The 52,004-nt window shown below is 64.6% G+C and overlaps 1 protein-coding gene across 5 annotated transcripts; it reads right to left on the reverse strand.

Annotated features, from left to right (window-relative positions):
* Positions 1 to 3,009: 3,009 nt before the first annotated feature.
* Positions 3,010 to 51,710, reverse strand: WNT7B (Wnt family member 7B). 5 transcript variants are annotated; one of them, XM_045463941.1, is made up of 4 exons: positions 51,153 to 51,710; positions 27,172 to 27,394; positions 11,563 to 11,834; positions 3,010 to 5,706 (listed from the first exon to the last, which is right to left on the reverse strand). In XM_045463941.1, exons 1-4 carry the CDS (start codon positions 51,246 to 51,248, stop codon positions 5,227 to 5,229), a joined length of 1,071 nt encoding a protein of 356 aa, XP_045319897.1. In that variant the 5' UTR covers positions 51,249 to 51,710; the 3' UTR covers positions 3,010 to 5,226. The 5 variants fall into 5 exon arrangements, with proteins under 5 accessions (XP_045319897.1, XP_045319899.1, XP_045319901.1 ...); XM_045463943.1 differs by having other exon boundaries at positions 27,168 to 27,394; positions 51,153 to 51,708; XM_045463945.1 differs by lacking the exon at positions 51,153 to 51,710 and adding an exon at positions 46,837 to 47,274 and having other exon boundaries at positions 27,168 to 27,394.
* Positions 51,711 to 52,004: the final 294 nt, after the last annotated feature.

Consider the following 52,004-nt stretch of genomic DNA (forward strand, 5'->3'; position numbering starts at 1 on the left):
TCCTGACTGCTCCGCTCAGGGGAACTCGCACTTTTCCTGTTTGCCTGAGTGCAAAGAGCGACAGCCCCACTCGCCTCTCTTCCCCAGCCCGCCCGCCTCCCAGCTCTGGGCGTTGGGAAGTTCACCCAGATGTCTAATCCAGATCCTGCCTGCTGTCTTCTAGCCTCGCCTTTCCTGTTCTGTCCTCAAGACAGAGCATTGCCCTCACCTCCTCCCCAGGACTAGCCTCAGCCATTCCCTTCCCGCACATCTCTGTACGGCCTTGGGCAACACCCCAGGGCCTCAGTTTCCCCTCATGAGAGGAGGGAGATGAGTTGGGTAGAAGGAAGACCCCAGAGGACACGAATTCCAATCCTGATTCTGCCTCTGCTGGCTGTGTGACCTTGGACAGAACACTCGATTCTCTGTGCCTAGGTTTTCCCATCTGCAAAATGGAGCCAGTGCTGACCCATGTGGGGAAGGGGTGAAGGTTGTGGTTACCTGTGAACCACACTCAGCGTCTGGCACGGTGGGGGGTGTTCAACATTCCACAGAGCTTCTCGGGACCCTAGGCCTGCTGGGGTGCAGGGACAGTCACAACAGTGACATCCCCGTCCATCAGGGTGAAAGCTGGAATGGAGAGTGAAGGAGAGGGCAGGAGCCCCAGCAAGCTTGCTGGGAAGGTGGGCATTATGGGAAGGAGGGGATGTGGGCCGGGGACGTGGGAAGAAAGGCCATCCCGGCCGGAGGGCACAGCTGAAGCGGAGGCTGGGCAGGGACAGGCGGCGATGTGGAGCGTGATAGGGAGCTCTGGGGACCGGTGGCTTGCCCGCAGGGCAGGGGGCTTTGTGTGGAGGTGGGTGGAGATGGGCTGTAGTTGAGGAGCCAGAGGATCAGGAAGGACTCCGAAGGCCACACCAAGGAGCAAACCTCTGTCTGCCAGGGCCACAGCCCCCTGCGAGCTCTGGCCACCAGATAGCAGCTGGGTGGACAGCCTGGGCAGCCCTGGGGGTGGGCAGTGGGGGAGATCCTGGGTTTGCTAAAGCCCTCGAGCAGAGTGTGGGCAAGGGCAGCCTTCACGCAGAGAAGGAGGGAGCCGGGCTTGGCCGGCACAGCTGCTCCCCCGTACCCATTCTAGAGAGGAAAACCGAGGCTCAGAGCTGTGGAAGCACCCGCCCAAAGCCCTTTCCTGTCTCCCAGGCTCTCGGCCAGCAGCTGCCCTCGAGAACAGGCTGCCGCTGAGGAGCCAGAGTCCCTAAAGGTCAAGGCCAGGCACGAGCCACCTCTGTTCCCAGGGCCCAGCCCAGCACCCAGCCTCCGGCACCACCGAACCAAGGGAATGAGCGAGAAAGAAATGAATGAATGGGTGGTAATGTCCCCACATCCTGCGGCGGAGCCCATGTGACTCGCTCCTGTTGGGTGACTCTGCCTTCCTGGAGTACAACGGGCAGGCAGGTCTGGAGAGGGAGCATCCCTGGTGAAGGTGGGGAGACAGGAAGCTTCGTGGCCAGCTAAGAGCAGTGTGGCCAGAGCCCAGGGGTCTGGGGTGTCACCCCGATGGTGATGAGCCACCGTGGTGGAGGGTGGGGGCTGCCTGTGGATGCTCCTGAAATCGCAGCCTCAGAGGCGGAGCCTCGGGCTGGGGGTCAGGTGGGCCCCCAGGCGGGCTGGGCGGTGTGGGCTCGACGCCTCGGGCAGGGCCCCTCGGAGGATGTGCCGGGCGGCCCTGGGAGGCCGGGGCTGGGGTTGAACCGTGGCCAAGAAGTAAGTACAGTCTGGGCACCGGGGCCGGGGCATTCTCGAAGCTCCTTCCTCATTCCTGGCCCTGTGGGAGTAGCCGGACCCCGGCGTTCCGAGGCAGCCGCCACCGCGGATTTGCTTACCGTCTCGCAGGGAACCGGGGCCTCCTGCCAAACTAGCCAGCCCGGGGCCCGGGGCCCCATGGGCCCCCCCAACCACTGAGTGCTGGCCTGGGCCCCCTCCAGTGTCTCAGATGAGGACACTGAGGCCATATATCGAGTAGGGCCACCCTAGAAGCTGTCCACGCCCGAGTAGGAAGGAATGGGCTTGGGCTGTAAGTCCAGGGTTTTTTGCGTCGGCCTCCCAGTCTCCACGTCCTTCTCGGAGAGCCCACCTGGTGGCCTCTCCACTGGGATCCGGGTCCAGGGCCAGGCTCCGTGGGTGCCCTGGCGGGCACAGCGTGGAAGGGGCTTGTTTGATCAGCGGTTCCGCCCGATGCCAGGCTGCTGGGACAGCGGGCGGCGGCCAAACCGGCCCCGCCGCATGCCTTCCGGCCCTCGGCAGGAATGCCATTCACCCCTCCGGTGCTCGCACGGTTACCGCAGTGTTGAGGCCCGGTGGCACCCGGGCCTCTAGGGAGAAGCAGCAGAGCCTGGTGGCCAGCCAGGGGCTGCCGGGGGCCTCGGGCCATCTGCCCACGACTGGAGAGGGCGAGGAGCACCCCACGGGGGGCACCTGAACCAAACCCCACCAGACACAACTGACGCATCCATAGGGGTCCTGAGGCCGGCCGGGGTCAGAAGAAGAAAGGACACACAGGGGGAGACACATGGGGCCAGGGCCTCCTGGCTGTGGGTCCTCCACTCCTAAGCGCCCACCCCCCCGCCCCCGGTGTTCTCCTAAGAACAGCCCCCACCCAGATCCATGCGTTGGCTCTGGCACCAGACCCATGGCCTCCTGACCTCACATCCTGAGCCCAGACTGTCCAGAGAGGCCTTGGGTCTATGTCCGGCCACCACCAGTGGCCCTTGCTGGGTGTGGTGGCCCCAAAGGTGCCCGGAGGCCGGCGCGACTCATGGCCTCGCTTGGGACCTGGGCAAAGGTGTGAGAATGGAGACACGCGGGCATCGTGCCAGCCCAGCCTGCAGAAAGGGGTAAGGAATCAGAAGGGTGGGGGCACCTGAGGGCCAAGGGGCTTAAGGCTCAGGGCCGGTCCTCAATGGACAGCACACGCATCCCCACCCCCCGGGGACAAGAGCTGCAGGGGCGTCGCACGGGCTCCACGCACACTCACTTCTGATTCCAGCTTTATTGGAGCTGGGCGCTCCCCTCCAGGGAAGGCAAGACACAGCCCGTCAGAAACCCAGCAGCTCTCCCGAAGTGGGAGGCGCTACGGGGACAACGCAGTGCCCAGACCGCCACCGCCCCACGCGGGCCGCGCCGACCCCCATTCACCCAAGGGAAGGGTCGCTGCTGACAGTTAAGGAGGGCGGGGTCTCAGCGGAGGTGCCTGGACAGTGCGCGTGACTCAATGGCATCAGGAGGCCCCAAGAGTCTGTTTCAAGCAGGAGGAGGAGCCTGGCTCCGGGGAATGCTTGAGGCTGTCCCCTCCCTCCAGTACCCAGTGTAGGTCACAATAATTTAAAAGACATGATAGACACTTTAACGCTATATAACAATATAAGTTAACCAGGTTCCTTGGCAGAAGGTGCTGGGCCTGTGGACTCAGTGGTGTCCTGGGACCCGGGGAGGCGGGGCGGGGGAGGGGGTGCTGCGCAGGTCGGGGGCATTCACGGCAGCCAGGAAGTGCCCAGAACAGCAGCTGATGGCGTGTCCTGGCACCATCAGGGGCACAACAGGGTGGACGCCAGGGCCCAGACAGTGTCACTCACCCCTGGCTAATGTCTCGCCCACTTGGCCGGGCAGCTGCCTGAGGACACATTTCCACAGGTTTCTACAAGTAAATACCCTCTATTTGGGTGGGGGAGGGCACAGGAGCAGTGGTGGGCACACCGGGAGCCAGCTGCACACCCTCTTGCTGGCAGGTTCACCTCCTCTGGGCTTCAGACTCCCCAGGGGAGGGTGGGAATGTTCGCAGAGGATGCATCGCCCCAAGTCCCAGGGTTTGGGCCCCTCCCCACCCTGCCCGTGGTTTAGAACTGAGCGGGACCCTTCTCGTCCTCCTCTCCCAGGTTTCAGGGAGAGTTGAACTTTAAGAGGAGGGTGTGCATGGGGGGGACCCTGGGGGAGGTGTCTGGAGGGCAGCAGGTGGGGAGCTCTGGCCAAGTGTCCTCGTGGGTCCAAGTTTTCTCAGCATTGGGATCAGGGCCAAAGGAGTAGGACTGGGCACGGGGCCACTAGAGAAATCCCAGCAGGCACCTCTGAGGGTGCAGGTCCCAGCGTGGCTGGCAGCAGGGGATGAGGGGAGCAGCCAGATTTCACAAAACATGGGGTCAGTCTCATGCCAACCTGGATATCCCCAGAGTAGGTCTTCCAGGGCCAGGAGCCCTGGCCTGGGGGGTCAGGATGCCCGAGCCAAGGCAGGAGCCTCCACTCACGGCCTCGGGGCCTCTGGCTAATTCTTGAGCCATTCTGGGCCTCAGTGTCCGCATCTGCCAAAGGCAGCACCCCCCCCCCCCGCCCCGAACCACCCCCACCCCACCAGCCCGCCACCCGCACACTGCTGTCCTAGGGTTTCAGCCGGCTCCAGGGGGGCAGGGGGCTCTGTAAACTGGGTGCCAGGCTGGAGGGGGGACCGGGAGGGTGACAGCATCGGGGAGGAAACACAGCACTCCTGGAACCTGACATAGGTGACACTTTGATTTGTTGGATGTGATTTTTTAAAAAGAAGGATCCCTGCCGGTGGCTCCCCTCAGAGGCCCCCTGGGGGCAGGGCCAGGAGGGAGCTGGGCACGGAGATGCTCCCTGGGGTCTAGAGAGGCGGGGACAGGGAGCAGAGGGCCACAAGGGAATGCGCTAACACGGAGTACAGAGTTAGGACTGGCTATGCCTTAGTGCTAAGAATCCTTTTCTGATACTAAGAAAACATAAATAAAATGTGTCAGCATCTGCCCAGACCACCCGGGGGTGGGAAGCTCTGTGGCTGATGCGGCCAGAGAAAAAGTCCCGCGGGGAGGGGGCGGGGGTGGTCAGCCGGCATGGCACATCCATGTCCGTGCCACAAGGTGGGGGAGGGGGACACTCCGAGTCTTGTCGTCACTTCGCTTTCCAGGACGTGTGTCCTTGGGGTTCAATTCCCCAGAGAAAAGAACAAGAATTCGCTGGGCGCCCCACCGGGGACACCGGTGCCATCGGCCTTGCCCTCTGGGCATCGCTCGACCCCCGGAAGTGACGAGAAAGGCGGGAAGGAGCCCCTGAGGGCAGCGAGGGGGCGCCGGGGGGAGCAGCCCTCCCGCGCCCTGAGCTCCCCGCCGCCCCCCACCCCGCAGCCAGCAGGGCAGGGGGGGCGGGGGCGCGCGCGTGCCGGCGGCGGGGGCGCGCGCGCGCTCACTTGCAGGTGAAGACCTCGGTGCGCTCGCTGCAGGTGTTGCACTTGACAAAGCAGCACCAGTGGAACTTGCAGTTGCACTGCCACACCTTGGTGTACTGGTGGGTGTTGTAGCCACGGCCGCAGCACATGGTGTCGCAGCCGTCCGCGCCCGGCGACGTGCGGTTGCACAGGCGGCCCTGAGTGCCCACGCTGCCCGTGGCCGCGTCCTCCTCGCAGTAGTTGGGCGACTTCTCGATGTACACCAGGTCCGTCTCCATGGGCTTCTGGTAGCTGCGCAGCTGCTTGATCCGCAGGAAGGTGGGCTGCCGCAGGCGGCTGGCCCGCACCACCTCCACCTGCACCGCGGCGTTGTACTTCTCCTTGAGCAGGTGGCCCACCTCGCGGAACTTGGGCAGCGTGGTCCAGCACGTCTTGGTGGTGCACGAGCCCGACACGCCGTGGCACTTGCACTCCAGCTTCATGCGCTCCTCCAGGACCTGCGGGCGACAGGGCGGGGCTCAGCGTGGGCGTGGCCGGGCCCGGGCGCCCCGCCCCCAGCCCTGCGGCACCTGCGGGCGACCGGGCGGGGCTTGATGCGGGCGTGGCCGGGAGCCCCGCCCCCAGCCCTCCGGGACCTGCGGGCGACCGGGCGGGGCTCGGTGCGGGCGTGGCCGGGAGCCCCGCCCCCAGCCCTCCCGGACCTGCGAGCGACTGGGCGGGGCCTGGTGCGGGCGTGGCCGGGAGCCCCGCCCCCAGCCCTCCCGGACCTGCGGGCGACCAGGCCGGGGCCAGTGTGCTCACCCGCAGGGCCTGGGCGTCCCCGCTCCCACTTGCCCCCGAACTCCAGGGCTCCCCCACTTCCTGCTGTACGACCACACCTAAGTGCCTCCCCTTCCTGAGCCTCCGTCTCCTCGTCCGTTTAATGGGGCTGCTGACCGTAGGTCCCTACTGCAGAGGACCTTATGAGGGTCCAGTGAGAGTGTCCAGAACGTGGCAGAACACGGCGGATGTTTATCAAACGTGGTTCACTAAATCCTCACAACCCTTCAGGTCAACGCGGCGCGGAGGAGGAAGCCGAGGCTCAGCCGCGCGGCTTGCAGCGTGCAGGTCACAGGGCAGCAATGTGGCGAAGCTGGTATCGCACCCAGCCCGGCGGTGATCCAGGCCAAGCAACAGTAGGTGCTTATTAATTGCAGATCCCCACCCTTCCATCTCTCCACTCCCTGCCCTCATGCCTGGGGTAGGGCCTGGCACGTAGTTGGTGCTTAATAAATGGCTGGCTGTTCAATGAAAGCCTGGTGCTCGCACCCAGCTCTGCGCGTGTTTGCTGAAGGGCGGCGGGGGTGGATGAGCAGGAGGTGAGTGCACGGGTCAGCGAGGCCCAGGCGTGCCATCTGCTGGGAAGCCGGCCCCCGGCCGGTGTTGTTCTTTCTCCCCAGCTCCCCGAGGGCCCACAATGGGTGCAGGGTGTGTTTTCCTTGGGCCTCCCTCCGTGGTCCCGGAAGGCCGGTTCCCAGAGCCAGCCCTGACCCCAGGTACTCATTTACCTGGATCGAAAGGACCCTGCCAGCCGGCCTGATTAAAGATGGGGAATCATTAGCTGCCGCCCCACCGTTGCAGAAGGGCCATTTGTCAGCTGTCCGGGCTCTGGTGGCCTCACTTCAGCAGCCCAGCCCTGAAGGAAGTTGGCCACTCTCTGCTTCCTGGGCCGGAACCCCAGCCCTGGCCCAGACAGACCAAGGGACCCATAGCGAATGAATGAATGAATGAATGAATGAATGAATGAAAGAAACATCCCACAGGGCCAGCTACCATCCCAATCACTTTCCCCACCCTGGCTACCTGGGGCTCTGGTCCTCGGCAAGGACCTGGGGGCTCCCAGCCCGGTGTGGGAGGGAAGAGGAAGCCGACACAAACGGGCGCTCTGAGAACCTACCCCTGCCATGGTAAGAGGGCTTCCTGGAGGAGGGGTGCCTGCATGGGGTGTGGATGCAGGAGAGGGGAAGGTCTTCCTGGAACGGGCAGCGCAAGGTCTGCAGAGGAAAAGCTCAGCCCACGTGACGTGAGCATCACGTGGGTGCCGGGTGGGCCCTGAGGCTGGTGTCTAGGACCTGGGGGTGGGTGGGATTCCCTCCTGTGGATGATGTCCGGGGGCTGGAGGCCCCGGAGGCTGGGAGGAGGAGGGGGCTAGGGGGAGGGGGAGGCTGATGTCCTACCAGGGGAGGGCTGAGTGGGGGAGGGCCCCAGCACCCGGGGGGGAAGGAATATTCAGAACTGGAATTGCGGGACAAGGGGTGTCTGGGTTGAGGGCACGAACCGGAAGTCAGCTCTGGGGGTCTAGGTGAAGGGCGGGTTGCCCCCCACCAAGGGAACGCATATCTGGACCTCCTGCCTGCCTCCTACCCTTCTCTCCACACTTCTGTTCATCCTGGCCAGACCTCTCTTTCCCCCTCACCCTTACCCCATGCTCACTTTTGCATCAATCCTCCCCCACTAACCTGCCCCTCTCTTGCCCTGGCCACACCGCCCTGCCACGTATGCCCCTCGGCCTAAGAGTGGCCAGATGGATGCCTCTCTCAGGGTCCCCAGCCTGGGGGGCAGTGCCCCCTACCCCGGGCTGCTGGCCCAGGAGATGCCTCCTGAGGCCGTGATGGCCTGAGACCTGGCAGGGGTATCCAGGCCAGCTGGTCCAGCCTCATTGCTGCGGCCTGCGGGACGGCTGCCCCCTCCCTCCCCCTGCCCCCCGCCCATCTCTCCGTCCTCTTCAAGGCCAGGCAGCCCAGCCTCCACCGCCTGCCCTCCTGCCCACCCGCCCAGGCGCGTTCGGACCCTGCACGGCCAGGCCGGTGACGGTGGGCAGAAGGAGACGCATCCTCGCTTGGCTGGGTCCCCGGGGCCTGAGCCTCTCCTGGGAAGTGATCACAGGATTCAAGAATGTGCCGTTTCCGTCTCCAGTGGCCTCAAGATAAGAGTGACAGCGATGGTGGCGCCAGTCCTGCTGCCCCAGGAGACCACCTGGGAGGGTGCGGGGTGACCTGGCCTCGCCCAGACGAGCGGGGCCTCGGTTTCCCCGGACCCAGGCCGTGTGGCGGGGGGGGGGGGGGGGCCTCCAGGAAAAGGCCAAGCTGGTGTTCTTTCTGCAATAAGGGTGCGGCCTGTGCTCCGGGAACAGCTGTGGCCAGGTTGTGGGTGGGGGGGGTCCCGGCATCCTAGCTTCACACTCCACTCCGGCAACAGCCGCGGGCAGGCAGCTCTGAGCCTGGGGCCACAGAGGGACGTGACACATTTGTTTCTGGGCCCTCACTGGTGGCCTGACCCTCCGTGGGCCTGCGAGGCCCCAGGGGACGAGGCCCACATCTGCTTCGCCCTCTGACCTGGGCGTAGGCATCAGGTGAAGCTGTCTGCTCAGTGCCCGGGCCGTGAAGGACAGGGGTGGCCACATGGTCCGGCCAGCCTGGGGGCCTGGCGTGGCCGGCAGCTTCCCAGCCGGGGACTTCGCAGAAGTCACCCCTCCCTGGAGCTGGGTTTTCACCCAGACGATGGGAAGGACGTGCCCCCTGGGGCAGGACCGGCATCGATCCTAGATGAGGTCGGGTAGGGGCTGCGCCCAGCCCCTGGGGCTGGTCCTGCCCCACCTCCCGGTGCCATCACTGACTTCAGACCTCCGTCACCCACGAGAGGAGTCCAAAGCCACCCTGATAACAGTGCCCAGGACTGGCCCACTGAGGATGTGGTGAACTGAATAGTGTCTCCCCGAAATTTACGTCCACTCAGAACCTCAATATGTGACCTATTTCCTTATTTGGAAAATAGGTCTTTCCAGGTGTAATTAAGGCTCGAGATGAGGCCATCCTGGACCAGGGTGGGCCCTAACTCCGAGGACACATGTCCTTGTAAGGGACAGAAGGGAAAAAACAGACCCAGAGGTTGGGGACCACGTGCAGAGGGGGGCAGCCAGGATAATGAGGCCACAAGCCGAGGAGCGCCTGGGGCCGCAGGGAGAGGCAGGCGGGTTCCTACTCCAGAGCCATCACGGGGAACGGGGGCCCTGTCTAGAACTAGGAGAATAAATCTCTGTCGCTCTGAGCCACTCAGGCCGTGGGACTTCGTGTGGTTCCGGGGCCCTGAGCAAGTGGGAGGGGGCGGGGTGGCCTGGACAAACTAGGGTGGGGACCAGGGCACCCCAGCACTGGGGCGGGGGGGGAGGACCTGTGAAGATCCAGACCCAGTTGTTGTGGAAACCTCAAAAGCTACAGCTCCCCCTCACTGCCACCCCCAAGCTCCGTGCTAGCGGGAGCAGGACGATCCCCGCCCCCCAGGGTCACGGCCTTTGCCAAAGGCTCAGACCACACGTGTGCTCCCCAGCTCAGGGTCGGGGGCTGTTGGAAGGGCAGTGGGGGAGGGGCACAAGGTTCGCTGTGTCCGCTGCGCAGACGAGCAGACCGAGGCTCCGAGGAAGACTCACACGCAGTCAGGGGCACCAGAATCCTGGCAGCTGAGCCCTGTGGAGCCCTTTCCTGTGACCGCCCTGCCCTGATGGGCCCTCCCCTCCTGCTCCTCATCTCAGTTTACGGCTTCACGGTTCAAGACCCCACGCGCTGACCTGCCTCCACCCAGGCCCCCTGGCCCTCAGGCTGCTGGGATCACTGTCTCGGGGACCTGTCCCACGGCACCTGTCGCCCAGAGGCCAGAATCCGGCCTGGCCCTCGTGGCCCTGCACAAGGGGCCCGTCCCACACGCCGCCACCCTAAGCTGGCCCAGAGGCCTCACTGCCCCGCAGCTGTGACCGGAATCCCACCCCCACGTCCCGGCCTTGGTTGTGCTGGTCCCTGGGCCTGGAGTGCCCATCCCTGCATCTCTGCTGCTTATTCGGACGCTTCTCCACCAAGCACTAACCAGGGCCCAGGCCTCCGGGGACGCCAGTATCTCTGTTGCCCACCTGGGGCCTCACTGTCCTCGTGCGGAAAAGGGGGATGGTGAGACCTTCCTCCCAGGGCTGTTGGAAAGCCCTTCCTCGGGACCTAAGAGGAACCTCCTCCTCCAGGGAGCCCTCCCCGTGCCTCCAGGTAAACGAACCTTGCCTGCCTCTGCCTGCCATGGCACAGGTGGGGATGTGTCCGTGCCTGAAGAATGGAGCCTCTGCGCCGTGTGTGAGCTCCTTGGAGGCAAAGACTGTGTCCCTCTGTCCTTCATTCGTCCACCCGTGCCCTCATTGGACGCCAAGCTAATAACCACGTCTACAAGATCAAGTCAGTCCCTGGGCCTGGCATTCAAGGCCTGCTCCGGGCAGCCGGCCCCTGCTCCCAGGGCCACCTCCCTCTGCCTGTGCTCTTTTCTGGCCTGCTGGGACAGCGCCTCCTCCGGAGAGCTTCTGCTGCCGCCCCCCTCCCGCCCCCGCCCCATCTCCAAGCTCTCACTGCTCCTGGATCTGTCCTCTGCACCCCTGAGTGGACCCACTTGGCACCACGGGGGCTCCCATGACCACGGCCACTCTTACTCCTTGTCTCCCGTGCCCAGCCTAGCTACCGCCAGGCACAAAGAAGGGGCAGGGAATGTTCGTCGAGTGAGTGAGCGAGCAGCTGGTGGCCTTAGCTGTGGTCCCCGTGGCAGAGGGCGGGCAAGTCTGTCCCCGTGCCTGCAGAGACCCGCAGGCCCTGGCGCCCCGGGTGCAGCCCCTGGGGCCGGGGAACCAGACCTGGAGAGGCGTTCCGCTCGGCTGGCGCTCTATCTCGGGCCATCTTGCCGCCATGGTGGCCGCTCCTCCCGGCCCAGTATCTGGGGCCCTCATCTCCCTGAGGCGGGGCCGGGCTCACCCTGACTTCTGCCCCAGTGTGGCCCTGCCTGAACGTCCTCCATGATTGCCCCACACCGCTGTACCCGCCCCCTGTGTGAAGCTGGCTGCTCCTCAAGACCTCCCAACTTGCAGTCTCCACCCTTCCTCAGGCTGCTCTCTCAGGGCAATCTGAGCCAAAGGCCACCTCCTCCGGGAAGCGTTCCTGGTGTGCTGGTACGACCCCTCTGGGACCCGGGCGGGGACATGGGACTGTGGCCCCCACGCTGGGCCCTGGTCCCGGCCCTGCCATCCCCCAGCTGCCGGCCATGCGCACATCACTTCCTGACTCCCAGCCTCAGTCTTCCTACCTCCGAAATGGGAACAGTAAGGCCTCTGGGAGGGTCAGAGGGGCCGACCAGGCCCAGCGCCACCCACCACACACCTTTGGGGTTCAGATCCCCAAGGACCCCCTCCACCCCACCCCAGGAGAGGCTCAGGGCCGGCGGTGGGGGCGGGGAGCCCTGGTGAGGCGGCAGCCACCCCGCCCGCCCCGCCCCCTCCCCGGACGCGCCCGCCCTACCTTCCTGCCGGCCTCGTTGTTGTGCAGGTTCATGAGGCGCCGCGCGTTTTTCTTGATCTCACGGGCGTCCACGAAGCGCCGGGAGAAGTCGATGCCGTAGCGCACGTCGGCGGAGCAGCCGCCCCACTTCCAGCCCTCCGCCTGGTTGTAGTAGCCCTGCTTCTCTCGGTCGCACCCGCAGTTGCTCAGGTTCCCCTGGCTGCAGGCGGCCGTGACCGCGTGGGCCACCCCGGCCGCGGTGATGGCGTAGGTGAAGGCGGCCTCCCGGCTCCCTGCGGGGGTGGGGGGATGGGGTGCGTGCGGTGAGGACCCGCGCGCGTGTCTCCGGCCGCCCTGCGCCGGGCCACCCTGGCCTCTGCGCTCGCCCTCTCTGAGTTCCGGGCTCAGCAAAGTGGGGCAGGCGGAACCCCTCTAGCAGGGCTGTGGCGAGGACAGTGGCAGGCACGTGGCCGCGGCCCTGCCACCGGCACTCGAGACCACTGTCACCTCCTTTCCCTGTCCCAAGGGCCCCAACCCCGGGCGAGAGCAGGGCTGGGCTCTGCGAGGGGGCACTGGGGACTGGGCCCCGCCCCCTCCACTCGGCCAGCCTCCCAGCACCCACCCACCACCCTATTCCAGGCTCTTGGCTGCCGCCTCCGTGTCTCTGACCGCCCCCTGTCCCCCCATCACCAGGCCCCGGCTTCCTGGGGCTCTCCTCTCTCTCAACACCCCTGCCTGGCTCAGATGCTCCCCTGAACTGCGCAGACTTTGGGTGCCCGTCCTCCTTGCCTCCCCCACCCCCAGCCACCAGCCAGGGGGCCCACCGTGCACCCTCACTGGGTCTCCTCTGCTGGAGCAGGAAAGGCCCTCAGTCCGAGCCCAGCTGGCTTCCCCATCCCCCTTTTTTTGTCCCCTGCCCAAAACAACGTCTCTTTCCTTCCGGAAAGAGCTGCTCCTGTGCTCCTGGGGTTTCCTGGTCTTTCCAGGGGAATGTCCTTGCCCTCCTTGTCCAAAGCCTCATGATTTTCCACGACCGGTTCCAATGCCTCTTCTTCCAGGTAGCCTTTCCAGACTGCCAGCCAGAAGGGGGCCTGGGCTACCTGCCGCCCCCAGTCACGGATCTGACTCTCACTGCACCTGATGCTGTCTGCCCAGTTAGCCCTGTAGCTGAGCCGTCCTGGCTCCACGGGGGCCCACAGCCCCCTGGATGGAAGGGTCCAGAGCCTATTCATCTTTCTTTTCCACAGGCTCCGGCTGGGCCCTGGGCATCCCGCCATCCTGGCCCGGCCTCTCCTGCCCCTGAGCCCCGAGGCTCTCTGCAGGCCACGGCCCGGTCTGTGAGGTCCTCAGCAGCTGGCACTGTGGGCCTGGAGCTCGGTGACGCCCCTGTAGTTGCACAGAGCCTGTGCCTGTGATCGGAAAGGCCCCTCAGAGTGCCTGACCGCTGTCCCTGCGAGTGGGGGCTAGAGTGATGGCCCCAGAGGGTCGAAGGTCAAGTCCTTTCCGTGAACATCCACTAAGCACCACCCTGCATGCCAGCTGTGTGATCGGCCTTGAATGTGTGCTCTGGGGTCCCCTCCTCACCTACAGCCTGCTGGGGGGAAGCTCGCCTCGGTGGGCTTCCTGTTCCCTGGGGGTCCTCCCATCTGGGCTGAGGACCTGTTGGTCTTAGAGACCCAGTGCCGAGGAAGCTTTGGTCGACCTCTGCCACCAAGGAGGAGGCACAGCTTCCTGAAAACGTCCATCCTCTGAGAAGAGCTAAGGGAGGGTGGCGTTGGGCAAGACCGAGGTCTGCAAAGGACACAGGGCCGCCTCTGCCTTCCCGTCCAGCCCCTGCTCCTCTCCGGGACCTTCCTGCCCACACCGCTCCCCCCACCACGCCTGCCACCACCTGGGACCTGCCAACCGGCGGCATAGGGCACTGTCCCCAGCACCACTCCCGTGGGAAGCATCTGTCAGCACAGTTGCCCTTTGAGGGGCACCGAGGAGCCCCCAGCCCTGCAGCGTCGAGGCGGGCCGGCTGGGGGCTCCCAGGCAGACGCAGGGTCAAGGGAGAATATGGGGCTCTCCCTCCCCAGCTCTAAATCAGGCCGAGGCTACCCGAAGGGAAGGGTGTCGGGTGCGAAGTGGTTACCAGACTCCCTGCTATTGGTGCTGGTGTTGCCCAAGCCCAGCGGGCCTGCCGACGAGGTCACGCGCACGGGCACACAGGTGCATTCCGAGGGGGAGGGTGCACAAAAGCATTTCGGGGGCTCCGGGAGGGGAGGTGACCGTAGAGCTTTGTAAGAAAGGGCACAGCGGGGGGGGGGGGTCACGGAACCTCAGAGGACGTCCCCACCTGCCTCTGTGAGGGGTGGAGTCAAGGAAGGCTTCCTGGAGGAGGGGACACCTTAAGTAAGGTGTGTGTTGTGTGTGGATATGAGTGGATGTGTGCACGTGGGTGTGTGCGCTCCTGGCGGTGGACACAGCAGAGGCAAAGGTCCAAGGTGCAAAACAGTTTGCTGAGGGCGCCTGGGTGACTCAGTCAGTTGAGGTCTGACTCTTGATTTCGGCTCAGGCCATGATCTCTCAATCGTGAGACCAAGCCTCCTGTCAGGCTCCAATCTGAGCATGCAGTCTGCCTAGAATTCTCTCTCTCTCCTTCTGCCCCTCCCCTACCAAAAATAGATGAATAAACATTAAAAAAAAAAAAAAAAAAGGCGGGGGGGTGGAAACCTGGGCGGCTCAGTCGGTTAAGCATCAGCTTCGGCTCAGGTCGTGATCTCATGGTTTGTGAGTTGGAGCCCCGAGTGCTGCTGGGATGGAACCTGTTTGGGATTCTCTCTCTCCCTCTCTCTCTGCCCCTCTCCTGCTCTCTCTCTCTCTCCAAATAAACAAATAAAAACTTAAAAAAAGAAGAAGAAATCGTTTGCTGATCTGATGCTAGAAGTGTGAGCTCAAGAGTAAGGAGAAAAGAGGCCGTCGAGACCCCGGGGAGCCAGGTGAGGGCGGCCAGAGACACCCCACGAAGTGGATGGTGCTCTCTGCCCTGGTTCCGGGGCCGCTGCTGTGGATTTGGGCCTCAGAGCCTGCTCTGGCTACAGGAACCGTTCAGCAACGCGGGTCAGCGGAGCCAGGCCTCCTTCATCCCCGCCGTCACCCGCCAGCTCCCGCCGCATGCCAAACACCCTCACCCCCACGTATGTCCTCCCTGAGCTCCCAGACAGTCGTGCGAGGCAGGCTCGTCACGGGCCCATCCCACGGGTGAGCAGACCGAGGCACAGAGAGGCTGTTGAACTAGGGCTTGGTGGCCGGAGCAGGGTCTGAACGCAGGCAGTAGCATCAAAGCCCCGAGGGGCAGAGGGAGGGACGCGGGGCCTGGGGCTCAGCCTGGTCTCTTTGCCGCTGAGGGACTTCGGGCGGAAGAGGCACACGCAGCCCAGCCCCCGGGGCGAGGCGTTTGGACCCTCCGTGGCCCTTGGGACTCAGCGAGTGGCCGGCAGGTGAACGCGGGGCGGGAGCTGGCCTCGCACAGGGCCCATCGAGAGCGAGGCGCCCGGGAGGTGGGGGTGAAAGGACTTTTCAGTCGCACCAAGAGGCCTGTGGATGGAGTCCCCAGTCCCACAGCCAGGCCCTGCCCGAGCCAGGATGGCGTGGCGCTCCCCGCCGAGGCCCCGGAACCTGCCACCCGGCCCTCCCCTACCCAGAATGCGACACGTCCTGCTGTCCTGCTGTCCCCAAGCGGGCAAGCAGGCATGGAGGCCAGGCCCGTGCACCTGGAGGACATTTCTCGAAAGCCTCCCCTCTGTCCTTTGTGCCAGCTCCTGGCGTCACCTGCTTTAGGCCCCGCGCAGACTCTCGGTTACTCATCGGTTACTCACAGGGCGGCCACTCCCGCTAATTCCTTTTTTATTTGGTTCTAATGGGCCAAACCCTGTCTCGCCATGAAGGCAAGGGGAGGCGATCGGGGGCGGGGAGGGGGGGCAGGCGAGGGGTAGTTTGGGGAGAATCGCAGAGGGTGACATTGGGTCTTGGATCGGGGGGGCTTTGTGGCACCCGTGTTCTGCACGCACACACCTCGTGTCATTCCCACGCGGCCCCACGGGGGTGGGGGCATCACCGCGCTATTCTGCAGGCCCGGATGGGGGGCAGCCCCCTCCCGAGGTCGCTCCCGGGGCCATCCCGCGAGCCCCAGGGGCACGGCCTGCAATCCTCCTTCAGGGTGAGAACAGATGGGTGACAAGCCCCTCAAACCTGTGGGCCCAGCTCAGCTACCACTGGTGGCTCCCCAGACCTGTGAGATGACCTCGAGACCCCGGGGCCGGACCCCACCCATTCCCGCCTAGCGCACAGCCCCTGATGCAGGGCCCGCTGTTTCCTGGCCAGTCCGTTCCTGGGGCCTGGAAGGTCAAGGCAAGAACCGTTAGCCCCGTAGGGCCCACGGTTTCAGCAAAGCAGGACACGGAGAGTGGAACAGGCAGGAGGGCACTGGACCTGAAGCCATATCTGCTGTGTGGCTCCAGGCCAGTCACAAACCCTCTCTGAGCCTGTGTCCCCATTTACCAAGTGGGGCTTACAGTTCTCACCCGCTCCACGCCCCGGCTCTGAGAGCAAATAGGACAAACGGCCATTGCCCTCATGTCACCAAATGGTGAGCAGGACTCAGGCGGCGGGGGTTGAGCAGGGAAAGCTTCCTCCCTGGGGCCGACCCAGCCGGGCCTGCCCAGCTGCTCCCTCCACGCATATTCTGGATGAATCCACAATCTCCGGAGCAGCATAGCCTCCAGAAACCGCTGCTACATGGGCAAACTGAGGCACCGGGCCCCTCGGGGACTACGCACCTCTATGCCTTTCCTATAGGTTGTTCAAGGTCAAGCCCTCCCTGACGCTGCTGGGTGCCAGGCTCAGAGAGAGCAGAAGCAGCCTCCTGCCTGCCCCGTGCCCTCACGGTGCCAGCCAGACCACCAGGCCCAGGGCCTAGCAGACTTAGTCCATCCCGTCAATCCTCGCCCTGACCCAGAGGAGGACACTGGACACCAGGCAGATCTTTGCGAGCTGCTCCTGGAGGGGACGGATGTCCCCTCCTGAGCAAACCGGGAAGGCGGGCAGAACAGAGCTACCCCCACCCTCCAGGGGAGAGCAGGGCTAAACCCATCCTCCATATGCCCCGTGCGTTCCCCTCGCTGTCCCCTCAAAGCTACTTGCCACCTCCTGGCGTCCCCAGGGCCCTGGCATACTATTTTTTGAAGACCACGATTGAGCTCATAATGACCTGATTGACTGCAGGCCGGGGGAAGCAGGTAGGAAATGCACTTGGCTCCTTCTGAGAAGGGAAGCCGAGACTCTGGGACCTCAGAGCTGAGGCCCCTCCAGCGCTATCCTTCTGTCCCCAGCAAGGAACCTGAGGCCCAGACAGGGTGCTGCCCCGTGTCACCCAGCAGCTCAGGGAGTGGAGCCCGTACTGGAGGTTCTGAAGTGACTGAGGTGAGGCCAAAAGTCTGGGGCCACACACAGCCCCAGAGGGGAGGCTCAGAGTCTGGCACTTGGAGTCCAAGTCTGGACCCTAAGATTGGCCAGTTGGGGGGCCTTGGACCAGCCAAGGAGACCAGTCCCTGTCTCCATTTCCTCGCCTGCAAAATGAAGATAATTGCTCCAAAACGGCCAAGTGGCTGAGCCAGAGGCGTGCCCCACGTGGAATCTCCGTGTGCGTGTGCGCACACGCGTGTGGCCGTGGGCCTACACCCAGGCTTACACGTGAATGCGGTTCCCGTGGGTGTGAGCGAGCGTGTGCACCTGTGCACGTCCCGTGCTCGTGGCCAACACGGTTCAGACCACCTTGCCTGTCGGCCCACCTGTCCTTGGCCTTCATAAAACAATATGGCGTTTTCTACGACACAAGAGTAAAACAGGCAAATAGCCCAAGTCACAACGGGCGAAGGATCCCAAGAGACACTTCTCCAAAGACGATATAAAACCAGCCAACAACACGCAAAAAGATGCTCCACATCGTCAGCCGTCACGGAAATGCAGGTCAAAACTGCAAAAATGCAGCGAGGTACCAGGCCCCCCCCCCCCGCCCCCCGCCAGGATGGCGAAAATAAAGACAGACTAACAGATGTCAGCGAGGATGCGGACACATCGACCCTCACGCGCTGCCGCGGGGAGCGAAGAACACGGCAGCCCCTGTGGACAGCCGTCTGCCGGCTCCTCAAAAGCGGAGGGGGGGGCTGGGCGGCTGTCGGTGGAGCGCCCCACTCTCCGTCTCACGGTTCGTGGGATCCAACCTCGCATCGGGCTCTGCTCTGGCAGCACGGAGCTTGCGTGGGATTCTCTCCCCCTCTCTCTGCCGCTCCCCTGCGTGCCTTCCCCCCCCCGCCCCCCTCCCTCTCTCAAAATAAATAAATAAACTTTAAAAAAGATGAAGGTTAATCATAGAATTACTACAGAACCAGAAATTCCCCTGCAGGGTACCAAGAGAAATGAACACGTGCGTCCACGCAGCAGCTTTTTCGTAAACACGGCAGGGTTATTTATGACAGCCCCGGAGCGGGAGTGACCCCAACGTCCAGCGGCGACGAATGGATGGACGAGAGGTGGTCCAGCCACGTGACGGAATAGTCCTCAGCCACGAAAAGACTCAAACCCCGACAACACGGAGGAGCCTTGACAACACGTACTGAGTGAAAGACGCCAGCCACAAAAGGCCACATATTTATTGCATGATCCCGGGGATATGAAATGGCCAGCATAGGTCAGTCCATGGGGACAGGAAGCAGATGAGTGTTGGTCAAAGGCCGGGGGTTTGGAGGGTGATCGCTGAGGGGTGCAGGGCTTCCTTTTGGGGTGCTAAAAATGTTCTACGATTGGTGGTGGTGATTTGTGCACAACTCCACGTTCAGACTAGAAACCACGGAATGGGACCCTTACGTGGATGAACTGTGGGCTCTGTGAATTCTACCTCAACAGGCTGTCGTAAAAACATACAGCACTAGATGGGTTTTAGCGGACTGCATACAACCTGTCCTCTGCTTTAACACTCTCAGGATGCTGGGCTCAGAGGAGGCAGGTGACTGGCCCGAGGTCACACAGCAGGCCAGCTACAGAGCTGGGATCTCACTCGGGACCCCACAGTCACGCTCAGACTACTCCCCATCTGCCAGGCAGCGGCGTGCTCTGTCCTGCCTCGCGTCCTGCCGACAGTGCCTGGGACCCGGGCTGGCCAACGTCAGCCCTTGCTTTCTCTGTCACCATCCGGCACCCTCAACACCGACCACAGCCTGCCCTCCTGGCCACACCCCCAGAGCCCTGGAGGCGAGGCCTTCAGCCCCCACCCATCCCCCGGCCCAAGGCCAAGTGCACAGCCGGGGGGCCGACAATCTGGGAGGGGGTTCCCTGAGAGTATGGGCAGGAGCCCAGGGTCAGAACCATGGAGGGTCAGCAGGACAGGTGACTGGGGGGTGACCGGGGAGGGCGTGGCAAGAGACGTGAGCCACACACACACAACAGGGAACAGTGTGCAGGTGAAGGACACTGCAATGCTAAGTCCCCGAGAAGGGAACGAGGAGAGCATGAGTGGTCCAACCCCACAGAGAGTGTGAAACATGAGGTTTCACTGCGTCGACCTGGGGAGCCCTTGGGGAGGGGGCTGGACTTTACGAAGAGGAGGAGCCCCCAGAGGGTGACCCTACGAACGACCTTTTAAAAGGCCCCTCTGGCTGACTGTGGACAGCACGGTGGGAGCAGGGCACAAGGGGCTGGGTAAGAAACACTGGTGGCCTGCCAGGTGGAGGAGGTGACGATGGCCGGGCTTGGGACACAGTCTAAGGGTAGAACCAACAGGTCTAGCAGGTGGACTGTTTAGGGAAAGATGAGTCCCGAAGTCTCCCGATGTGGGGCCCGGGCATCTGGGGGGCTGTTACCAAGAGAGTGGTGGAAAGGATCAGGTTTGGGGGAAATCAAGGCACTGCCTTTGGCCACAGGCAGTTTGGGGTTCCCCGGGGCACAGCAGAAGGGAGGCAGGGGACGCTGGGCACTCAGGCCCTGCCTGGGAGTCCCCCGGCCCTGCTGATCGCCATCACGGGGGCCAACCCAGACGGGACCGGGGTCCTGGGTGACCGTCCCCGGTCCTCCGTTCTCCTAGCCTCAGTTTCCCCATGTAACACGAAAGTGAGGCCAGTGCCGTGGGTTCTAAACCTCAGAACAGGGCTGCTGGGGCTGAGGTGGGGAAAGGACGTGGGATGGACTGGTCCCCAAGTCCTCCAGACCTGAGGCCTGGCCAGTGGGACGCTGCCAACTGGTGAGGGCATCTGAGTTCCCACTCCCACCCCAACCTGCCCGCAGCCCCTCATAAGCCTAGAAGTAGGGTGAAAGTATTGGCCCCCCCACACCCAATTTATGGGTGGAGAGATTGAGGCCCGGGAGGCGAGAAGACACCCTAAGGCAAACTGGGAGCTCCCGGCGTCACTCAGGCAAGCAGGTGCAGTGCCCATGTCCAGGTTTTAGGGAGCATAGGAACTGGGGGGCAGGGGGGGAAGCCCAGGGACCAGGGTGGGGCTGGTGAGCCTCCCTGGTCCTTTGGCCCCAGACCGTGCTCAGCCACCGGCCCTGAGCTTCTAACTCCCTGCCTGAGGTGTATCCCGACCCGGCTGGGGGGCGGGGAGGTGGTTCCTACAAGAAGCAGGGACAGCGGGTGTCAGGCGAGCCCAGAGATGCCTCCAAGCCCAGCGAGGTCCCGAGCCCTATTTGTGCACTTGAAGAACGGGAAGCCCAGGACCCTGGCGCACCAGCCTCCCCTCCCCCGGCCCGGCCTGGGGTTTCCGTAGGGGCCCGGCCTGGACCCCCCGGGCGGGATCCGGGCTCTGCCCCGTGACGGCCAGGCAGGTGCCTGTTTCTGTGTTCAGGGGAGGTGAGGAGGCCTCCACCTTGCAGGGTCCAGGCAGCGGGAGTGAGTGAGTGCCACGGAGGGAGCGCTCAGAGCAGCTGGGACGCAGGAAGGGCCCAACGCACGTGGGCCGCTTTTATGATTCATGTCAGGATGGGCCTAGACCCCGGGCCTGGCACGGCTGCGTGGGTGGGTGCAGCCTGTGTTGAAGCCGTGGGCGGGCACGCGTCCTCTGTGTGTGTGTTTCTGTTGCCCTCTCTCTGTCCCTCTTTCTGTATGTCTGTCTCTCTTTCTCCGTTCCTCTCTCTCTCTCTCCTCCTCTGTCCCCATCTGTCCCTCTGTCTCCTTCTGGCCCCGCCCCGGCCCCCACCCCAGCTCACCTGTGGCTAAGTCAGTGTCTCCGCACTAAGCTCTTCTCTGCCGTTGTCATAAACAGAGCACTGGAAAACGTCCTGCCAGGTCCGAACACGCCGGGCCTTTGTTCTGACCCAGTGAGGCCCTCGCACGCCACGCAGCAGCCCTGCGGTGGGTCATGCTCCAGCTGGGCAGGGGGTCGCCAGGCCCAGAGTGGGCAGAGCCTGGCTTAGGGCCAGCGTGAGCCCGAGCCCCGGGATCCGTGTCCCAAGCTGGGATGGCCTTCCAGGAGCTTCTACCCCCCCCACTCAGAGCTCTGGGGACGCTGGGACGGCCTCTCCTGCAGCCCTGGCTTCTGGTAGCCCCTCTTGTTAGGGAGGTCAGCCTCAGACAGACTGCCCTCGAAAGTTCCTTCGTCCTGGCTTACGGCAAATCGACAATGGCTTATGCGTGGGGACACGGTGGAATGAGAGCCCCTGCCCCTCTGGGCTATGCTACGGCCCCCTGGCAACTGGACTCCTGCTGGGGCACAGTGCCGGACTGCTGAATCCCATCTCTAGGCCTGGGGCGCCCGGGTGGCTCAGTCAGTTAAGCATCCTGCCTGACTTCAGCTCAGGTCACGATCTCTGGGTCTGTGAGTTCGAGCCCCGCGTCGGGCTCTGTGCTGCCAGCTCAGAGCCTGGAGCCTGCTTCGGATTCTGTGTCTCCCTCTCTCTCTCTCGCTCTGCCCCTCCCCTGCTCGCACTCTGTCTCTTTCAAAATTAAATAAACATCAAAAAAATTTTTTCTAATTAATAAATCTCTAGGCCTTAGCGGTGTGTGACCTTGGGTGAGACATTAGCCTCCTGGGAGCCCCAGTGTCCCCGTCTATGGTGCACGGACAGGAGAACAGAAGTGATCCTCCTCGGCAGCAGGAAGCTTGGAGACCTGCTGAGGTCCGGCCAGGCCATGCCCCTCGGAGGCCAAGGGTGAAGGCCCCCCCACCCTGTTATCTGTGTCCTGCCTCGGTGGGCCAGAGCCCTGGATTCCCTGTCCACAAGACCCTTGGGCAGAACCCCAGTGTGAGCACTGAGGAAGTAGAGGGCTTTCCTGCCCCCCGTTCTGAAGAGAGACCCCCAAGTCTTGGCAGAGGCCTGACCCCAGCCTCAGCCCCTGGAACGGGCGGGTAAACAGACCCAGAGAGCGCGAGTCCGTGCCCCAGGTTGCACCACGGGACCCGAGAAGCAGCCGGGGCACGAGTTTCCAGGAGCGGGGCTGGTGGCCTTCACTGTGCCTCCCGGCGCCCCGCCCCAGAAGTGGCATACAGCAGGCACTCAATGCATGCAGGCTCAACACCAGGAGCTGCCAACCTCACACTCCTGCACCACCCTAGGAAGCAGGTGACGAGTGACCTTCTGCCGTCGGACCGCCACCACCTCCAGGCTCCCCAACTCCCGAGATGAAGGACACTCTCCTGGGAGGAGACGGTCAGATCTGGGTTCACCTGTCCGGGCCTGCCCCGCTGACCCCGGGGACTGTCGTGCCGCTGACAGGCGTGCAGTTGAGAGCAGGGCCGCCCAGCAGAAATCCCCCGGAAGCCCCACAGGTCACTTAAGAAGAGTGAGAATAACGGGGTGGGCTTCGTTTTAGTGACTGAGTTTATTTAGCCAGTATATCCAAGGATCACCACTGTATCATGTGATCATTGCAGAGAGTATTAAAGAGGCAGTTTACTTGCTTTTTCTTTTGAAGTCTCCAAAATCTGTCGTGTATCTCACACGTATGGCACATCGCGGTTGGCACGCACCCTATTTCCAGGGCTCCCGGCCAGCGGCGGCCCGGGAGCCCTCGTCCCTCCTGGGAACCAATGTCACGTCTCCCCCTGGGCCTGGTCAGCAGCACCCCAGGCAAGGGGGGGGGGGGCCTGGAGGTCAGCCTCTTCTCCAAGGATCCTGCCGGTGGCTGATTTGGAAGCCTAGAGACCCTCGTCTGTCAGAGGTAAGTCACTTCGCCCCCTCGGACTGTCCAGGAGCCGACGGCCTTTGCTGAGTCCCTACCGCAAAGCAAGCTGCCAGCCCCAGGCAGCACGTGAGCCAGGATTAGGGGCGGCCCCTATGCCTGGTCATGTCTGAGGCACGATTCAGTGTTCCATGGCAGCTGGGGGGGGGGGCGGGGGGCGGGGGCTGGAGTGCACACAGCCGCGGCCACCATGCCCTGTGCCCGCGGGTCCCAAGCGGCTCCGGGCTCAGGCTGGGGGTGGGGCAGTGGCTGGAGGGAGCCAGGGTTCGAGGGAAGTCCCTCTCCTGCTCAGAGACTTCCGTGCCTTCTGTGGGTTCACTGCGCCCCACCCAGCCTGTCCCCTCCTTTAGCCTCAGGTCTCCCCACCCTCTGGTTCACCCTCCCGGCGTCCCTGGGAAATACCATCCCCTTTGTGGCCTCTGTGCCTTGGCACTGGCTGTTCCCTTCCCCGTGCTCACCCCAGGCCAGTCTGGGTCACTCTGATTCTCTCCTGGGTCTCCGCTTACCGTCACCCTGTCAGGCGAGCCCTCGTCAACAGTCCCGACTCGACTACGGTGCTTGCCTGTGAGAGAGGCCCTGCCTTGCTCGGGGTCACCAGGAGCCCAAGTTTCTAACAAGCATCCCCGGAATACAAGGCTCCCCCCACAACTCTCGCGTGGTGTCTCCTACCCCATCCGCACCACCCCCCAAGCTCATTGCCAGTTAACAGAAGAGGCCAGGCCACAAGCATCGCTTGATCACTGAGGAAATAGGCCTGGGGTGGGCTTGGGCTGCCAGAGGGTGGAGGCCCCCAGACATGAGGTGACACCACGTGTGGGTCCTGACTCCCTGAAGGGAGCAGAGCAACAGAGGCACCTGGAGGGTCCCAGGGTGAAACCAGGGCAGCGGCATCGTAAGAAAGACCTATCTAGTAGCGAGTAGTGAGCTCCTCGTCCCTGGAGGTATACAAGCAACGGCACCAGGTGCTGGAGAAGGGATGGGACCTTGGCACAGGGGTTCATTTGCCTATTAAGGGGTTTCCCTTCAGCTCTCAAGATTTAGGCATGGCCCAAGGTCACAGGCAAGGCCTGAAGGGGGCCGTCCCACCCACCCAGGCCATTCCCCCTCTTGGAGCCAATCATTAATTGGCACCGCTTGAGTGGCTGCTCCCACGAGTGCCCCCGGCTGCCTGCCAACTCATGGCCCGTCTCCCATCTCGTGCCCGGGGCAGCCGCATGCCTCTGACATGGGCTGGCCTTGCCACCCGGCCCCGCTTGCTGCTCGTGACTCCCGGCAGCCGAGCCCTCCTGGCTGAAAAGGGAGCTGGGCCTTCGCAAGGCGCAGCCTGGAGCCGGGGAGGGCCGAGGGCGAGAGGCCTCAGCCCCGCTGGTAGGAAGCCCACCCCTCCCACCCCTGGGGCAGAGCGAAGGGAGAGCCTGAGGCAGGCGCTGAGCGGGGGCCCAGGGCTGACAGGCTCTGAGGACAAAGCCCCAGGACGTGAGCGTGGCCGGGCTGTGGACAGGAAAAGCCAGGGAGGGGTGAGAGGGCATTCTCCAGGGGAACCAGATGCCAGCAGAGCAGAGGGGAAGGGCCTTCCAGGGCTACGGGCAGTGGGGGCAAAGTCCCAGAGGAGGAAAGGGTTGGCACGCTCTGGGAAGAGGAGGAAGGGAGCCAGGCTGAAGCTCTGGTTTCTAGAAGGGATGCGGGGAGGTGAGGGTGATGTAAGACAGGGGCCACTCAGACTCCAAGCTAAGGAGTTAATTTTATCCTGGGCCAATAGGGAGCTACTGCAGGTTTTGGAGGAAGGGAGTGACATGGGCTGGAGGGGAGGCAGGAGGAGGCACTGACGGTTGCCAGGGGAGGGCCAGCGAGGCAGGCCCCACAGTGGCCGTGGGGCAGGGTGGAGGGATGGACGGGGAAACAACGCCAGGTTTCTGCAGAGACGACAGGTGCGCAGGTCAGGGGGAAGGCTGGGGACGGCAGACTTAAGCAACAAGATGCTGAGCATGTCGGGCCAGAGGTTCCCATGGGTCCCCCTTGCTGGATGGCCCCCCGTGAGCAGCCCCAGGGGCGAAGTGACTGCAAACCCTCGCAGGCTCCTGTTGGACCAAGGGCTGGTCTCCGGGAAGGAACAGCTATGAGCTGTTAGCCGTGATCCAGGGGACACGTGACGGCCAGTAAAGGTCACCCGGGTGGGCACTGACAGTGTGCGCTATGGGGGGGGGCCGGGGTCACTGCTGGGGCCAACGTCGCTCCCCGTGGCCTTTTTATGGGCATTTGTAGTGCATCGCCACTGAGCTCCCCCGCCCGGCACCTGACCCGAGAAGAAGCCACGTGCCCGTCACTGCCTGTGTCTGGTGGCCCCAAAGGAAGTCCAAGCCCCAGGAACATCTCCTGTGCCCGTCTCTGCACAGTGAAGAAGTGAGGATTAACAGGGTGGTGGATGAGAGCCTGGATCTGAACCCAGCTCTGCCGAGCGCAGACCGTGTGGCCACAGGCAACCACCCAGCTCGGCTGTGCGTGGAGGGGGGGGCGGTGCTCACAGCCACCTTGGAGCCTGGAGTCTCGGGGAGGGGGGTGGGGGGCCAAATAGGCAAGGAGACACCTGGGGGGGCAGAGGGGGCCAGATAGGCAAGCGGGCACCTGGGGGGGGGATGGGGGGCCAGATAGGCAAGCGGGCACCTGGGGGGGGGATGGGGGGCCAGATAGGCAAGCAGGCACCTGGTGGGGGGATGGGGGGCCAGATGGGCAAGCAGGCACCTGGGAGGGGCGGGGGGCCAGATAGGCAAGGAGGCACCTGGGGGGGTGGGGGGCCAGATGGGCAAGCAGGCACCTGGGAGGGGCGGGGGGCCAGATAGGCAAGGAGGCACCTGGGGAGGGATGGGGGGCCAGATGGGCAAGCAGGCACCTGGGGGGGGCGGGGGGCCAGATAGGCAAGGAGGCACCTATGGGGGGGGTGGGGGGCCAGATGGGCAAGCAGGCACCTGGGAGGGGCGGGGGGCCAGATAGGCAAGGAGGCACCTGGGGGGGGATGGGGGGCCAGATGGGCAAGCGGGCACCTGGGGGGGGTGGGGGGCCAGATAGGCAAGGATGCACCTATGGGGGGGGTGGGGGGCCAGATAGGCAAGGAGGCACCTATGGGGGGGGTGGGGGGCCCAGATAGGCAAGCGGGCACCTGGCACAAAGCAGGTCCCGGGGCCGACGCCCTCCCCACTGCGGGGGATGGGCCGGGCACTCCTCCCTCCCCAATGGGCCGGGAGCTGCACTTGGGTGGCGGGGCCCCAGGGAGGGGGTGGTGCCACCCTCCTGCCTGTGCCAGGTGCCACCCACAGGCTGCTCACCACAAAGGGGCCCCGGGGGCTTTCCCCTGCGCCACCCCCAGCCCTACGCCAGGCGCTCCAAGCCCTGCACGGCTCGGCTCTGGCCCTGGTCCCGGCAGCTGCGGCTCCTCGGCCCGCTGGGATCGGAAGGACGTGCTGAGCCTGCAGGCTGGGGTCTGAAATAACAGGGCCCCCCTGCATGTCTGGCGCCGTGCCCCCCAAGTTATCGCTCCCCCATCTGCCCCTCCTGGAAGGCAGGTTGCATCACCTCCGCACCCTCGCCTGTTCGACAGCTGCGTATCGAACCCACGGGACGCAGGCCCCGGAGGGGTGCTAGGGACCCAGGGGAGGGCCCGCCCGCTCGGAGCTCGTGTCGCAAAGAAGGGCTCTGAGGTCCCGAGCGCCACGCCCAGGGTCACACAGCCGGTTTCCGATCGAGGTCCGGCTCTGGAGGTCCCACGTCTCCCTTTAAGCCCTTCCCTGGGCCTCAGTCTCCTTCCCTGTAAAGTGGGCACCACAGAGCCTCCCTCGGGGCTGTGAGGACGTGAGATGGCACCCGTGGGACTGCCCACAGACTTGGGAGGCGGGACCCCCTCCCCGGCCCGACTCCACCCGCCCTGCCCGCCCAGCCTCCCCCGCAGCCTGCCAGACTCCCTCGGTGCTCCCACACGTGCCTGTACAGCATCCTCTGCCCGAAATTCCTTCCGCACAAATGGTACCATTCGCCTCAGCCCCCTGCCCCCAGACGCCACGCGGGAACTCCCGCTGTCCCATTCCAGATGGGACAGAACCGAGGCACGGGGTGTGCCTAGGTCCACACAGCGTCCGCACGAGCGGGATGCGGCTCTAACCGTTTGCACTGCCTGCCACGGCCGGCCGGCTCACAGCCTCGCGGGAACGACGCCCTCCGGCCCCACAGCCCAGCGAGGGGTCCCTCGCCCGCGCACACGGGACCCTGGGGTCCCGAGCCCCTGCCCCCCCAGGCCAGGCGCAGAGCAGGGCGCAGAGGGAGCTCCCGTCGCAAAGACACCGGCCGGCCTCTCCTGGCCTTGGGTGGCCCTGAAGCCCTGACAGTGGGGGGGGGGGGGTCCCCGCAAGCCCGGAGGCGCCCTTACCTACTCGGAGCTCTTGCCCGAAGACAGTCTTCTCGCCCAGGGCGGAGCAGTTCCAGCGTCCGAAGCGGAATTGGTACTGGCACTCGTTGATGCCCATCTGCGCCCCCTCCCCGATCACGATGATGGCATCGGGCCGGCTCTGGCAGATGGCACGCTGCCGTGGGGCCAAGCCAGGAATCTTGTTGCAGATGATGTTGGCTCCCAGGGCCACGACGGACGACAGCGCTCTGCGGAGACGGGAGAGGACATGGGCAGGTGAGTGGCTGCGCGGGGCCCCCAGCCCTCTGCCTGCCGCCCTGCCTCCCTCAGGCTCTGCCACCAGCCGGTGGGTTCCGGGCGCCCACCGTGGGCCAAGCTGTGCCCACCAGGCAGCCAAACACAGATCCCTGCCCCGGACGAGCCATTTCCCGTTGACCACAAGGCGTGATCCCAGCCTGAAAAGGCACTCGCGCCCATGCCTTCTCAGCCTCAGGACCACGAGAACCAGGGTCACAAATCCAGGAACCAACGGTCACCCAGAACGTAAGAACCACAGCTCCCCACGCCTCTGAACCAGACACATGGACCCTTCGGGTCCGAGAACTTCACGCCTGGGATTTGACAGCCATCAGCTCCGAACTGTCCACAGCCTCCCCAACTGCCGACCATCAGACTTCCCCACTACTCGCACGCTCCGGGCTCCCCCTGGGGTTCCTGGGCCAGGCAGGCTGCTGAGCCGGCTGGCCCTGCTGGGAGCCAAACCCATAGGCTCCTGACTCCATTTACAGCCCATCTATAGTCCTGGGAAGGCACGCTGCCTCTCTGAGCCTCAGTATCCACATCCATGAAATGGGAGTATAAAGCATCTACTCCTCCCACCCCACCACCACCACAGGGGCTCAGACCAGACGGCCTCAGGGAGAAAGGCTGTCCCCTCGCTTCTGGATCACTGGGTAGATTCACGAGAGGGACCAGGAGCTGATGTGAATTGAGCCCCTATCGTGTGCTGGGCTGGGTGGGGCTGCTTTACTGCAACATTGTATCCCCCCCGGTGGCCCCCTGAGGCTGCTGTGGAATTAACCTGGCACCCGCCAGGAACTGAGGCCCGGGGCAGGAGGGCACTTGCCGGGCTCACTCTCTCCTAACTTGAGGCGTTTATCCGTGTGTTTGTTGTAGGAGGTGGCACCCACACCACATAACGTTGCCCATTTAAAAAAAAATTGTTTTAATGTTTATTTATTTTTGAAGGAGGGAGAGACAGGGTGTGGTGGGGGGGGTGGTGGGCAGAGAGAGAGGGAGACACAGAATCCGAAGCAGGCGCCAGGCTCCGAGCCGTCCGCACAGAGCCCGACGCGGGGCTCGAACCCACAAGCCGCGAGATCGTGACCTGAGCCGAAGTCGGACGCCCAGCCGACTGAGCCCCCCAGGCGCCAACGTTACCCATTTTAAAGTGTGCAGTCAGTTCAGCAGCGGTGAGCCATGCAGGCACCACCCCTACCCCGTTCCCAGACGTTTTCACCGCCCCCAAAGAGAAACCCCAAGTCCCCTGGGCAGTCACTCCTTATTCTATTCTCCCAGGCTCTGAAACCACTAATCTGTTTTCGGTGCCTGTGGATTTGCATATTCTGGACTTTTCATATCGATGGCATCACAGGCTGGGTGACCTTTTGTGGCTGGTTCCTTTCACTTGGCATCCTGTTTCCCGGCTTCAGCCCCCTTGCAGCTGGTGTCAGTGCCCTTTTACAGCTGAATCCTTCTCCATCGTAAGCAGGGACCACCCTGCATGGGTCCAGGCACCAGGGAGCGGACGCGGGGTTCCTCCCCACCTCTCGGCAACCGCGAACAGCACCGCCGCGAACATGGGCGTGTAAGCTTTGGTCTGAGCCCCTGTCCCGCTTCTCTGGGGCACAGTCTTAGGAGTGGAATTGCTGGGTCACGTGGTAGTTTGTATAGCTTTCGGAGCGGCCCCCGAACTGTTCTTCCGCAGAGGCTGGAAAACTCATTATTTGGTTTCGAGCGCCCGGAGGAAGAAGGCGGGCAAGCTGGAAGGAGGTGGGGGTGATCTTGGCAGACCTTTGGGCAACGGCTGAGTTTCAAAGTGGCATCCAGCTTCCGGACGGCAGACCAGGCCTGCTTAGCGAGGGGCAAAGTGTGGGAATGACGGAGACCACCAGGGGCTCCCCAAAGCTGATGTCCCTGGCCTTGGCCTCCCAGCGCCACTGAGTCCCCTCCTCCTCCCACTGGCTGCCGGCCCCTTTCTTGAGAGAAACGACTCATTGTTTTTCCAGGGCAGCCAGGCACCCACAGCCAGCTGGGAAAGTCCCCGTGTGGCATGAGTCCGCAGCACGTGCTGTAGCCAGAGTGCCCCGGCGACACTCAATCCCCACGGCCCGCCCGCCCCACTCGCTAATCTGGCCAAGACCCCCCTGGGTCTCCCACGGGCACAATGGGCAGAAATGCCCGAGGCTGGCATGGAGGAAGATCATCTGGGCGGGTTGGGCTGGGAGCGGGCTGGAATCCGGGGAATTCAGCCCAAAGTAATTGTAGATGCTCAGAAAACCGACCCGGGGAAATGAGATGGATGGGAACCAGCCTCCAGGCCTCGGGCAGGAGCCCGCTCTGGATCCCGGACGCTAAAAGCCAGCTCCCCAATCCCAAAGTTTTCCAGCAGACTCCAGGCTGCAAAGCTCACTGCCTGGGGTAAGAACCCTGCTGGGGGTAGGAGCTTGGACAAACGGGTTCTGAATTGGAGGGGGGGGGGATCCCCAGTGGACCGAGGGGGGATCCCAGGGGCCGACGCAGATGTTGCAGCCCTGGTCTCCCGTCTCCAGGAGCCCCCAAAACCCCCCTGCCAGCACCCAGGTCTAGCCATGTCACTCCCCTGCTCAGGGACCATCCATAGCTCCCTAGGCTCCTTGGTGTAGAATCAGAGGCCCCCCGGGATCCGACCTCCGACCGCCCTGCCATGCCTGCCTGTGCCGGTCTCTCTGCCTTTCTCTTTCTGGCAAACCCTGCTAGCCTTGTGCCCAAGTGGAAAAGCCCCCTGAGCTCACACCCCTTGGCCCCCAGGCACTGAGAAAGCAGGTGGTGGGCATTGTCTCTCGAGTAACAACCCCCCACCCGCCCCCCACGGGCTCACAGTGGCTGTTTCCACACCCAGCCTGCCCAGCAGACCACAAGCAGGGCCAGGTCAGAGCTAAATCTGGGGCTTGGTGGGCCGGGAGGAGGGGGCAGGGGGCTCCCCCTGTAGCCGTCCCTGAGTGTTTGCAGAATGGCAAAATGGATGAACAAATGAGTGAATACTCAAAGATTACATCTAAAAGAGCTTCTCCACCTTAATAACAGAAAGGCGATCCAAGTCCAAAATGCTCAAGGGACTCGAATAGCTACTTCTCCAAAGAGCCATAAACGGCCAACCAGCACACAAGGAGGTTCTCACTCCCGCTCGCTCGCGAGAGAAACGCAAACCGAAGCCAGTGACGTGCCACCACACGGCCGCTGAGACGGCTTCAGTCACAACAACAGAAAATGACAGGTGTTGGCAGGATGTGGGGAACCTGTGTGGCACCGACGGGAACGTAAAAGGCGGCGGCCACGTGGGCAGCCGTCAGGAAGAGCCTCGAAAATCCCCTCGGACCCAATAATTCCACTGCTTGGTATTTGCCCCCAAGACCTGAAGACAGGTGTAAATCCCCAGGGACAGAAAATAGACCAGTGGTCGCCCGGGGCTGCAGGGAGGGGGCCCGGGGAGCGCCTGCCTGCTTGAGAGGCGTGTTGACAAAGTGTGGCAACCGGAGAGAGGTGACGGTCACACAGCATCGTGAATGTACTAGAACGCCTCCGGGTTACATTCCTTTTTTTTAAATGTATTCAAAAAAATTGTTTAGGTTTGTTTATTTTGAGAGGGAGAGAGAGAAAGAGAGTGTGAGCAGGGGAGGGGCAGAGAGAGAAGGAGCGAGAGAGAACCCCAAGCAGGCTCCGCACTGCCAGCGTGGAGCCCGACTCGGGGCTCGAACCCGTGAACAGTGACATCAGGACCCGAGCCGAGATTAAGAGTTGGATGCTCGGCTGACTGAGCCACCCAGGCTGCCCCTATGTTATGTGGACTTTGGACACAAGTTTTAAAAACCCTACCTATATGCAGGACTTCTGCACCCTTGGACAGGTGGGATGGGTAGAAGGGGACAAGAGGGGCCTTGCCTGGCTGCTCCCCGCCTGTACGCTTCCCAGGATGTGTGGGGCTGACGGAGTAGGGGACACGAGAGCCCCCGGCCACCCCCCAGCAGCCAGCGCATGGGTCAAAGGCGAAGCAAAGGCATCAGGGAATCTCTTTTGTACCAGGGGCATAAATAATCAGATGCGGTTGCTAATTCAGAAATCGTTTCTCCACTAACAGTAGTAGATACACTTACTCCGAGCGCCCATCTTGGGCAACACGGGCCTCTGCTGGGTCTCAGCGCCCTCCCTGCATCCCCGTGTCACAGATGTGCAGACCGCAGCTCAGAGAGGCCGGGGGGCATGCCTGAGGCTGCACAGCCAGGCTCAGAGCCCGGTCTCTGCTTCCAGAACTCAGGTGAAGGCGACACTGGGGTCCGGAGCCCCACACACAGCAGGTGCGCGACAGGTGCCGGGGGACGGCCTCGAGCGGAAAGCTGTGCCCACTCCTTCGTCCCCAAACACAGCTTCACACCCTTCCCTTGCTTGAAATCCTCCAAGGTCACTCATTAATCATTCCACATTTACGGACGGCTTCCGTTGCTGGTGTTGGCCGTCTCAGCCACGCTGTCCCTTCCCCACCAACTACGGCCCACACGTTCACCGCGAGTCTGAGCACTGCCCTCCCTGAGAAGGCCTGGCCCTGTCACACTCCGACCCTCAGCCATGCTCCTGCCACCTGGAGGGACAGGGGCTGCAGCCCTGGGCCACCGGCCCTCATCAGGAAACCGCCAGAGCGGAAAGAGGCAAAATTACGTGATAACTGAAAACTGGTGACCTGGAGGAGAGGGGAAGAGGGGGGATGGGAAGGGGGAGGAGGGGAGAAGAGGGGAAGAAAGGGGGGAGGAGGGAGGGAAGGGTGGAGGGAAAGGGGAGGAGGGGCAGTGGGGAGGAGGAGGAAGGAGGGGGGAAGGGGCAGGGGGGAAGGGAGGGAGGAAGGGGGAAGGGAAGAGGGAGGAGGGTGAGCGCAGGCCGCATCCTGGAATAATCTGGAATGATCGGCAGTTTGGGAGTGAGGGCAGGCTGTGAGCACCCTGGTCCCGCCCACAGGATGGGCCTGCCTGTCACCCCCAAGCAGCAAGATCCCCACCCTGGGCGGCTTCTCAGCCCACAGCCGCCCACCCAGGTGCCCCGGGGGGGCTGGCAGGGACGTTCTGAGTGGCCCTGAGCACAGAGAAGCCGGGCTGGCCGCTCGCGTTTCAGTCATCCCCTGGCGCTGTTCAGGGGCCTCGGGACCAAGGCAGGAAGCCACGACGAGTCCTGCAGGGACGCGCCTCCCTGCGGGTTCCCGGCTCTGGGCTCCATCAAGGGTGCCAAGGGACAATAGGAGACCTTCCTACCTTGCCAGAGGTCCCAAGGGGCCAGGGCTGCCTCTGGGACTAGGGGACGCCAGAGGGCGAGGGGCGAGGTGGCCACTGCCAGGTAGCAGGTGGTGCAGAACTGGCCAAGGGGGTGGGACGCTGGCTATGGCCTTGGGCAGGTCACCCAGCTGGCAGCCGGTGGGGCAGAGGTTAGGACACGAGCACCGGTGCGGGCCAGCTTGGTCGGAACCCTGGCTCTGACTCCTCGTAGCTGTGAGACCCTGGGTAAGTTTCTTAACTTTTCCGTGCCTCGGTTTCCACACCTGTGAAGTGGGGTGTGTCAGAGCGGCTCGGAGGAGGACACGATTCTGGCCCGTGGTGAGTGGTCCTCAAGGCTGGCCATTGTCGACCCTCCCTGGGGACCCGTTCCTGATCTCCATGCACCGAGCCACTGGGATCCAGTCCCTCGTGGGGATCAGGGACCAGCTGTGTTGACCGGGAGGCCCAGCGCTCAAACTGGCAATTCTGGAGCTGGCGGGTGTCCACACCCACCGCCACACCCACCGCGACTGGGTCCATTCGTGGATCGGCCCTTCCCTCGGACGCAGCAGATTCAGTCTGGGGCTACGCACCCAAGTGAAGCAAACCCTCACAGTTACCACGGGACGAGCACAGGTGTCCCCAGCGCAAACCGGGAACCACAACCCCCGTGTCCGTCCGTCCGTCACCAGCAGAAGGACACAGTTTGGCATGGGCACACGGCGGGAGGCTTTAGCAGTGACAAAGGGCAAACAGCTCACGCGTGAGCCAGACGGGAGAAATGGCCCAGACCACGCAAAACTCACCTTCAACATAGAGGCCAGGAGTTACCCTTAGCTGGGGGGTTGGGGACAGACCGGGAGGGGCCCATGGGAGCCTTCTGGGTTCCAGACTGTTCCCTCTCCCAAGCTGACAAATGGATTGCATGAGCGCCCGCATATGTAAAAACGCACCAAGCTGTCCACTCGAGACATCTGTACGTTATGCACGTTGTATCTCAACCAAAAAGCAGAATATTGCAATACAAACTTCATAGTGAAAATGCAGTACAAACTCAGAGTGAAAACTCCAAGAAATTAAAGAAAATACACTTAAGAAATACAATACGGGGGCGTCTGGGGGGGGGAGTGCTCAGTCGGTTAAGCATCCGACTCTTGGTTTCGGCTCAGGTCGTGATCTCACGGTTTGGGAGATCGAGCCCCGCGTGGGACTCCGTGCCGACAGCACGGAGCCTGCTTGGGATCCTCTCTCTCCTCCCCTCCCCATTTGCACACACACGCGCGCGTGTGCTCGTTCACTTTCTCAAAATAAATACACATTTTTTTTTTTTAAAAAGAAATACAACATGAACATTACATATCAACCCCTTATGCCCTGTCTGTGTGTCCCCTGAGGGGTGCCAGCCCCTCCCGAAGCAGCTTGTGGAGGCCACTGCCCGCTCAGCCAGACGGTGCCCTCCCGCTCTCAGCCTGCACCGGGCCCAGTGCTCTCGGCCATCCCTGCTGGCCAGCCCTGTGCCCAGAGGGGCTGGGCCCACCAGTGGGGCCAGGTCCGGCCAGGTAGCCTCCCAGTGCTGTCCGAGGCTGGGAGAGGACAGAGCTCCGGGCCGCGGCCACTCTAGCTAAGACCCCTTCTTGGTCTGGCCCCACTCCTGCCAAAGCCCAGCCTGGGGGCCTCCTGGGGACAGCCTCCCTCCTCCAGCTTCCTCAGGTAACAACGTCTGGGGCACCTCACCGCCAGGGAGCCTGAGGCCCAGAGAGGAGTCAGATGGGGGCATCAGTGGGGAGCCCGGGATCAGAGCCCTGCTGTCCAGCCACCTGCTGAGTAGCTCAGGGAGGGTGGGAGGGAACAGGGGTTGGGACCCACCCTTCCCGCCCCCCGACTGGTCAATGCCTCCTCATCCCTGTCCCTGACCCCCAAGACAGTTGGGGGGTGGTCACTTGTCTACCTGGACAATGTCTCACGGTTCATGAGTTCGGGCCCCAGGTCGGGCTCCACATGACAGTGGGGAGCCTGCTTGGGATTCTCAATCTCTCTTTCTCTCTCTCTCTCTCTCTCTCTCTCTGCCCCTCCCCTGCTTGCACTCTCTCTCTTTCTCTCTCAAAAAAAAAAAAAAAAAAAAGCCAGAGAGAAATCGCGTCATTGCGAGCCCAGGACCGTGTGGCAGACGGGCCTCTCAGATCCCAAGGAAGCCTCGAGCCCTCTGATCCGTGCACAGGGCCCTAAAACTATGGCCACTGATGTGGCCGAGTGTCCTGAGGAGGCCGCAGGACCCAGGCACCTCGACCTCAGTATCCCGTTTCTCCTACAAATTCCCCAGCAACCGACCCCACAAACCACAGCCCAAGCTCGGGATGCCCCAGGAGAGGGGACCCGGCCCCACCACGGCGGGGACCCCGTGCCAGGCCGGCCACCATCCTCTGTACCCTCTCTCTGGCCTGAGCAGCAGCCACATGGCAGCCCACCCCCCACCCCAGGCTCCTGGGTCGGAGGAGCCCCTGCCCCGAACCAACCACAGAATCCTGGGAATGTTCCCTAGGCTGGGACCAGGACAGCACTCCATGACACAGACGCAGCATCCAAGTACTTCCCAGAACTCAGACCTCATGACGGAGCTGGACCTCAACATCCCAGACTCACCACCCCCCACAAGCCGCAGGAACCGGAGGGGGGGACGTCTCCCCCTCCCTGGGTCCTCCCGGTCTCCCCGCGTCCTCAGGTGGTAGGCACCACTTTTAGGAAGGTCAGCAGTGATAAGAAAGGGTTTCCCCACCCTCTGCCCTCCCGGGCCACCCACCTCCCTGCCCAACACAGCGGGACGGCGGCCTCGGAGCCTGAGCGGGGCCTCTGGGTGCTGAGCTGCCCCGGCTGCGGGTGTCAGCCACGAGGGTGGCCCCAGGCACCCCCTTATCGCTCACCCTCCACCCACATCACTCCGTACCCCGCCGCCCCTGCACCTTCCTTCCCCTTCCAGATGCGCCGTAGAGCCCCTCCTCCACAGACCTTTTCGCCCGCCTGCCCCCCCAGGGGGCCAGGGGGTGCTTGACCCCCTCAGGCTTTTCCGAAAGCTATCTGGGGTAGGGTTTGTCCGCCCCCACCGGCTGTGAGCTCCCCAGCGCAGGGATCCCCGCACGCGGCCTAGCGCCCTCCCCAGCCGTGAGCCGGCCTTGACCGTGAGCCCCCACCCTGCCCCAGCTCCCCCCGGGGGGTGGGGACAGGCTGGCCGGGCCTGGGCCGGATCCCCGGTCTCCCTCTGGGGCCCCATCCCTGGCCCTGGCCTGGCTGCCCACAGCTCCTGCAGCCCACGCTCCTGGCCCGGGGCGCTTTATAACTCCTCCTTCTCGGGCATCCTCCGGCAAAATATTTGAAGAATGTTCTAATTATCTGCGATCAGCCAGGGAGGCGGGCCTGGGTCCACTTGTCCAGGAAGTAACTCGGCAAATACCTGGGAAGATGGCAGCCGGCCCCCACGCCCACCTAAAGTGGGTCCCCACCAGCGTCTCCCTCAGGTGGGCAGGGGTCGGCCCAGCCCTTCCCGGAAGAGGCTCTTCTCTGGCTCCGGAGCCCAGCAGTCCCGCGGGGCAGCGGCCGGTGTGGCCTCAGTGCTCCCACACGTCAAACGGGGATAAGAATGTCTGCCAGGCCTGGGGTCACTCTGCAGACCACGCCCCCCCTCCAAGCCATCATCACAGTGCCAGAGCTTGGGACCAGCAGGGTCCCCGCAGCCTTCCCCTGTGGGGAGGAGCGGGACGGATTGGAACGGCTGGGGCCGAGCTGGACACAGCTGGTGCAAAGGCCCGGTGGTGTTCGGCGCACCTGTCCTGGCGTTCCTTACACCTGCTCGTCTGCTCGTCTTCCCCTGCTGGGGCTCCAGGCTCAGTTCAGTGGGAGGCATGGGGCTTGGGGACCTTCCCGGACCTCACTGCTCTGAGGCTCAGTGTTCCAATCTGAAAATAGGGCCTAACAGCCCTGTTTTGGCAAATGGCTTCTCCCCCTGCTGGCCTGGGTGGGAAGAACTTCGAAGGGGGTGGGGGGGCCCTGCAGGGGAGGGACAAGCCAACATGACCACCCTTCCTGAGTGGCGTCGCCCACACTGTCCCACCTCACCCCCACTGCACCCTTTACAGATGAGGACACTGGGGCTCTGAGAGAGCGCCCCGAAGGGAGCTTCATGGGTGGTGGGCAGGGGGGGTGTCCCAGAGAGAGGGCCAGAGGCAGGAGGGGGCTCAGCTGGGAAAGAAAGCCATCCCTCTGCCCCTTCCTGCCCTGCCCAGGCCTCAGTTTCCCATCTGCGCGTGTGGTGAGGGAGGGAAGCGACAATCTAGGTACCTGTGGCTGCATCCTAAAGAGGGTTCTCTGGGCTTGGGGTCCTGGGTTGGAGGTCTGCTCGGCCGCCGACTCTCACTGGCCTCAGTCTGCCCATCTGTCCGATGGGCAGAACAGCCCCTGCTTGTAGGTGGGGCGCGTGCAGGCCGGCTCCCTCCGTGGGTCCTGCCTGCTGCAATCTTTCCAGCCCACTGCCCGGCTCAGCTCACTGCCCGCAGTGTTCCCGGGGAAGAGAGCGGAGCGTCCGCCTGCGCCCTCGCGCCCCCGGCGGGCGGCTGCCCGCCCGCCCTCCCCGCATAGCTGGCATTCCTGGCCTGGCATTCTGGGACCCCACCCTGGAGAGAAACCAGGCATCCTGGGAGAAAGCAGGCGGCGGACGGGGGTCTCGGGCGGGGCCGAGGCTGCCAGAGATGGGCCAGCACAGCCCGGGGGTTCTGTCTCTCCTGTGCCCGGTTCGGGGAGCTTACGGGTGAAAGGGCATAGGGTCTGGAGGGTCCATCCAGCGCCCATACCTGCTAAGTCAGTGAAATCAGAACTCCATTCACTCACCGTGACCCCAAAACCCCAGGTCATTGACCTCCGGCCTCAGACCCTCCCAGATCTCTGTTGGGCAGGCGGGACCCGTCGTGACACTCCTGGGCTCAGGTCACACTGACCAGCGAGGCTAGAGGCACCCAGACCCTCCCAGCAGCCAGGTCCAGCTTGGTGCCTCTTCCTCCGAGAAGCCTGCCCCGGTGTCTCCTCTGTCCTCCCTCCCCGCGTGCTCACATCTACACCAGCCTCCCGAGGGGGCTGCTGGGGGCTGACCTTCAGCGACACCTGTCTAGGCCATGGACACACTTCCAGCTCTTTCTGCTATACTCTGGACCTTCCCAGGCCTTGACCCTGACCTGTGTCCTCATTTTCCACGGTGCAGATGGGGACACCGACCCGTGGCAATGGAAGCCACGTCGTGAGCTGAGGCCCGAGCAGGGACGAGACCCCTAGCCCTGGCCTTGGCCTAGGCCCTAATACCCCAGATCTGTCAGACCCTGGGGCACCCTGCAGGCCTGGGTGACCGGGATGTCAACCTGAAGCCTCAGGACAGGTGGATGGACAGCCAAGCAAGGGGAACAGGTGGGAGGGAGCTGGCAGGGAGTCTGGCCCATGGCCAGGCTGGCAGTCTGGGCGCCTGATGGGTCGGCCAGCACCTCAGCCTTCCTGGCTGCTACAGACATGGTCTGAGCAGTGGGTCAGGGGCTGAGTCCCCACAGGTAGAGGACACTGAGAAGTTTCCTCTGTGCAGACGCCAGGGCAGGGCTGAGCTCCCGGTCCTGGGGCTGTGCCTGCGGCCAGCGCCCCGGAGGGGCCCCCTTCCGGGACCGGACGGCGGCGGGGGCCTGCCTGGGCCACACAGCAGAGAACGAGCCCGGCCCCACCCAGGCTCTCCCCAGTTCCACCGCCCTGCCATCTGCTCTGGCCAAAACCGGGGACCCCTCTGGGCCAGGACACCCCAGACGTGGCTTGCTCACCCCCCACCTCCCTTTCTGAGCATCCCACTGCTCCCTCTGAGAATTCTGGGCCACCGGGGCCACCCCAGCCAACCGCCTCAGCTTGGATGCCTCACGGGACAGGGTGCTCACCCCTGCCCCGGAGCAGCCCACTGCACCCCTCACCAGCCTTGCACCCCCAGTACACCTCCCCGGGGCTCAGCAGCCCCCCACCCTCACCCTGCCTTAAGTGAGTGGCCTGGAGTCCTGCCCCACCCCTCCTTTCCACAGCCTCCACCTCTGTCCAATGGGATCGTCACACCTTACTCCCTGCCTCGTGGCTCTTGGAGCTGCCCGAAGGGAAATAAAGGAACGAGGCGCGTGCAGCTTCACCCCTCCAGGAGCCGCAGCCGTGAGCAAAGCCCGATCACGCAGGGGTGGCCCAGGCAGGGTCTGACACAGATGATACGCTGGGGCCTTGGGGCAGCTCTCAGCCCTCGGCCCAGCACCCCTTCCCAGACGCTGACCAACAGCAGTCTCCACCTGGCGTCTCCAGGGCCTGTGCCCTCAGGGTCCCCCACGCCCTGCGTGACAGGCCAAGCCTGAGTGCCCTGAGCTACTGGGGACAGGGTGAGCCTCCAGAGCCAGGCTGCCACCTCCCTGTCCCGTGCTCCCATGACACTAGACCACCCTGCCACCCCGCACACATCCTCCCTGGGCACCCTCCGCAGGCCGGCCGCTGGCACCCTAGCCTATCCCACAAGCCTGGGCCGTGCCCGCAGGTGCGGCGATGACTCTGCTGGGGCTGTGAGGGGGGCTTGGCCCCCAGGTGCGGCCAGCTGGCACCTCAGCCCACCACAGGGCCTCACATGGGTGGATGGGCACGCAGGACGGGCCCCCAGGGAACACGGGGATGGCAGGTGATAGAAGCAGCTGCTTCCAAAGGGGGGGGGGGGGCGTGTCGACAGCACCTGGAAATTCCCCGTGTTCCCCGCCAGTGATGCAGTCACCCTGGGAAGACATGAGTCAGGGAGCCAGGAAGTCCCCCCCCCCCACCGGCCCATCCTCCCCAGCACCCCCCCCCCCCCACCGCTGTGCCTGCCCACAAGCACTGGGGGCCAGCACACCTGGGGCCCGGAGGCCTCTGCCATCCACTGGGCAAGAGGATCCTGACCGGGTCAATGGGTCTTGCTGGGACGCAGACACGGGAGCCGCCATCTGACCATTCACGGTGTTTATTGGGCACCGACTTAGCGCCAAGTGCTGTGCGGGGTCCTGGGTGCTGGGGTGGGGGTGGGGCGGGGGCCAACCCGAAACCGCAACCATTTGTGGGCAGAGGGCCCCTCACCCGCACTCTGCCCCCAATTCACCCCGTAGGCCCTGCCTTGGGGAACCTTGTCCCTCTCTTCTGCCCCACCTGCATCAGATGGGGGGGGGGACAGGGGCAGGACCAGCCCCCTCCCAACTTCCCTGGCTTGGTCCACCCACGCCCGCGGTCCTTCCTGAGCTCAGGATGAAACTGCTCATCCCTGCCCTGCTTAAAACCTTCCCTCCCATGGCTCCCCACGCCCGGGGCTGCCCCCCACCCCAGCGCTGTGACCCCACTCCCCATTCCCCCTGCCCGCCCCACAGCCATCCCTCCCTCGCCCAAGAATGCCACTCTCCCCAGCACGTTCTTTAGGGCCCAGGTGTCCCCTGACCCACCCTCACTGCAGCTGGGATAACGGGTTAGCAGCCCCTGCCGTGTAGGGCACCGCAAGGCTTTGGGTAAATGACGGGGAAGGAAGGGAGCCTCCCGATTACACCTGCTTACACGGCCAGCCTTGTTCACTGGGCCCGGGGGCTGCCGGAACCGCTGTTGTGAAGGGCAAGTTGAAGGTGGAGGCAAGGGCTGGAGAGAAGGGGAGGCGGGGAGAGCAGGGGCCCTGAAGCGTCCAGCCCCATCATCCGCACGGACAAGCCAAGGCAGAACAGGGCGGTGGTGTCCCCAAGGCTGCCTGAAGTCCATGGCATGTGGCAACGATTCACGTGTTGACCCAGCGGAGGCCATGAGCTGGCCAGAGCCCCTTGGGTTAGCAGCCCGGGGCAGAAATCTGAGGTGTTCTTGGTTCCCGCACCCCCCCCCCCCAAGGAAAGCTGTCCCTCTGGCTCCAAATCTGAACGTGTGGAGGTAGGGACAGGGGAAGAAAGGGGGGGGGGGGACAGAGACAGAGAGAGGGCCCTCGCTCAGCGCCTCATGATGCCTGGCCATTAGATAATTCTAACCAGCTGGATTGGTTGGTCTCTCTTCCCACTCGTCACGGACAGTGAGCGAGAAGGAATCAGCAGCACGGCCCTGAGAGCCGGACAGACCTGGGTTCGAATCCAAGCTCAGCCCCCTTGCGTGCGACCTAGGGAGTTACTCAGCGCTCTGACCCTCGTACTCCCCACTTCACCACCTCCCAAGCGGGTGGCCACCCCAGCTGGCGCGCACCCATCAGTCCGGTGACAGAAGGGCCCCTCCGCGAGGACCTGAGTCTTCCAGAAGTAGGATGCAGAGCCCTGGGCCCCCCGTCAGGAGTCTGCCGGGCGGGCAATCCTTCTGGAGGAGCGTTTCCTCTGGGCGCCTACGTCTCAGCTCTGGACCCCTCGGCGTGGCGGCCCCTGCACCCTGCAGCAGCACCAACACCCGCTTCATCGGGAAGGGGGGAGGTGGGGGGGGGATCCAGATACCACCCACCTTGTCCCAAGGCTCCTTCCCTCAGGGGCCCTGCCTGTTCGCAGCTCCCGCTGGGCACAGACTCCAGCACAGGGAACCTCTCTGGAGGAGGGTCGGAAACCGGGGTGGCCTTGGGGGTGGGGTTCTGCCACAGGTGTTTTCAGGAGGGGGCCACCAGGAAGTGCCGATGCCCGGGGAGCTGCGGCCGGGGAACGTGGCGCTGCTCCCGTCCCGCTCAGGGTCAGCGGGAGGACGGCCACTCGGGCTGCACGGCTTTAGTGCATATGCCACACCCTCAGACAGAGCGTTTCATGGCATCGTCGATGCTCAGAAGCCACCGGCTCCGGCATGACCTCTCCGGGGCCTCCGCATCCTCGGTCACCGTGGGGGCCGACCCCACGGCCGCCTGGCACAGAGGCCCCGTGAGTGCTGGCTCCCTTCCAGGCGGGGCCCTGGCCCAGCATCTGCTTGTATGCTTCCAGCGCCGGGGAGCTCACCGCTTCCCTGCCAACCGCAGACTGGCCCAGGCCTGGGGCCCCCCGCTCGGAGGGCGAGGACACCCCGCATTGAGGGCAGGACTGGCAGGGGCCCCAGGCAGGCTGAGCGGCTCCGGGGACGGAGGCCGGGAAGATGGAGAAAGGGAGGAGGGAGCGCACCTGTGCCCACCCCCACCCTGCTAGCCAGTCCAAGGGGAGGCCCCAGCCCCGCGCCAGGGAAGGAGGACAAACGGCCGTTTTGTCCTTGGCCAGCGGGCGGCCCGCACCACACAATGACCCTTTCATCAGGCTGAGGGAGCCCCGGGCCGAGGTTTCATCTGACAAGAGAGGGCTCCCGGCCTCTTGTCCCTTGCTGGGGGAGCAGGGGGCGGGGGTGCCGAGCCCTATCTGCGCCGGACCCAGGGCCAGGAAAAGTGGAGGCTCCGAGGCAGCTTGCTGAAGCCCCTCCATCTGCCCCGGGGCGAGACAGGCCCCGAGAGGGGTGCCGTTCAGGCACCCCCCCCCCCCAGCCTGAGCCGACAGAGGGTCTGGGTCTCCACAATCAAGACCTCCCCTGCCACCACCCTCAGACTCTGCTCAGCCTAGTCTGATGACAGAGCCTTGGGCCAGGCCCCCAGTAGGGGTTCCGGGCTCCCCACAGGCTGCAGAGCCCCGGCCCCCTGCCCCCCCCCCGAAGGCTGGTGCGAGGCTCGGGGGGACATGGCAGGGGTGGAAAGGCAGGGGCAGGGAGTGTGATTTGCTAGGCTGTGGTCAGTGGCCCTGGAAGAGCCAAATGTGCAAATAATGTGCAGTGAGGGCCTCAAAAATGACCTCCCTTCGTGATGGTCTGCTCCCCGAAGAGCATCTCTCCCTGGAGGATGAGACCCAGGGATCGGGGGACGCCTTTCTCTGTTGGAGCATTTCTCCTCAGAGGCAGCGGCAGAGCGATTCTGGGATCGGGGGGAGGGGGGGGGGGCTGTTCCCCTGGGACCTGTGTGACCTCGACGGGGCCTCCCCGCGGGGCCCCCACAACCCGTCTGCCTGTCTCGGCAAGGTTCCGTGAGGCTCTCTCAGGAGGAACCCTGGGCGAATGCGTTCTTCCTTCTTCCAGAGTCTCTCTTGTGTTCCTGCTTACTGTCTAGGCAACTCCTCCCCTTATCTAGGCGCCGCCTCCTCCAGGAAGCCCTCTTAGACCCCCCCCCCCCAGAGAACTCAACACTCTCCCCTGCACACAGCCACCACACCTTCCGCTGCTTCATGGGTGGCCAGCCTCCCTGCTCCTCGTGGCTGAGCAGTGTCATCTCTTGAGCACTTACTGTGTACCCAGCACCCGGCTGAGCACGTCTCTGCATCGGCTTTCCGGATCCTCACAGCCACTCTAAGACGCCTGGGTTCCAGTAGTGGGACACAGGGAGGCTACAGAAGGCACCCTGACAGTAGGAGGAGGAACAGGGATGGGACCCCGGATCAGGGAAGATTCCAGGGAAACTCGGTGAGAAAATGAGCCACCCTCCTGCAGGCCTCCACGTGATGCCAGGCCACACCGGGACCTGGAAGAAGGGCATGGGGACCTGCCTCCCCCTCCTGGCCCTTCCTCCCCCAACACACACAGAGGGTCGAATGGGGTCATCTCCAGAGGCTACCCTCCCCCCTCTGATTAGTGGTCGCCGAGCTGTGCCCACACGGCAAGGCCCCTGGGGCGCTTGTGATCGGACAAACTCCCATCTCTCCAGCCCACGCCCTGGAGGTTCCCGGCGCTAACCACCCCCCCCCCCCCCACCGCGTGCCCATGCCTTCGGATCCCAGCGGCTTGAGGGCCCAGCCAAGCGACGGATGAGGAGACTGTGGCCCAGAGAAGCCCGTGGACCTGCTCGAGGCCACACAGCAGAGCTCTCCTCCCACCTGGACAGACGCAGCCTGCAGGCGGGGAGCGGCCCCTCCCGAGGCGACACCCGTCCACGCTAAGCCGGGCGGCCCCCGATCTGCTGCCACACAGGCCCCGATGCCAGGGGAGGGGGCCTGATTCAGCAATGCCCGCCCCCCAGGGCCCTGCCCACGGGGTTTCTGGGGCTGCGGCTGGCACCACCAATAAAGCCACAGCGGCAGAGCCGGGAAGAGGTCCAGCCTCGGCAGGGCAGTGGTGAGCGCCCCCCGCCCCCCCCCACGGCCAGGTGGTCGGTGAGTAACCGCCCCGTCACCCATGACTCACTCAGCTCCCCAGAGCGGGCGGTCACCATGAGAGGCTCGCACCGGAAGACCTGGGGGCATCACTGCAGCCAGCCTCCACATCTGGGAGTGGAGGCCAAGACCGGAAGGGACCTGCCCAGGACAGCAGGCCAGCCCGGTCCTGGCACAAGGCCCCCACACCAGCTGACGGGCACCGCAGGCCCTCTTCTTGGCCTGCGGCCCCCCACCTGCCCTCCCTTGGGCCCTCACTGACCCCACCCCCCACCCCCACCCCCGGCCCCGGAAGCTTCTGCTCCGACAGCAGTGGCACAGAGAAGGGTGAGGCCGGCCAGAGCTGCCTCCCACCGCCAGCCAAGCTCAGCATCAGGCGGGAGGGCTCAGGGCCCTTCCAGGCCAGCACACCCGTCCGACCCAATCAGTGGCAGGGGCCCAGGCATGCATCTGGGATTCGCTATGCACGGACCACAGCCCGAGACAGGGAGCTGGGAGAGCAGCCCAGATGAAAGGGGCAGGATCAATTGTCCACCAGTGTCTGTGATCCCGGCAGTGGGATGCCTTCTGGAAAGTTCTCTGGAGCAGAAAGAAGCCTCCGCCCGGGGCCCCTCCTGCCCCTGGCATCCTCAGATCCCACGGGGCTGACCGTGCCAAGTATCCCCGCGGTACTGAGGTGGGCTTCCCGCTGACCCCGAGCCGTTCTCTGAAGCACATCCGCGACGGCCACCTCACCTGCACCCAGGCCCCGGCTCGTAGCCACCCACGAGGTCCTTCTCACCGGTGCCATTTGCACCGGCCCATGGCATCCTCCACACCCAGCCAGCCCTGTGCCCACCCAAACAGGGCAGGGAGGGAGGCAAGGTGGAAATCCCAGAGATGTCATGGTCCCCTTCTCTTGCTCCTGGGGACACCTTACTTGGTCTCTGCTCAGGGACAGCCTGGCCTCAGCACTTCCTCCCGCCTCCCTTCTCCCCACCCAGGCGGGCTGGCATTGGGGCAGGGGTGCTGAAGGTAGGGCCGGCTGGTGGGGGGGGGGGGGCAGAGTCTGCTCTGCTGTCTCCCATCACCTACTCTGGACCCCAGCACTGCCCCGGGAACGTCTGGAAAACTGTCGCCTTCGGAGAATTTTCCCCAACAAAGCTGGCAGTGAACACGCAGGGAATGAGCCTGTGTGGGGACAGATAGCAGTCACTGCAGGCCTGGATTGGGGGAGCCAACCTCGGAGGAAAACTTGGGGTCTACGGATACATACGGGCCACCACCTGTGGTATCCCTCACTGCTGCCTTGGTCTCGTCCTCTACAGCTCCTGAGCCCCCTGCCCACCTCCTCCTCTCAGATTCCTACTCCAGCCACCACCACCCCCCCCCCACCCCGGGATTCCCACCCCTGGCCACCTCCCCATAATGCCAAACCTCAGCCAGCTGCTTCCAAAAATGATAATAGCTGCTGCTTCTCTAGTTTTAAGATTGAGATGCGGGGGGTTTTTAGGGGAGGGGGAGGCTTCCCGACCCCTGACCTCTGAGAACTGGAGGCGGGGATTCCAAGGCCCCCCTTGGTTGATCCATTTCCCCAGGAGGGATGCCACAAAGCAGGACTCTCTGGCCGGCCACTTTGTTAGCCTGATTCCTCAACGATCAGGCGGTCCCCATCCGGCCCCTTGCCCTGCCTGGGGCGGCCTGCCCCCCCCCCCACTCCTCTCCCCAGGCGATGCTTCTGCAGCCGGGGCTGCCCGCCGGGCCTGGAGCGCTCTCTGCGCCTGGACCTTGTAATTATGTCCCACAGCCCGGGAAACCGCGGGCCTCGCAGCATCTGGCTGCGGTTGCGAACTTTTGTTTCAAGATGCGCGACTATTTATAGAAGGAAAACTGGTAGGATAGTAATTTCCTAGGAGCTGGAGGAGAAATTGGCTGCGCCTCTATTAAAAGGGGGTGGGGGCGCGGCGATTTATTAGGACTGCGGCCGCGAGGAGGCGGGGGTGGCGCAGGGAGCGGGAAGACAGCGCCTGCCCCCTCTGGCCGCGTGAGGCGACCCCGGACGTGGCCCGCGTGTAAAGGAGGGGGAGGAGGAGGGGAGCAGGGGAGGGGAGGGAGAGCTAGCTCTGAGGTTTAATCAGTAGCATCCAGCTTAAATTCCCCCAAACGGCGGTTCCATAAATCAAACTTCTTTTTAAATCGGAGGCCAGAGCATATGCGTCCCATTAGGAATCGGGCGAAGCCACTGCTGCGCCGACGCGCCCCCTCGGCTCCCGGGCCCGGCCGGGCCCTGCCTGGAGCTTCCCGGAGCCCGGTGGGCGCTGCCCGTCCCGACGCACACGCGCGCCCACGCTCCGCGCGCTGCCTTGGCCCGGACCCCAGGGCGCACCTCGGCCAGCCGCACGCGCGCTGCGTGTCCCCCTCGCCCCAGGTGAGGAGTCACCCGTCGCTGGGTCTGGCCGCTCAGCGCGGCAGGAAGGCGCGAGAAGCCGCAGTCACCACCGAGGACAGCTTGGGCGCTGTCTGGCGGGGCGCAGCGTGCACGTGTGCGCCTGTGGGTACGCGGGGGAGCGGGTGCGTGCGTGCGGCTCTCTCGAGTGCGGCGCAGCCGTGCGGGCCTCGCGGACGTATAAAGGAGAGGGGCGATCCCGCTGGTCCAGGACTCGGGTGGGACGCGCAGGGAATCCCCCGCGCCGCCGCGCGCGCTCCGGCCCTCGCGCTCCGTGCGCGCAGTCTGGTCCACCCTGGCGCTAGGGCCTCTCGCGGGCCCCGCTCTCTCTGACCCCACAGCCGTCATTTCTCACTGCTGCAGCCGCCCCCCGAGCCCTCCACCTCGGCGGCTCAGGCCGAGGAGACGACCCAAAGTCCCCGGGCTGCCGAGCGCGTCGGGCACCCGGTGCCCCGCCCAGAGACTCCGCTGCCGAGCTTCCTGCCCGTCCGGCTCCAGCGCTGGAGGCCGAAGACGGGGCTCTCCCCACCCCGCCCACCCCGCGTGCGGCCCGCGGCACTCACAGGTAGCTGCCGCTGGACAGGATCAGAAAGATCTGCGGGCAATACACGGAGAGGAGCGCGCCGCGCGGAGACAGCAGGAGCATGGTGGGCCGGCGCTCCTGGAAGGGCTTGGCGGGCCCCGCGGGCGGCGCGCCTGGGCCAGCTGAGGCCGGGGTCTCCGCGGCCCTCCCCGAGGTGGGGCGGCGACACCAGGCGCTAGGCACCCGGGCGCGCGGGCCCCGGCGCAGGATTCGTCCGTGCCCCGCCGCCAGGGCCGAGCATCGCGTTGCAGCTGGGGCTGGGACGGCGGCGGGCGCTGGGGCTGGAGCGCGGGACCGGGGGACCGGCAAGTGGGTAGCGGGTGCGCCTCGGCGGCCGTCCAGCCCTCCGTCCGTCGATCGGTCGGAACCGGCTCTGTCGCTCGCTCTGGCTCGAGTCTCCAAGTCTCTCGAGGCGCGCAGCTGCCATTGGACGGGCCGCCCCTACATCCGCCTCCTCTGCGGGCGGGTTTTTTAAAGGGGAGGCTGACCGGAGCGTGCGACAGGAGCCGCCCCCAAGGCTTGCCCAAACTGCCTAGGCCCGTACCCCCCCCCCCTCCCCGCCCAACTTCGGCGAACCACACAACTCTGGCCGGTTCTGGAAGGTGCACCTGGGGGGGGGGGGGAGGCACCAGCGGGATAACCGCGCGAGGGCGTGCGCTCCTCTTGGGGGGCTGTGCTCGGCAATCTGTTCTCGTGTTCGCATACATGTCCCTGCCTGTGCCTGTGTGTGCCCGCGGGAGCGTGGGCGCGTCTGAGGGCGCAGGTGTGTGCGCTGTACCTCTGCCCGCGCGCGCCCCTGGGTTTGGTTAGGCTGGTCGTGAGTCGCACGCTCTCAGGCTAACCCACCAGGCCCAGCCAGGCAGGGCTCACCTGTGCACATGCGCACTGGTGTTTCTGTAGGGTCCTGCCTCCGCGCCTCTTGGGAGGGGCTGAGAGCGAAGAAGGCACCCCTCGTTGGTGCACAGAGGCCCCCAGCTCTGGCTTCCCCACCTCGCTTCTTTTGCTTTCTTTGGAAGGGTTGGTTGGAAGAAGCAGATCCGCAAGGATACACTCTCTAAACAATCCTCCTTCTTCCAGTGAGTTTTGTTTTTAAGACCAGAAACTCACCTCCTGTTTGGAGGTTTTGAGTCCCACCTCCTATTGTCTGCCAAGCCTGGCTACATATGAGTGATCTTCCGGAGACAGTGGAGACCCCCATCAGCTGGGGCGAAAGCACCAGGCAGGGGAGGGGACAAGAAAAGAGAGGTCTGTGTGATATGGCCAAGGACCCCGGGCTTCTAGACCTGGCATGGAGATTCACCCCCCCCCCCCAGGCATCCAGAAGGAGGGGGCTGCCTCCTTCACCTCTTTCCACTGGGCCCCTCCCCCAGGGGGAGGAGGCAGGAACGGAGCTGGGCTGATCCTGGGACTTCCTGTGACCCCACTTTCAGTGGGCAGAGGGGTGCCCAGATTCCAACGGCTTGTCCCTGCCCAGGCTTGGCCTCCTCCAAGGGCTGCCGCTTGGAGCGGGCTCGGTCCCAGAGTGAGGAACCGTGACTCCCCAAAGCCGTTTGTTTCGAAATTGCTGAAAATCCAAGACAGAACTCCTCTTGGGGCCCGGATCGCCAAAGGGATTGTGAGGCCTGAGTTCTCCATTTCTGCTGGCCTGAACCCCCCCCCCCGCCCCCCGGGGGCTGCACGTCAATGTGTGTGCCCGAGTGGGGGAGGTTCCCAGTATACATCGAAAACACACACACACAGGAGTGGGCGGGGGGGGGGGGGCTGTGATCACAGGATACCCCCCACCCACACCCAGTGCAGACAATCTCTGACATTTGGTTAGAACTTGTGGGGCCCTAATAGCCCAGCTCCTGGGATTCTGAGGCCCTGAAAGACACTCCCTGGAGGAGTCCCCAGGGTGCGGGCAGCAGCTATGATCCCGAGGTCATTAACAGTAAGAAGAGCTTGACTGGTGCGCACAGGTGTTTTATTGGGCCCCACCCCTACCCCCAGGGCACAGGCACCCAAGACTCATCTTCACGGTACGGTGAAGGAGGTGCTACTGTGACCCCATTTTGCAGATGAGGGAGGCAGACCTGGGGAGATTAGAGCGCTTACCCAAGGCCACCGATGCGTGAGGGGGAGGGGGGAGCCAAAACCTCACGCTTAATGCACTGGGCTCCCAAGTCATTAGCCCCTCAGGTCACATCTGGGCCCAGCTCCCGCCTCCTCCCGGCTTTGTGCAGCCAAGGTGGCTTGCAAAGAAAGCAAGCCCCCAGCTCCGGTTCGGGTGGGCAGGGGCTGCCCTACTGGCAGAGGAAGAGCCCCTCCCCTTAGCAGATCCCAGAGCGGCTCCCTGGCTTTCCTGGATGTGGTTCCGCAGGGGTGTGGGGACACTAGATTTTCTCCTCTCCCCCCAGGAGTGGGAGAGCGCATGTTTCAGGGGGCACAGCAGAGGGAGAAGCTTCCCACTCCAGGGCTCCGGAGGAGGGCGGTGCAGAAGGCAGAGTCTGGCTCTCTTGCCCACTCCCAGAGAGGCGGGCACAGTGCCTGGGCACACAGGCTGGTCTCTCTCTACTCAGACACCGGCCACCATCGTGTTCAGGATGGCCAGAGCGGAGGTCTCGTTCACAGAGGGCAAAGGGAGGCCCAGGAAAGTGGGGAGAGGGAAGCCACCGTCAGTCGGTAGCTGGACCCGGAGGTCTCAGAGCCCTGCAGCCAGCCCTGGGAGCCCAAGTCGGTGGCATCAGGATCTCCTTCCGCTGCCTGGGGTGCGGAGTGAGGGTCCTAGAGCCCACAAGCTGGGGGTGGATGTTCGTTGGGGTGGCTCCCGTTTAGGAACTGGTGTCAGGGTGCTAGGAGGAGTGGTCAGTGGTGGAGGCCAGAGCCAGTCTGAGCTCTGCCACTGACCCTTGGGGACAAGCGACTCGGCCTCCCTTGCTCAGTTTCCTGATCCTTAAAACGGGAGCTTAATCTAGGATCGCCAGGAGCCGACGAGGCCTTAGAGCTGAGAACCGGGCAGCACAGAGAGAGGAACTGCGGGGGCTGCTGGGGATCCCCAAACCGGGCCTCCCTCCCAACCCCCACCCCCTAGCGGACTCGGTGCCGGCACCCTCACCGCCCATAAACAAACACCCAGGGACACAGGGGACACCCAGACCCACAACAAACAGAGCCACCAGCGGCCGCAGGCACGCTGGCCCAGGCCTGCAGAGCTGAGGCGAGGCCGGGGCCTTCCAGCCCTGCCCTTGCAGCCACCGGCCTCAGTTTCTCCATCTATAAAACGGCGGAGGGGGCGACAGAAGGACGGGCGATGGGCGGTAGACGAGACGATTCTCCGGTGGTGCCTTCACCTCTCCGCCTGGGAAGCCGCGTCTCCGCCTCCCGCCGGGCAGCCCGCCGCCTGTGCTCCGGCCGGGACCCGCCTGCCTCCCCGCGGCTGGCTGCGCACAGTAGGGGCGAAAGGCGCGGCGGGGCCCCGGAGCGCCGCGCACCGCACCCCCTCACGGTCACCTCGCCCCTCCACCCCCCACTTCGAGCGAGGCCGAGACAGATTCTGTCTAAAGGAGATCGCAGCTCAACAGGTAAGGACTCGGCTGGGTTCAGGAATGTGGAAATACGACTCGGGGCAGCTACTGCAGCGAGAGCAGCGAGCGCGGCGAGAGGGGGCCGGGCCGAGGGCCCAGGGCGGGCGGGGGCGCGGGCCCCGGACCGAGCCCGAGGCGGCCGGCCCGCCGCGCGGCCCATCCCGAGCCAGCCGGACGAGTTGTCAAGGCAATTTCAACACGTCCGGGTGATGGATAGGGTCGAAGGGCCCGGGCAGGTGCCCCGGCCCGCAGGCTCGCGGCCGGGGTGCTCGCCCCCCGCCCGCCCAGGCCTTTCCGGCCGCCCGACGCGCCCGGCTCCCGGCCCCGGCGCGCCCTCCAGACGGCGAGCGCTCGGCCCGGGCTCGGCGCCCAGCGCAGCCCGGGGGAGGGAAGGCGCGTCCCACCCCCAGGGCCTGGAGCCCAAACAGGTGAAAGTACGCGCCGGGCACGCTCGCCGCTACCCGCGAGCCTAGCCGCCGCCCGCGCGCCCTGCTTTCCTTCCAGCAGCCCCGGAGCCGGCGCGCTTCGGGAGTACCCGCCGCTCACGGGGCTCGGGGGGCGTCCCTGCTGGGCCGGGGGAGGGGAGGGTCCGATACCCAGGCCAGCCTTGGGTCCCCAGGAGCCGGCTGTGCCCCCCTCAGGCCCCACGTCTCCGCGGGGACCCTCTGGAACCGGTTCCTCCCGGCTGCCCCTGCCCGGGGCTGCGGCCCCTGCCCACGGGGCTACTCACCCGAGCTTCACGTAGAGGACGCCAAAGCAGAGAAACACGTAGAAAATCCACTTGCGAAAGTTTCTGTGCATGATCCAGGGAGGGGGGCTGCGCCATAGACAGCGGCGACCGGAGGGGACGCGCGGGCCGGGCGGGGAGCTGGCAAGGGCAGGGGGCTTCGGTGGACCGCTCTCAGCCGGCGCTGCGGCTCGGGCGGCCGGCGACGCGCGAGGACTCGGCGCGCGCTGCCACCATGGTGAGCTCGGGGCGCCGCCGCCGCCGCCGCCGCCGCCGCCGCGTGCGCCTGGGTAGTGACCTGGGCCGGGGACCGCGACCTCGGTGCTGGGCTGCGCGATCGCTGGGGCCTGCGAGCGCCGGCGGGGGCCGGGGCCCGAGCACGGCAGGCGGGAGGGAGCTGCCTCCACTGGGCGCAGCCGCCTGGGGCCGTGCGCGCCTCGCCGAGCGCCGCGGCGGCCAATGTGTCCGCACTTGTCCGCCTCCCCAGGTGACTCGCGGCCCCGGCAAGCGAGCTGCGAGCGAGCGAGCGCGCCCCAGGTAGGAGGATCCGCCTCCCGCCCGCCCTCCTCGCTCGCCGCGCGCTCTCTCTCCCTCGCTCCCGGGCTCTCCCCTCCCTTTTCTCCTCCCTCCCCCGTGACACACAAACACATCCACCACCCCCCCCACCACCCCCCGGCCCAGGCTGGCTCCCTTCCGATCGCCCTCCTGGGACTGGGCAGGGGGAGGGGGATTGGGTGCGCGGAGGGGGGGGGCGGCCCGCAGGGGAGGGTGCGTCTGGGAAGAGACACCTGCGGTGGGGCTGGCCGAAAGGGTGGGGGTGGGGCGCGGAGGAACGTCCCGTACAGGTCTTGATGG

Source organism: Leopardus geoffroyi, chromosome B4 (genome assembly GCF_018350155.1).
Source record: "Leopardus geoffroyi isolate Oge1 chromosome B4, O.geoffroyi_Oge1_pat1.0, whole genome shotgun sequence".
NCBI lineage: Eukaryota > Metazoa > Chordata > Mammalia > Carnivora > Felidae > Leopardus > Leopardus geoffroyi.

Coding starts and splice junctions, on each gene's coding strand:
- WNT7B (XM_045463941.1), bottom strand. CDS start 51,248: ATGGCGCAGCCCCCCTCCCTGGATCATGCACAGAAACTTTCGCAAGTG. Junction 27,395..51,152: donor GTCCTCTACGTGAAGCTCGG/GTGAGTAGCCCC, acceptor CCGTCTCCGCAG/AGCGCTGTCGTCCGTCGTGG. Junction 5,707..11,562: donor ACAACGAGGCCGGCAGGAAG/GTAGGGCGGGCG, acceptor TGTCGCCCGCAG/GTCCTGGAGGAGCGCATGAA.